The sequence below is a fragment of the Chrysemys picta genome, chromosome 1, assembly GCF_011386835.1.
Source record: "Chrysemys picta bellii isolate R12L10 chromosome 1, ASM1138683v2, whole genome shotgun sequence".
NCBI classification, from domain to species: Eukaryota; Metazoa; Chordata; order Testudines; family Emydidae; genus Chrysemys; species Chrysemys picta.
The window spans coordinates 114,557,609-114,615,469 of NC_088791.1; the positions used below are offsets into that span (position 1 = coordinate 114,557,609).

General features: G+C 43.8%; 1 long non-coding RNA gene across 1 annotated transcript; it reads left to right on the top strand.

Annotated features, from left to right (window-relative positions):
• Positions 1 to 10,274: 10,274 nt before the first annotated feature.
• Positions 10,275 to 37,419, top strand: LOC135983819 (uncharacterized). Its single transcript, XR_010601643.1, has 3 exons — positions 10,275 to 10,408; positions 25,615 to 25,692; positions 35,689 to 37,419. It is a non-coding gene; the product is annotated as an uncharacterized LOC135983819 (long non-coding RNA).
• The last annotated feature ends 20,442 nt before the right edge of the window (positions 37,420 to 57,861 follow it).

The following is a 57,861-nucleotide window of genomic DNA, read 5'->3' on the forward strand; positions in this document are numbered from 1 at the left end:
ATGGCTATATGATATGTACACATTCTGTTTTTTTCAATGGGGTGTGAGCACTAGATGTCCTACCCAGTGTTCATAAAGATGTATCTTCTGCTACAGATATGGAGAGTTGCTTGGACATCAGTGACCCCATATCAAAATGGTGTTAAATGCTCAATTGCTGTGACATATGCACATGAGTAAACAGATGGTGAGGGGTTAAGAAAGTGAAAAATATTCTCCTGGGGTTGTTGGAAGAGGTGTTGAGTCAGGATGATTACAAGAAAATAAGAGTAGGGGATAATTTGTAGAATTCCAACTGGAGAGGCTGGACATTGGTGAATCTCAGCCTCCCCATCTTCTTCGTGGCCAAATTTTTTTCAGAACCACAAGCCTAAAGTTATGCTCCTAAATCCATATTTGGGCATCTAAATGTAAGTGACTTGATCTTCAGAACTGCTAAGCACTTATAAATCCCATTGAATTTGGTGGGAGTTGCAAATGCTCTGGACCTTTGAAAATCAGTCCCTTCACAGCAGGCTCCTAAACTCCATATTTAGGCACCTAAACGTTTGGCATCCACACTTGAAAATTTTGGCTTGTTTCTACCTTGAGTAAATATTTCTTCTTTCATACCACATTTCAGTTCTTGCTTCCTTGTTCAGGAATAACTTCGCTTTTTGTTGAACTTCCACCATCAAATGTGTGACACTAGAGGGAGGATATTGATGAACATTTGTTTCACCAATACCATAATCTACAATGTCAACTCTTTCAGGTTGGTTTAACTGGAAAATGGTTTGAATACTCTCCTCTATCCCCCATCCCGAATATCAATTTAGTAGGCATCACATGCCAACTGTGACACTGCAGTCCGTTCATTGCGTGTGAACGTACAGTAATAGATTGAGAAAATGTGGAACCGTCTGGCAACAGATTCTAGTTTATGGAGTAAAAAGCTTGAGTGATTACTATTAGCAATGCATATGAATGCAACAAATTTCACTTCCAGGTTGCTGCATGAAGTTGATGTAGAATTATCCAAGTAACTAAAAAATGTTGCAATGTAGATCTACACCAGGGGTCTCAAAGTCCCGGCTTGCAGGCCATCTGCAGCCCAAGAACCTGCAGCCCGTGGAGGAGAGACGCATGCAGACACGCTGCCGGCAATGTCTGCTGCAGGCGCAGTCCCCCCGCAGCTCCCATTGACTGGGGGAGAGGGACAGAGATACCATCACTAGTCGCCAGGCAGAGTCAGCCGTGTAGGCAGCATCATTAGTTGCCGGGCAGAGTCAGCCATGGCGGCAGCATCACTTTTTTCCACAATGAATATAAACAAGTCAAAACACTGAACACACCTTGATGCACACCTTGCTGCAATCCTGAAGGTTTCAACTGCTCAGTCACTGAGGCCAACCATCAACAAACTGACAGAACTGAAGCGTTGCCAGGTGTCTGGCAAACACTAAAAACTCTCTAGCAGGTGAAGAATTGTATAAAATTGTATGACAGTTTTATTATTTCTAAGAAATTTGAAATAAAAAATACAATATAAATGTTTTCTTTTCTGAACACCATCTTCAGCAACATTACTGGTCTGCTGGGAGGATTTGAGGACTGGCACTGGCCCTAAGGTAAATTGAGTTTGAGACCCCTGATCTACACACTTATCATCAGGTTTTAAGTAATGAGAGAATATCTTGCAGCATAAACATCTCTGATGTACATCTGTTTCTGCTGGTGACTTTGTGAACATTGCAAATATTTTTGATATGTGTTTATTTAGAGGCTAACTGCCAGATGTTTTACATGAATAATTTAGGAATTTAAACAACTTTTTGTAACTTATTAAAGTGCTAATGCTGTCCTCCGCACTATACAAGACATGGTACCTGCTCTGCTGTACTTGCCGTCTATGGCCCTGATCCTGCAAACATGTATGTGAGCAGTCCTATGGGTCGATGGGATCATTCAAGTGCATAAAATTACTCATGCATAGATGTTTGCAAGATCAGGGCCAAGGTAAAGAACTCATTGAGAGGCATAGAGGATTGCCATAACTTAGAATGGCCTACCTTAAAATAGAACTAGTGATTGGCATTATATAAGTTTCTCTTTCAGAAGAGATTTAAGGTGGGTGGGATCTTGGTCTGAAAAACAAACATCAACTAATCAGCAACCACCGCTCGTAAGGTAGTAACATTGTGAAGTGGTCTCTTGCAGAGCTCCCAAAAGAACACAGATCTCCTGAATTCTTGTCTGAACGTTAATCTCAAGATTGTCCTTTCCTCACCACATGAGTTCCATGTTGTGTTTTTCCCCTTTCGCTTACAAGACCAATATTAAGGGGTCTGTGATTCCCTTGCTGTTATGGGCCTGTTTCAAAACCCATTGAAAGAAATGGAAGAACTTCCATTGAGTGTTTTCAGGGGCCTCCAGGTCAGACCCTGCATCATCAATGAATGAAGCAATGTAAACTGCCTGCTCCACTTGTGTGAGGTTATCAACTCGTGCAGGGGAAGCACAATGTTGAGCTTGGTTCTCGGCAACGTTGTGGTGGCAGTATGGCAAATCATGCCCACCCTTATATTGCCAAGTCCTCCAGCTAAACATTCAGTATTGATGCCAATCTACAATCACTTCCTGGGATTGAGATTCCCGGACTGCCTCAGGGAGAGCTGCAGCCCAGCGCTAACCCTGTAGGGGCACACAGGATGAGACTCGGATTGATAATCTGTTTATATAGAAATGTATATGGCCCTCCTCACCACACACATTGAGCACTTCACAAACATACATTAATTTTATCCTTGCATGCCTCCTGTGAGGTAGGAAAGTAGTAGTAATATCATTTTACACATGGGGAAGTGAGAGGACAAACAACTTCCCCAAGGTAACACAGGAAGTTCATGGCAGAAACAAGAACTGAACCCAGGTCTCCAAGTATAGTTCCTTAACCATAAGGCAGTGAAATGTGAGAGAATACTCAAAGACATCACAGAAACTCCTAAAAAAAATTATCTGCATTTTTTAACAGTCAGAAGCAAACAAAAACCTTGGATGAAGCTAATATGCAAAGGAGGAGTTGGTAATGTATCAAAATAAATATCCATTGCAGGTTTTACACAAGGCTGTCTAGCAGATTGGATGTACTTGGAACTGGTCCAAAATGGTATTTTCCCTGTGGAATATATTTTTTAGGGAAATTGTTCTTATTCAAATTTTTAGGTGGGGAACTTTTGATTCTCATGAGAAATTTCAAAACAAAACGAACTATTTTTTCATTTCACGCTAAAAGTTGCCTAGTGTTCATTAATGTAGTCCCATTTCAACACCCTCCTTCAGCCCGCCCGTCCCAAAAAGCTTGGCAGTTACCATGAGAAATATTGCTGCCCATGACATTTAAAATTGTATAGGATGGTAAATATGGCATGTACCTGGAAAGAGCAGCACAATACAATGGGTATGAGCGCACATGTATTTTGTAGGTACAGTAGATATGACAAACTAGTATTTTAATATTCATTGAGCTTCACTTTAGACAAATCAGTATTGATTAGAATGAGGCAAGAGGAGAAAGCTTGGGATCTGTGATTACACGTAAACTAGTTTTAAAAAAATCAAGCCAGTTTTGAGGCATGTGAAGGAAAGTTTCTCAAATAAGAACATGGGAAATATTAACAGAAAGGGCTAGTTCTTTTCCAGTGGAAAATTGCCAGGATAGCCTGTCAGTAACTCTGGAATAAATGGTGTGTAGTGTGCTGGAATTGGAGGTTTTCTCTTCAACAGAGAGAGAGGCAAATAGCCATGTGTATGTGGGGAGGACCAACAGACAAATGACTTGTCTTCCTTGTGACTTTTGGAAGAGGACTTTATGGGACACAAAGAAGAATAAGGACTTACAGTTGCTCGCTTCTTATGAGCAGCAAAGATCAGTTCCATATTTCAACTTCCCTGAAATGCTGGGGTGTCACAGGCTCATCTGTGATAGTGGACTGTGGGTTGGACTCTAAAGTCAATGGAAGGCTTTCAACTTATTCCAATGGGGGAATGGGTCAGAACCATACAGAGCAGCCTAAACAACGTTTTGAGATGGAGAGAGCTGCAGGGAACATTTGCACAAGCTGTCCTTGATAAGCAGGCTGGCTTAATATTCAGATATATGCTCTTTCTTCAGAATTATGGTATTATGTACCCATTCTGGTGCAAATCCAGAAATGAATGTAGTTAATCTGGATTCACACCAGAATGATTCTAGTGTAAATCCAGAAATATTTTTCTCTGAAATAATGGCACCATAACTTTGCCCATTCTCTACATTTGTATCTATACTTGCTCCTTTGGAGCCTTGAAGACAGTCCTGATCATAACAAATCCCAACAGAAGCAGCAGATGAACCCAGTCCCTGTAATAAAACAGACCCTCTTCTGATGGAATAATATTAAGTGCTGCAAATAAATCAAAGTTGAAAATACAATACAGGCTGCTGGAAAAGAAAACATCTGATCATAAAATCAATATGAAAGAGAGAGGAGGCTGTAAGCAGAAGCCAAACCCACTGGCTTCCACTGATGAAAACTGCACTGCCAAACCCAGTCAAAGCAATAAGGATTTGCCAGGGACAGAGGAAGGCTTTGGCACACAATAATCCCAAATTCCTTCCAGATTTCCCCCACTTTCTTTGGAGAGTCAAGAGGTTAAAAAAATGACTTTAATATACTTTTTGAGCCACCTACAAAAGATATTGTGCCAAATATACTGGGTATTGATTAACTTTTCCAGTTTGAAATAGTCTGATGCATTGTAGAACAACAGGGGATGTTTGAGAAATTACTAGCAGCCTAGTAATGTTTTGAGTGGCCCTGCCATAAAAACCTGCACCTGCCTATTTATGCGACGATGATGTGCTGCCATGGTTGTGTTCAAGAAGGGGCCTGGGGCTGGAGCTCCATTAGTACTGGTCTACACTTAGTCCGGACTTCGGACTAAGGTACGCAAATTCAGCTACGTTAATAACGTAGCTGAATTCGAAGTACCTTAGTCCGGACTTACCGCGGTCCAGACGCGGCCGGAAGTCTCCCCCCGTCGACGCCGCGTACTCCTCTCGGAGAGCTGGAGTACCGGCGTCGATTGTGAGCACTTCCGGGATCGATCCGGGATCGATTTATCGCGTCTTAACCAGACGCGATAAATCGATCCCAGAACATCGATGGCGTGCCTCCGGACCAGCCGGTAAGTGTAGACTAGCCGGTAAGTGTAGATAATGTTACCAAACTGCATCTGCCTTTTTAATTTCTGTTGGGAGCTACACACATCAGAGGATAACTAGGACAGAGGGATTGCATGGCCTTGGTAAGCAGGGTGAATAATACATTAGCATTTTGAACTCTCGCTTCACCAATTATGTAGAGTTGGAGAGCTGACTAGGGAGGCAATACTGAGCACAGTACCATGAAAACCCCACCTTCCCAAATCAAAGTCTGTCCTTCTGGAGGAACTATTCTTTTTGATTTTTGCTATGCTTGAGCCCCAGTGGGTAATTTGATACTTGTTTGTCTAAATAAATCAGAAATGTAGTTCATGTTGATTAAGTCTCAGTGGGTGTCTTTGCTGTGCAGTTATACCCACAGCAGAACTGTCTCCTTGACATGCTACAGCACTTTTCCTGCAATTTTATTTTGAGTGTGTTGCATTCAGTCTTTGAACGTTCCCCCACATTGAAAAAAACACAGATGGTTGGTTATATTTATGCAACTAATTGCCAGAGAGGAGGAGACAGATGATCTTTCTTTCTGGGAACAGAAGCTACTGAATTATTTTCATCAATAATGGTTTTATTTACTGTAACAAACAAAGAATATGGTAACAAAGAGATGAATGTTTTATCCTCTGCTCTCCCAGTGTGCATGTTAATATTTACCTCACTCTTGTAGATTGACTCGGTAAATGAGAATCTATAAGGAGCAAATCCATAATTATTTTCATTCAGCTTACTTTCAAGTGTAAAGTAAAAGGTTTATCTTGTGAGCTTTCCTCCGAAGAGCATTCCTAGTAGTGCGTAACTCTGACTTTAAACATTCAATAATAACAGCATGTGCATTTAAACAGCATCTTCCATCAGAGGGGCTCAAAGTATTATTGCCTATATTGCAAAGATTGACTTGCATTACATCCATGTGAGGTGGGAAAGTATTATTAGCCCTATTTTATAAATGAGGGACTAAATGGCTTGCCCAAGCTCACACAGCAAGTTAATAGCAAAGCCAGAAATAGGGCCTACAAGGTCAGATTCAGTCTGATGTTCTTCTGCTCTAACCACTAGACCATTCTTTATTATTTTACATTGGTAGAAAGAGAGGGGGGTTGTAATGTTTTAGGACCTGACTCAGCAAAGCTCATAAACAGGCTTAGCTTTAAGCACCATCCTAAGTCTATACCTATTGCCTTTACCAATTATCATTATTATAGGGTTACTGTGAAGGTAAAGCTTGACTCTCAATGTGCACCTCTCAGTATCACAAGATGGCACTGCGGAGTAGTTTTGCTCTGGCCTAGTGAAAATAAAATATAACCTTCAGTAACACTATAAGGCCAGAATTTTCCAAAAATGGCTTGTGATTCTGGGTGCCTTGATTTTGGGGGTTCCCAACTTGAGACACCTTAAAGAGGCCTGATTTTCAGACGGTGGGTGCTCTTCAAGAAATCACTAGTTATTCTTGAAAATTTAGGCCTACTGGTAAAGCAGACACATCGAAAATATATGCTGTGGAAATAATACTCAGCTCTTGTATACTGTTTATCATCAGTAAATCTTAAAGCAAAGGAGGCCAGTATCATTATCCCCATTTTACAGATGGGGAAACACTTGCACGGAGGTGAAGTGACTTGCCCAAGGTCACCGAGCAGGACAGTGGCAGAGCTGGGAATAGAACTCTGATCTCCTGAGTCCCAGCCTAGTGCTCTGTCCATGTTAAATGGTTTGATTTCTTGTATGTTGATCTCAAAAACTTTATGTGATTTTTGTATTAAACAATTGGAGAATATGTTATAGGTCGTTTGAAGGTCAGAAACACAGCAGATCCTCAGCAAGAAGATTAGAAAGAACTGATTGTCCAAATGGTCACTTGGATACTATGGTGAGGGGGCCATATAGGTGTCTAGATAGAAAGGTGAACGTATTTGCAACGGGAACCAGCAACTGAGTGCCTCTTTTTGCCTGTAGGAAGGGTCAATCAGAGGTGCTGGGGATGCTGCTGCACCCCTTGGCTTGAAGTGGTTTCCATTATATACAGGGCTTACAGTTTGGTTCAATGGCTCTCAGCACCTCCACTATGCAAATTGTTCCCGCCCACCTGGGGTCAATAAACCATCCATGATTTGGTGCCAAAAACAAAATGGAAGGATTCTGGAACTGGAGGATCCAATACAGGCCGAGATTGAGAGGTACAAAGGGAAGAGAGGACATTTTAAGAAACTGTGTTGTCACTGACTTTGGCTTTCTGAAATGGAGAGCCGATCCCTTTCAGAAACGGACAAACTAGAATTGCTGGAGCTGGATTTGTATCGGCCGAGGAGTTTTCATTTGTGCAAGCCCTGGTGTATCCCGGTGTAAAGGGGTACAGATGTTTTAGGGAAAACTCCACCCAGTGTTGTGCTGGGGGAGCAAAGGGAATGGAAAAGTGCAGGGAATCTCTTCTTCCCTCCTATCCACCCCACTCAACATACTCTGAGAACAGCAAGATGGATGAGCACTAAGTCAAAGCCCATTGAGATTAAAGTCATTGAAGGCCACTGGATCACGCCCTAAGTGACAGTCCTGGTTTATGCAGGTGCAAACTTTCCATTGCTCCACAGTGGCAAGTTCTGTCAACTCAGTTATGTGTTCAGGCTCTTAAGTCCCCTCCACGTGTGCTTCAGCTGGCAGCACCAATTGGCAGCATCGAACGCGGGTGAAGGCTGTGCACATTGTCATTTTAGAAACTGAACTAAGGCCACCTCTAGCTTCCCCTCCCTCAGGGTCTGCATTGGCAGGATGGCCCTGACCTCTACTGCATAGTAGGAAGTGCTCCATTTCCCCACCCTCACCCCATGCGTGGCATGGAAAAGCAAGGGTAGAATTTTTGCCTGTCATCTGGAACTGTCATTGCCACTGGTCATCCTTGTTATGAGCTCATTTGCAACGCTTACACAGGATAGAGGGCTGCATTCTTGGATGGATATTGACTTTTAATTAACAAAATAAATGTGCATCTGACCAGAAGCTAAATCCGGAATCTGGTAGGAATAGGTGGGGGGTGATTGGTTGTTTATGTACTGAATTAAAGTGAGAAGAAACTGAGAGAAAGGAGAATCAATAGCCGCCTACAGAATAGTTTCAGTAGTTAGCAGAGTAAAATACAAGCAAGGTACATTAAGGAATCTATTTAAGTCATCACAGACAGACTATAATCACCAGGTGAACAGCTCACAAAGCTTTATATTCACACATGCTGCTTAAAGCTCCTTTTCATACTGGATCCTATGTCAAAGGACAAAAGCATTGCTCAGCACTAACACAATAAACTTGCTGAAGGAGTGTTAAATTAAGCTTGGTAAATCGCTGTTTGCTATAGACCCAGGCAGCTAAGCTAATCAGTTCAATATGCATCGCAATTTTTCTCACCAGATTAGGGCAAAATTCTCCTCTCCAGTGGGCACTCTGTTCAGGACACGTTCAGATATTGATGGAAGCTCTCGGTGTGGCGCAACTGTGGAATATGCAGCAGAGATTAGCTGTTTGAGTCAGAGAGGGGAATTTTAAAGTTAAGAGGGAAAATTTCATCCTTGGTGAAAATTCAGTTGACTTCTGGGCTGAATTTATTTAGCCCATTGTTACCTAAGGTAAATGCCATGCATGAGAATATTTAGCCCATAGGCTTGGACATACATTAGGGCTATGTCTACACTAGTTATGTCAGCAAAACTTAAGTTGCTCAGGCATGTGAATATTCCACTCTCCTGAGCGCCATAAATTTTGCCACCATAAGTGCTCATGTGTACAGTGCTATGTTGGCAGGAGAGTGTCTCCTGCTGACATAGCTACCGCTGCTTGTTGGAGGTGGATTAATAACATCTACAGGAGTGCTCTCTCCTGTCTGCTTAGAGCAGCTACATGAGAGATCTTAGGCCATGTCTACACTTACAAGCTTGCAGCAGCACAGCTGTGCCGCTGTAAGAGCACTTGTCTAGTTGCATTGTGCTGATGGGAGAGCGCTCTCCTGTTAACATAATAAAACCAGCTCAATGAGTGGCTGCAGCAATGTTGGCGGGAGAAGCCCTCTTGCTGACCTAGCGCTGTGCACGTGAGCACTTATGCTGGAAAAACTAATTTTGCTCAGGGGTGTGTGTGTGTGTGTGTGTGTGTGTTTTGCTGACATAACTGCTAGTGCATACTTGGCCTTACAGCGTTGCTGCTGCATCGGTACTGTGTTGCCGCTGTAAGCTCTCTAGTGTAGACATAGCCTAAATATTCTCATTTAGCATAGTCTAGAACTTGATCTTGACTGGAGGTTGTGTATTCCTGAATTCTAAAACCACCAGTACTACTTACTCTGTGCTTTTGGGCAAATCCAATTACCACTGTGCCTCAGTTTTTCCATCTGTAAGATTGGACTAATAGTACTAACCTATTGCACTACTTTCTCTTGCATTGAAAATGCCAAGAGTGATGACTTTCTGTTGTTGTGGGTGTTTATTTTTTTAAAGCCAAATAAACCTAATGCTGCTGTTAATGGGTCAGATCCTGTAAGATAATGAGGGCTCTTAACTCCGGCTGATATCAATAGGAGTTAAGAGCACTTGGTACTAGCACCTCCCAGGTTTGGGCCCAAACCATAGGCTTTGTGGCAGAATTTCAGTAATTCTCTCCTACAACTTTTATCCATAAATATTTGTATTAATGCTTCATAAATCCTGAGTGATTTGGGTCAAATACACACACAGAAGTTTTGTTACTTATCTGAATTGTAGCTGGGTCTGCAAAATTGGGCTGGAAATCTCATGAGAACTGACCCTTTCATGAGATTTCTGGTATTTCCCTTTATTAGTCAGCTGGAAATATGAGAGCATCCTGCTACTGGTCCTAGCCAAAGCCAGGAAATGGAGAAGCATGTGAAAATGAGATGAGGTATAACTGACTCTGCACAGCTGCAGACTCTGAAAAGTTAATGAAAAGAGCAATCTCTTCCCCCAGCTGCAGCTAAATTGTTGGTTAGCAACAGCTGGGATAAGAAGCTGAAACCCAGACAGAGCAGGCTGGCTACTGGATTGGATATAGCTACTGTGTGGGAGCTCTATAGCAGTGGATGGGGGGAAAGCTGTTCAGAGAGACAAGTTTCCTGGCAAAAGGATCCAGGGAAGGTTATCATACAGAAGATGACTCCAAGAGTCAGAGGTAGGCAGCAGGAGACTTAGTCAAACAGTCTTTGACTTCCCAACACAGAATCCCTAGGTTGGAACCCAGAGGAGATGGCAAGCCTGTGCCGCACAGGGAACGGCGTAGAGACTACTGGAGTCCCAGGTTCAGGATGGCAGTACTAACATAAGACTGTTGGACTTCATTTTTGTTTCTCTTTTAATTTCCTTTGTTTTCCCCCTGGTGAAGAAGGGAGAGGGAGATATCCGGGGCCCAGGACTATCAGTTGGAAGCCCATCACAGGATTCTTAGGACAGTGAAAGGGAAGGAACTCAAATGACCCAGTTACAGGGCTGGAGCCGCAAAGAGAGGCTGAATCCTTTAGGTCATGCTTCTAAACTGACAAAGGGAAACTGAGGCAAGGCTACCATTATCACATGCCCAGGCATGTTAAAAAGGCAAGAGGCCTGATGCTCGTCATAATCAATTCTTTTACTAAACCTCAAAATACTTTGTCTTGGGCTTCGTTTGAAGGATGAGAAAAGGATTGCTCAATTCTTAGTTTAGCTGTTCCAGTTCAGCCTTCCCTAGCGCCATGCTAACATCAAGCTGAATGCTGCAGGGATATGCACATCTCTTCTCAGCAACCTTGATATATATCCGGGTATGTGCTTTTTCTGGCAGCAGATGGTTTCTCTTGCCAGTCATATTGTTCAGCTGTATTCTTAAGCATAGTGTAGATTATGAACAGACACTTGAGAGAAGTGTCTGCCTATACAAATGCCATTTGGTAGAAATCTGGGCAGGTTGTAAATGATCTAGAGCAGGGGTGGGCAAACTTTTTGGCCCGAGGGCCACATCGGGGTTGCGCAACTGTATGGAGGGCCGGATAGGGAAGGCTGTGCCTTCCCAAACCCCCTGGCCCCTGCCCCTTATCCGCCCCCTCCCACTTCCTGCCCCCTGACTGCACCCCTCAGAACCCTCAACCCATCCAACCCCCCCCCGCTCCTTGTCCCCTGACCAGCCCCTCTCGGGACCCCCTTCCCCTATTCAACCCCCCTGCCCCTGACTGCTCCGACCCCTATCCACACACCTGCCCCCTGACAGGCCCCCCCCCCCGGGACTCCCACTCCCAACCCTCCCTGTTCCCCATCCCCTGACCAACCCCTCAGAACCTCCGCCCCATCCAACCGCTCCCTCCTCCCTGACTGTCCCCCTGCTCCCTTACCCAACCCCCTTACCAGCAGCAGGAGCTTGCAGCCGCGACACTTGGGCAAAGCCAGCTACGCTCCCCTGCTGCCCCATGGCGGCGGGGCTGCGGGGGAACAGTGGGGGAGGGGCCGGGAGCTCGGGGCCAGGCAGGACGGTCCCACATCTGATCTAGAGAGTTCAAGTGACCCCATTGCACCTTGCCAGGGGCTAGCAATGTCTCCAGGGCAACATACCTATTGGTCTATTTGCTGAGATTGCAAATTAGTGCTGAATGTAGCAATGAGTGAGGTTTTTTTTTGTGTGTGTATATTTTTTATATATATATATATATATATATATATAAAAAATATACACACACAAAATATATATATATTTTGTGGTGCTTGAGCATCAGGACCAAATCAATCAACTTATTTCACAGAGGCCATCCAACAACCCATCCACAGTAAATGAATGTGCTCTCCATCTGTTGCGAATAGCCTTGGGATCCTCAGGTGAAAGTGTTATACAAATGCAAAGCACTAATGTGTGTCTGTCAGAACTGAATATTATGGGACAAATTCTCTGCTGGCGTCAGTTGGCAGGCCTGTATTGCTACAATAGATGAAGGACTATAAACTAGATTATGACCGAGGAGGAGAAAGGCCTGGGTGTATTGGTTGATCACATGATGACTGAGCCATAAAAAAGGCTAATGTAATCCTAGGATGCATCAGGGGAGGTATTTCCAGGTGAGATACAGTGCACAAGGTACTGGTGAGACCTCATTTGCAATATTGTGGGCAATTCTGGTCTCCCATTTAAAAAAAAAAAGAATTCAGACTGGAATAGGTGTGGAGAAGAGCTACTAGAATGATCAGAGGAATAGAAAAACCTACCTTACAAGAAGAGGCTCAAGGATCTTGGCTTTTTTTAGCCTAACCAAACAAAGGTTAAAGGGAGATGTGATTGCTCTCTATACATTCTAGGGAGGAAGAGGAGTTATTTAAGTGCCCGTGTTGACAAAAGAAAAAAACTGATAGAAACTGGCTGCCAACAAGTTTAGGTTTGAAATTACATGAAAGTTTTTAACCATCAGAAAAGTGAAGTTCTGGAACAACATTCCAATGGGAGCAGTGGGGGCAAAAAAACCTAACTGGCTTCAAGACTGAGCCTGATAAGTTTATGGAGGAGATGGTATGATGAGATTGTCTTCAATGGTGTGTGGCCCATCTGTCACTGCTAGTAGCATATATCCCCCAATGGCCAGAGATGACAGACTAAATAGGGAGGGTTCTGAGTTACAACAGAGAATTCTTTTCTGGGTGTCTGGCTGGTGGGTCTTGCCCACATGCTCAGGGTCTAACTGATCACCGTATCTGTGGTTGGGAGGGAATTTTCTCCCATTCAAATTGGCAGAGATCCTGGGGGATTCACCTTCCTCTGCAGCATGGGGCAAGGGTCACTTACTGATTTAAACTAGGGTAAATGGTGGATTCTCTGCAACTTGAAGTCTTTCAGTCATGATCTGAGCACTTCAGTAACTCAGCCAGAGGTTATGAGTCTATTAGAGGAGTGGGTAGGTGAGGTTCTGTGTCCTGCAATGTGCAGGAGGTCACACTAGATGCATACTGAGGCCCGTTCTGAAGTCTGTCATTTTGCCACCTAAAAATGGCTCAGGTGTAGGAATCACCCTCTCATCCTCTGCAATGAAGACCAATGCAAGAAATTCATTTAGCTTCTCCACAATGGCCTTGTCATCTTCAAGGGCACCTTTAGTATCTTGTGGTCCCATTGATTGCTTGGCAGGCTTCTTGTTTCTGTTGTACTTTAAAAAAATGCTGTTTTTATCTTTTGCTAGTTGCTTTTCCAATTATTTTTGGCCTAATTATATTTTTACACTTGACTTGCCAGATTTTATGCTCCTTTCTATTTTCTTCAGTAGGATTTAACTTCCACTGTTTAAAGGGTGCCTCTTTTACTCTGCTAGCCACTATGGCTTTTTTTTTTTTTTTTTTGGACCTCTTACTCTTTTATTTGGTTTACATTTAGTCTGAGTCTCTCTTATGGTGTGTTAAAATCGTTTCCATGCAGCTTATAAGCATTTCACTCTTGTAACTGTTCCTTTTAATTTCCGTTTAACTAGCTTTCTCATTTTGTGTAGTTCCCCTTTCTTAATTAAATGCTATTGTGGTGGGTTTCTTTGCTATTCCCCCTCCCCCCCCCAGGATGTTAAGTTTAATTACATTATGGTCTTTATTACTAAGCAGTTCAGCTTATTCACCTCTTGGATCGGATCCTATGCTCCACTTAAGAATAAATCAAGAATTGCCTCTCCTCTTGTGGGTTCCAGGACTTGCTGGTCTTAGAAGCAGTCATTAATGGTGTCTAGAAATAATCTCTCTGCATCCTGCCCTGAGACACCATGTACCCAATCAATATGGGTACATTTAAAATCCCCCATTATTATTGTTTTTTGTAGCGTCTCTATTCCCCCTGAGCATTTCACAGTCACCATCACCATCCTAGTCAGGTGGCCGGTAGTATATTCGTACTGCTATACGCTTATTATTTCAGCATGGAATTTCTATCCATAGAGATTCTATGGTACTGTTTGATTCATTTAAGGGCACTTGGCTCAGCACACAACTCCTGAAACAGACCACACTAAAATTCAATCAAGCAGGCACCAAACAGACAACAAACTCACCACAAGAGTTACGTAATCACTCCTTCTTCATCTGGGGAGCTCCATCGCAAAACTCCCATGGTTTGCTGCCTCTGTTCACTAGCTCCTCCAGCATGCCAGAGATCTAGTTCCATTTTGGTTTAGGTGCAGCAAATCCTTCCTGCATAGGGTCCTCCTTTCCCAAAAGGTTCCTTAGGCCTGGTCCACACTAACCCCCCACTTCGAACTAAGGTACGCAAATTCAGCTACGTTAATAACGGAGCTGAATTCGAAGTACCTTAGTTCGAACTTACCGCGGGTCCAGACGCGGCAGACAGGCTCCCCCATCAATGCCGCGTACTCCTCTCGCCGAGCTGGAGTACCGGTGTCGACGGCGAGCACTTCCGGGATCGATCTGGGATCGATTTATCGTGTCTAGACAAGACGCGATAAATCGATCCCAGAAGATCGATTGCTTACCGCCGGACCCAGAGGTAAGTGTAGACCTACCCAAAGTCTATAAAAACCTAAATCCTTTCTTCCTCCCTGTGTTTCCAGTGTACCTCCTCCTTGTTTCCAGTGTACCAGTCCAGCAGAACCATTACCATTTAGAAAGCCTGCTCAAATTCTTGGTTTATCACAAGCTTGGCTTGACTTGGGCACAAAGTACAGCTGATAGCATATGGATGACGTAAAGTACTAAAGAGGATAACATGTAGGGGTTCTTCCTTTCCAAGGTGCTAGTAAGTAGATCTATTTTACCAGCTAAAAAGAGCTTTAGAAAGCCACCAATGCTATAAGAATAGGTTAAAGTGAATTAATTTTTATACTTTTTATACTAAAAATGATACTGTTTGGCCCAAAAAGGTTACAAGTAAGTTCCTCCACCTTGCTTAGAATCCCTTCCAGTATCAGAGAGATGAAACCTGTTCTCCAGTGGTAGATTTGCTTTTCCTGCTGTTTCGTATGGACCTGACTGAGCTGTTAACAAAGACAAATTAAAACACAGTCAGAAACAAGGAAATGGAACAATTAGGGACATTTATTCTTGAGTCATCTTATTTTGCAATCTGTTTTGCCATGCAAGTTGAATTGTTCACTGTTATATGCTTTACACGGTAGCATTATTCATTTAATGACTAGCAGCAACAACATGTACACCCAAAATAAGTAAAGGGAACCTGCTATGGCTGAGGTCACAAAGATTAATTGGGGCCACTGACTGCGCTGCCTTGAAATGAAACTGCGATTGATTTGTTTACCTGAAACATCTGTAGGAGGCAAGCACAACAGATAACTTTTGTTTTACAAACAATGGTCTGAATTTTATAGTCCTTTCTCACAGGGCTGCCCAGAGGATTCAGGGGGCCTGGGGCAAAGTGGGGGAGCTGCAGCGCTCGGACTCACCCAGCGGCGGTCCGGGTCTTCGTTGGCATTTCGGCAGCGGGGGGCCCTTCAGTTGCTCTGCATCTTCGGCAGCACTGAAGGACCTGCCACCGAAATGCTGCCGAAGACCCGGACTGCTGCCGGGCCAGGACTCACGGGGCCCCTGCGGCAATTGCCCCACTTGCCCCCCCCCCACACACACTCCTGGGCGGCCCTGCTTTCTCAAGACTTTGCACTTCAAAAAGGTATTTTGCCAAGTTTTTGTCTGAAAAAATCTTGGGGGCAGAGAATGCAGTTATGTTGACTTATACCACTTGGAATCTAGCCGTTGGAGCCCAGAAATCACATCCGCTTACACCAGGGCTAAATTATGGGCCACTCAGTGTTCATACACCAAAATCATTTTTTTTAAATTTCTAGTCTCCTGAAATCTCCCAAATGCATCTGTTTTGGATTTTTGGGGGTTCTCAACTATAAATGCAGTCCTGCAAAAGTGAGGCCTAACCGGAGTGGAGCTGTGGCAAATTGAATTAATTTACCAACGGGAAGAATAATAAACCAAGAAGAAATGGGGAGGAAATAGGTTGAACCTGCCAGATATAATGCTAAGTTTTGGTTGCAATTTTCAAAGGGGCTTATGGGATTTAGGTGTCCAACTCTCATTCACGCTGCCCTTCAAAATCCCAGCCAGAGTATCCCAAAGTGACTTGCTGTGTCTCAGTAGCTGCAGAAACTCTAAGAAGTGCACCCACCTATTGATGGCAGAGATTTAATATCAACCTACAGCAACTGGAGCTTGAACCTGGAATCGCTGAGCTTCTTCCTCTCCTAATGAAGCCAGTGGGAGTCTCTCCCTCGCCCCCAAAAAGAGCAGGGTAAAAAGAGGGAAGAAAATGAGCATTCAGCACAAAATCCAGATGTTGAGAACAAAATTAATCAAGACACGGAAGGACACGAAGAGAAGATATTCTTAAATTGCCTATACGCTAATGGCAGGAGCCTGGGAAACACACAAGGAATTGGAATTGTTCATTTATGAGCATAAACTCAATCTAGCTGGTATTACTGAAACCTGGTGGGACAATTCACATGACTGGAATGATAAAATCAATGGTTATAACCTATTTTGGAAGTAGGCAAAAGGGGAAGGGACGTGGCACTTTGTCAAAAATGGCATTACCTCTTTCTGAGACACGGATAACACGGAAGAAGATAATCTTGAATGCTTACAGATCAATGTTCTGAAAGACCAAGCACAAGATGTAGTATTAGTTGGTGTCTCCTGGTGATGTTTTGGGGATCATGCAAATAAGGAAGGGGTTCTGTCACTGTTTTCTCTGTAACCGTGGATGCTTTTATGCTGCGTAGCTTTGGTTCAGACCCCAACACCATTTGCCTGCCCACAAGCAAAACGTCTAACCCCGGACTCCCTCCAACCCAGTTACACCTGACAGGGTGACACCAACAGCTCTTCCAGTCCTGAGTTTCCCCAAATCTGTCCACCCGGAGTTCTTAAGACATTCAGACTTTTTTCCCTCTGGTTCGTCACCCCCTAAGGTGTGAAACCAGCCCCCCAAACACCAGCTTTCTTTGGCACACATTCTTCACATAAGGTGTGTTTCCAGCGGTCCCACAGGGATCCGTTCTTAGCCTACACTATTTAACATTTGTATTATTGACCCAGCAGAAAACACAAAATCATCACTGATAAAATTTGCAGATGACACACAAATTGGGGGAGAGGTAAATAATGGAGAAGACAGGTCACTGATTCAGAGCAATATGGATTGCGCAGTAAACTACATGCAAGCAAACAATATGCAATTTAATATGGCTAAATGTATACATCTAGAAACCAAGAATATAGGCCATATTTACACGATAGGAAACTCTCTCCTGGGAAGCAGTAATGGTGGAAAAATATTTGGAATTCATGGTAGATAATCAGCTGAACCTGAGATCCCAGTGTGACTCTGTGGCCAAAAGAGCAAATGTGATCCTGGGATGCATAAACAGGGGAATCTTGAATAGGAGTAGAGAGGTTATTTTACCTCTGTATTTGGCATTGGTGCGAGCACCACTGGAATCCTGTGCCCAGTTCTGGAAGGCATGTCACACAGTTTGGGAGGCATGTTGATAAAATGAAGACAGTTCAGAAAAGAGCTATGAGAATGATTAGAGAATTAGAAATCATGCCTTAGTGATAGAATCAAGAAGCTCAATCTATGTAGCTTAACAAAAAACAAAAAAACAAAAAAAAAAGGAAAGGGGGTGACTTGATTGCTGTCTAAAACAAATATTTAATAGCTAAAATAGGAAAAGAACAGGTTAAAATTTACTTAGAGAAGTTAGATGTCTTCAAGTCACAAGGGCCTGATGAAATGCATCCTAGAATACTCTAGGAGCTGACTGACGAGATATCTGAGCCATTAGCGATTTATCTTTGAAAAGTCATGGAAGACTGGAAAAGGGCAAATATATTGCCAATGTATAAAAAGTGAAATAAGGACAACTTGGGGAATTACAGACCAGCTTAATTTCTATACCTGGAAAGATAATGGAGCAAATAATTAAGCAATCCATTTGCAAACGTCTAGAAGATAGCAAGGTGATACGTAACAGTCAGTATGGATTTGTCAAGAACAAATCATGTCAAAGCAAATTGATAGCTTTGTTTGACAGGATAACAAGACTTGTGGATGGGGGGAAAGCAGTTGACGTGGTATATTTTGATTTTAGTAAAGCTTTTGATACTGTGTCACATGACCTTCTCATAAACAAACTAGCGAAATGCAACCTAGATGGAGCTACTATAAGGTGGGTGCAAAACTGATTGGAAAACCATTCCTAGAGAGTAGTTATCAGTAGTTCGCAATCATGCTGGAAGGACATAATAAATGGGGTCCCACAGGGATCAAGTTCTGGGTCTGGTTCTGTTCAATGTCTTCATCAATGATTTAGATAATGGTATAGAGAGTACGCTTATACAGTTTGCAGACGATACCAAGGTGGGAAGGATTGCAAGTGCTTTGGACGACAGGATTAAAATTCAAAATGATCTGGACAAACTGGAGAAATGGTCTGAAGTAAATAGGATGAAATTCAATAAGGACAAATGCAAAGTACTCCATTTAGGGAGGAACAGCCAGTTGCACACATACAAAATGGGAAATGACTGCCTAGGAAGGAGTACTGCGGAAAGGGATCTGGGGGTCATAGTGGACCATTAGCTAAATATGAGTCAACAGTGTAACACTGTTGCAAAAAAAGTGACCATTGTTCTGGGATGTATTAGCAGGAATGTTGTAAGTAAGGCCTGGTCCCCACTAAGCCCCCACTTCGGACTAAGGTACGCAAATTCAGCTACGTTAATAACGTAGCTGAATTCGAAGTACCTTAGTCCGAACTTACCGCGGGTCCAGACGCGGCAGGAAGGCTCCCCCGTCGATGCCGCGTACTCCTCTCGGCGAGCTGGAGTACCGGCGTCGACGGCGAGCACTTCCGGGATCGATCCGGGATCGATTTATCGCGTCTTAACCAGACACGATAAATCGATCCCAGAACATCTATTTCCTGCCGCCGGACCCTCCGGTAAGTGAAGACGTACCCTAAGACACGAGAAGTAATTCTTCCACTCTACTCAGCACTAATTAGGCCTCAACTGGAGTATTGAGTCCAATTCTGGGTACCACATTTCAGGAAAGATGTGGACAAATTGGAGAGAGTCCAGAGAAGAGCAACAAAAATGATTTAAGGTCTAGAAAACCTGACCAAGAGGGAAGATCTAAAAAATTGGGTTGGTTTAGTCTGGAAAAGAGAAGACTGAGGGGGGGACAAGATAATAGTTTTCAAGTACATAAAAGGTTGTTACAAGGAGGAGGGAGAAAATTTGTTGTTCTTAACCTCTGAGGATAGGACAAGAAGCAGTGGGCTTAAATTGCAGGAAGAGAGGTCTAGGTTGGACATTAGGAAAAACTTCCTAACTGTCAGGGTGGTTAAGCACTGGAATAAATAGCCTAGGGAGGTTGTGGAATCTCCATCATTGGAGACTTTTAAGAGCAGGTTAGACAAACACCTGTCAGGAATGGTTTAGGACTTAATCCTGCTATGAGTGCAGGGGACTGGACTAGATGACCTCTCAAGGTTCCTTCAGTCCTATGATTCTATGAATAATGGACTCTTCAGTTTAGCAGAGAAAGCTGTGACACGGTCCAATGGTTAGAAATTGAGGCTAGACAAATTCAGACTGGAAATAAGATGTAAATTTTTAACAGTGAGAGTAATTAACCATTTACTATTGGAATCATTTACCAAGGGTCATGGTGGATTCTCCATAACTGAGTATTTTTAAATCAAGATATGCTCCAGGCAGAGACAGCACTAGGCGGAAACAGACTAGACAATTGCTTATGGACCAAAACAGCTCTAGGAGACCCCATATTAACTATTAATATGTGGTGTTTGTGTGAAGGGGGTCCCAAAAATATTCCTCCTTAGTGCCCCCAATGGGATAGCACTGGCACTAGCTCCAGGAATTATTTTGGGGAAGTTCTATGGGCTGTGTTACACAGGAGGTCAGACTAGATTATCACAATGGTTCCTTCTGGCCTTGGAATCTACAAGTACTCAGTACTCTACAGGATTGATCTTTTAATATACAACTATTTCAGTGGTAGCAAAATGATGACCGCAGCCCATAAATTATTCTAAATATGCTTTCTTGTTTCCTCCGTACTGCCTCAGGGATAGCATGTAATCCATTTGAACACCTTTTGTGCTCTGCACAAGCTCTGTTCTTAGTGCCACGCACTGCTGCACAGAGGCAAGTGATCAAGTTAAGAAGAAAGTTTTGGGAGCTTAATTCCTAAGCCAAAATATTTGCTTCCCAGAAATGTTACACCATCATTATGGAGATGAAACAAATGAAATGATGGACCCACAGCAGCTACTGTCAGATTTCCACCTGCAGGAACAACTATTCATAGATTTTTAAGGACCAAAGGGACCACTATGATTATCTAGTCCAGGGGTTCTCAAACTGGGGATCAGGACCCCTCAGGGGGTTGCAGGGTTATTATATGGGGGATCGCAAGCTGTCAGCCTCCCCCCCAAACCCCACTTTGCCTCTAGCATTTATAATGGTGTATTATAATTTATAATATATAAAAAGTGTTATTAATTTATGGGGGGGGGTCGCACTCAGAGGATTGCTATGTGAAAGAGGTCACAGTAAAAAAGTTTGAGAACCTAGTCTGACCTCCTGCACAGAACGTAGCCCTGCATTTCCTGCATCAAGCCCATAACTTCTGTTTGAGCTATCTTATAGAAAGATCTCCAGATACAACTATGTGGCTATTTGGGGAAACAGTTGCAAAGCTGAAGATGGACAATAACATACAGAGCATCAGAGGTATTAGCTGATTATGGGGATGGGGGCATAGACTACATGGTCCTGCTTTTCTCTAAATATCTAGTAGGTTGTAAAGTATAGTTATAGGCAGAAAAATAACTCTTTAAAAACAAGCCCAAACCCTGCATTGTGGAATTACCAATTCATTGCATCTCAATGGTTTGCCTTTCTAGCTTGCTCCATTTATAATTAGACCTTTTTTTCTAACTGCCAATAAGGCAAAGAAGATAGAATAGAGTGCATGATATCGCATGTGAGTAAACTGCTGCGCTACATAATTGAGGATCACATGAAGCGAGTGATAAAACAATTACCAGCACAACAAGCTGGTTTCAAAGAGGAATGATGCAGTCATGATCAAATTGAAAATATCCATACTATCACTGAAAAATTCAGGGAGTATAATCCCCAGTTGATTATGTATTTCGCGGACTACTCCGAAGCATTTGATATTGTGGAAGCAGAGAAAGAACTGACAGGAAGGGGATTGCAATGCATGACAGTTTGTTAGCAAGAGTCAGGCTAACTGTAACCCTAATAACGCAAGATTTGTAGAAGCGAGGAATGTGTGAGGCGAGTGGGAAAGAACTGTGTGAGAAGTTGTTGCGACCTTGTGTAGATAATGTGTAGATAATATGGAATGTAGACTAGGAGTCTACATCAGTGAGCAAAACAAGATATCAGAATGACCTTTGTATAAACAAAATGTAGCTGTTGCTCATTGTCTGTAACAAAAGGTATAAATGCTTGCTGTAATTGTTTACATTTTGAGAGACCTGTTTAGCTCTCTCCCTCTATGCAATTGATAGAGAGAAAATAAAGTATCTGACTTGCTGTACCCAAACAAAAAGTGAGAACTCTGTTATTCTCCGACAATATCATCTGACATGACCCTCTTTCAATGATACTGGCAGACATTGGGATTCCAAAGTGTATCATTGAACTCAGCACAAGTCTCTACTGTCAACAACAGACCATGTTGTTAACAGCAGTGGATGACAGCAAATGGCTTTTCCATTGGTTCAGTCTGTATCCAAGTCTCTTCAGCATGTACTCAGAATTTATTATGAGATTAGCCCTGGATAATTTTGATAACATAGAAGGAGCTGAGATTTCTGTTGGTGGACACCTTTAACTGACCTCAGATATGCTGGCGATATGACAAGCTTCAATGCAAAAATTGTTTGGAGTCTATAAAACCAGTTTAGTGAAGGACATGGACTGTCCCTGAACATGGCAAAAACAAAATGCATGTACATGGTCATAGATGAAGAGGATGCAAGTAGGCATCACAATTAACGGTCAAGCTGTAGAGGCAGCAAATGAATTTATTTACCTGGATCATACATATTCAACTAAAGATGTTGCGCCAAAGGAATCAGATGATGATTAGAGATGGCTTACTCCGCCATGACCTCCCTATGAAAGTGTGGAAAAACTGTTACATCGCAAAATGTATGACAATTTGACTGGTGAAAAAGCTTAACTTTTTTCCATAGCAACATATGGATGTGAATCCTGGGAAACTAATGTTGCTGAGAGGAGGAAAATTGAAGACTTTGGGATGTGGTGATGGCAAAGACTCCTGGATGGAAAAGAAGATGAACGCTTATGTAAGAAATATTATTTGACAAGTGGACTCTGTTGTTGGAGATCAACAGATGTAAACTTCTGTACTTTGGTCACATCAGGCCTAGAGACTGAAACAACCTCAGAAGTTATCATGGAAGGAATGGTTGTCATTCCTAGCATGGGAAGACCAGGAAGGAGATGGATAGATGGTATGCGCCAGATCACTGACAGGTCAGCTGCTGAGTGTTCAAAGCTAGCAATGGATAGAGACGGTCTAAGTTTTTTTTGCTATGTCACAAATACTCAGACATGAATAAATGGACTTTATAATTACAGTACAATGATGCAAACTCCTTCATCCCCAATCACTTCCTCATCACTGAACCAATGAAATACAGCTGCTTCAGGGGTGAAGAGCAACAGCAACATCATCTGCTGTATAGGGGCAAAACACACAGTATTGCCAACCGCAGGCGCACAAAAATCATGAGTCAGGCTCCCAAAAAGTATGAGATTCACTTTTACGATCATGATTTTTAAAATGGCAAATGCAGGTGGGGTGAGGGAAGGAAGTGTTTATTTGCCTTCTAGGTTCTGATCCTTTGGTTGATCCACTTGGGACATGGTTTTCAAGTGTCTCTACACAACTATGAGTGCCTGGTCTCTTCTGGCCTCAGAACCTATGAAACATTAATTTAAAAAAAAAAACCTCTGAGATTCTCATACAAGCTTCTGTGACTTGAAGGAAAACACCAATATCACAAGAGCTGGCCTCACTAGGAAGTGAGGAAGAATACTGATTCCAGTTTCTTGTGTATTGCCGAATCACTAGTCCCCCACTTGGATTTTCTTAACGCGCTTTGATCTTCTTTTATCTGTCATTTAAATGCAGAGGAAGTTCAGAAGACTGAGACCAACCCAGAACACCAGCACTTTGGCGTGTGTAAATTGACATATTACACTAGTCCAATCTCCAGCTCAGAGAATCCATTTTCAAGCTAGCAACCTGCTTGGCAGTTCTCCAGCAGATACACCCATTTGTTGTTAGCCTTAGACTCAGGTAATTGTTAAGCCCCACCACAATTACAGCAGTTCTTTGAGTGCCCAAATGATTCTCACTCAGAGGAACACAGCACCAGCATGAAATGCAACACATAACTTAAGAATGTACTAAGGGCCTAATCCTGTCCCAATGAGTTGATGGGACCTTTGCCGTCAACTTCAATTGGAGCTTGATTGAAACTTAACTCTTAAATGTTGGATTAAAATATTGTACATAACAATCTTATGGCAACTAGGGGCAGGGGGGAAGAGACTGAACATCCCCATATTGAAATTTGGCCAGAACGCCACCGTTATCATCCTTTTCTTGCAAATGTTTCAGAAATTCTTAAGTGACAAGCGAGCAGAAAGAATGTTGGCTTTCTTTGATGCAGCCAAAAGAGAGAGTATGAAGAGCAGAGACCATGAAATGGATTATGCACAGCGTTACTGGTTTGGTATAGCTGAGCAAATTATACAAAAACATGGCTTTTGTTGTTGTGGGGGGAAATGTAATGAATTTGCTGTTTATACAAAGTCATGGGTCATAAGGGTTTTTTTTTTTTGCAATTAAGCTTTTCATGCCTTCTAATAACATTTAACTCACAATTTACAGTAATTCTTAAAATATTTACAACTATCACTGACTCTGTGATGTTGGGCAAGCCATCTAACCTCTCACTTTCCCTCCTTGTATAATGAGGATGATGATCCCTGCCTCACAGGGATGCAGTGAGATGTTTGTTAAGCATTTTGAAAGCATAGATTAATAGGGAGTGGAGATAAGTGTTATATAAATGTTCGTATATGAGATTCATATACAAAAGTAATGCTCTGCATTGTGTTGAGAATGCCAGCCATCTGACATTGTAATGTCTTTCTAAAAGTACCTGGATCTGGATTTAGGCAGGAGGTCAGATTAGATGATCTATAAAGACTCTAACACACACCATCAAATTTCACCCAGTAGCTCCTGTATCAAGCCCAACAACTTGTGGTTAAGCTACAGCATACATTTTAGAAAGACATCCCAGTAATTTACTGTCTCCAAGGGATGGAAAATCTACCACATCCCTTGCTAGTCTGTTCCAATGGCTAATCAACTGCACTGTTAAACCTTTGCTCCTTATTTTCTGTTTGGATTTTTCTAGCTTCAGCTTCCAATTATTGGACCTGTTCTTTCCTTGTGTGTTAGATTAATCTAAAGGATTTAATATCGGATTTATTCTACCTGTCTAGATACCTATGGATTTATTTCAGAAACGACATCATTGGTAGATTGATAGCAACAGACATCCATTTTGGGTAGCATGTATTTTCAGGCTGTTTCATTTCTATAACCGAGAAATTGACAAGTGTGAGGGAGAATCTGTGTCAGAAAATTAAACTTTTCTCTTCTTGTGGTTTTTTTGTTTGTGTTTTTTAGTGGGTGAAAAGCAAGCCAGTTTCAGAGATGATATTCTTGGTCTCAAGGGTTTAGGCTGAGGGCATGGCAGCAGCTACAGTAAACCAAGCACCACTCCAATAGCAAGAGAAAAATCCCACAGAACAAAACATATGTTTTAGAACTTAATTACTATTATTATAAGCTATTGACATATTTAGTACACTGAATCTAAAATTAAATTTGACTGGATTATTAAGTTAAAACTACAGGATAGAGAAATAAAACATCCTCTAATTACCATAGTGATATTATAGTCAAACTATAGGCTTTCACATGGTGTTGTGGTAAAACACAACTTCATTTTTAGATTAGCATATGAGCAACTACTATAGACTAATGATAGTTGTTGATGTAGTTCAACAACAGTCACTTGGGTCTTATGTGAACCAGCTGAGTTTTGGATTGTTTTGTTCACATTGCATACAGTGCTGTCAGTAACCATACCACTTTAGAGAATGTTCCCCAGAGATCTCATAAGGGCCAGCAATAATCTTTGCGTCATAAGTTGAAGTGTGTTTTCTTCTGTAAAGGCCTGATCTGAAGTCAATGGAAAGAGTCTTATTGCCTTCAATGGACTTCGGAGCAGGCTCTGGCCCCAGTTCAACAAGGTACGTAAGCATGTGCCTAACTTCAAGCACATTTTATGTAATCCCACTGAAGTCAAAGTGTTCAAAGAAATAATTTCAATGCCAATGCAGAATCATAAGACTCTACTGTATTGTAAAGTGAAAAACATGGGGATCCTGCACAGTACAATTCTGCAAAGTCACTGGGCAGATGTACAGCTGTATCTAAAGAGAAATAATTTTCTGCTCCTACATAGCGCCTGTGTATTCAAAGGATAAATGTAACAATATTTTTACAAATAATTCTGAGGAATGACTCATGCTCTCTTTCCCCACCCCCTCTCCTTTAATTATTTTGCTCTTTGAATTCCATTTTTCCCCACACAAACTCCTTTCAGAGAGCATGCATAAAGTATAGATAATTAGAATTGCTGCTTTGTAGCATGTTCCTTGAAAATGCCCTTGGAATTAAGACAACAGTAGGTGAATTGTATCAATTAGTGTTTACAACAGGCAATAGATGTTTCACTGACTTTCAAAATATAGCTTCAACATGCAGGTAAAACAAATTGTGAAATCTTCTAGGCTTGGGCAATGCAAGTGCTAGCCATATGAAAAAATACTCATGTTTTTATATACTGTTGACCATTGACCCCTGGTCCGATCTTGGAAGATCTGTAATTTGGGGTAAAATAATAATGAAAGTTATTGAAGCAGTAACAGCCAGTAGAAAACCAAAACATATGTATTAAAAATAGGCTTGGCTGAAGGTCACTGATGTATCAAAACTATTGGGAAAGGACTGACGTGAATGAGTGGATTAACTGTCAGAAATGTAATTATGGCCAACCAGAATACCTGGATGGGGATCAATATGAAAATTGAAAGGTGGATAAGGAACTGGTTAAAGGGGAGCCTACAACGGGTCATACTGAAAGGTGAACTGTCAGGCTTGAAGGAGGTTACTAGTGGAGTTCCTCAGGGATCGGTTTTGGGACCAATCTTATTTAATCTTTTTATTACTGACTTTGGCACAAAAAGTGGGAATGTGCTAATAAAGTTTGCAGATGACACAAAGCTGGGAGGTATTGCTAATACAGAGAAGGACCGGGATATCATACAGGAAGATCTGGATGACCTTGTAAATAGGAGTAATAGTAATAGGATGAAATGTAATAGTGAAAAGTGCAAGGTCATGCATTTAGGGATTAATAACAAGAATTTTGGTTATAAATTGGGGACACATCAGTTGGAAGTAACAGAGGAGAAGAAGGACCTTGGAGTATTGGTTGATCACAGGATGACTATGAGCCGCCAATGTGATTATGGCCATTAAAAAAGCTAATGCGGTCTTGGGATGCATCAGGAGAGGTATTTCCAGTAAAGATAAGGAGGTGTTAGTACCGTTATACAAGGTACTGGTGAGACCTCATCTGGAATACTGTGTGCAGTTCTGGTCTCCTATGTTTAAGAAGGATGAATTCAAACTGGAACAGGAACAGAGAAGGGCTACTAGGATGATCTGAGGAATGGAAAACCTGTCTTATGAAAGGAGACTCAAAGAGCTTGGCTTGTTTAGCCTAACCAAAAGAAGGCTGAGGGGAGATATGATTGCTCTTTATAAATATATCAGAGGGATAAATATCAGGGAGGGAGAGGAATTATTCAAGCTTAGTACCGATGTGGACACAAGAACAAATGGATATAAACTGGACATTAGGAAGTTTAGACTTGAAATTAGACGAAGGTTTCTAACCATTAGAGGAGTGAAGTTCTGGAACAGCCTTCCAAGTAGTGGGGGCAAAAGACATATCTGGCTTCAAGACTAAGCTTGATAAGTTTCTGAAGGGGATGGTATGATGGGATAGCCTAATTTTGGCAATTAATTGATCTTTGATTATTAGCAGGTAAATATGCCCAATGGTCTGTGATGGGATGTTAGATGGGGTGGGATATGAGTTACTACAGAGAATTCTTTCCTGGGTGCTGGCTGGTGAGTCTTGCCCACATGCTCAGCTTGCCCAACTGATCGCCATATTTGGGGTCGGGAAGGAATTTTCCTCCAAGGCAGATTGGCAGAGGCCCTGGAGGTTTTTTGCCTTCCTCTGCAGCGTGGGGCACGGGTCACTTGCTGGAGGATTCTCTGCACCTTGAGGTCTTTAAACCAGTATTTGAGGACTTCAATAACTCAGGCATAGGTTAGGGATTTGTTACAGGAGTGGGTGTGTGAGATTCTGTGGCCTACGTTGTGCAGGAGGTCAGACTAGATGATCATAATGGTCCCTTCTGACCTTAAAGTCTATGAGTCTATATGGATAACCAGAACTCTAAAATTGGTCTGCTGGAATACCAAATATGAATAGGAGGCTGAGACTTGATTAGATATGGCCTTGGATGTTTGTGGGTGGAATTCAAAGGTGTATAAAAGGTTGTTAAACTCCTCTCTACTTGGGAAGTTGGGGTGATAAGAAGTTGGAAGCCTGGAATGTCGTCACCTCTTATGAGATTCTCCACTTGCTTTGCTCCACCTTCACTCCCACTGGCTTCCATCAGGTTGAAAGTATGTTGAGTTTGCTTTTATCTTGTACCATCTTACAGCTGTAAGTATGCACAATACAATGCTGGGGGGAAAGGGGTGCTTTACTATACCTATATGTTCCTGTATGTGATCGGCTGATCGTATCCTGTACAAACCTTATGGAATTAAGATAAACTTTCCTGAGTTAAGTTAAACCTTATTGAATTAAGGATCGCACATTTGGGGGTATATTGTGTATGTGGTGTTGAGGCATTGTATGTACCTTCTTTAGTAGGGAGTTGGGATAATGATCTTCCTCCATTATCAGTGTTTGAAGCCACCTCACCTCCCACCTTCCCAGAGAGATGCACATATATTAGTTTAAACTGGATTCTCCAGAGACCAACAGGCAAAGGAAAGCCTTTTAAATAAAAACCCTAGTTTAGCTGACTCTGGGCCGCCTTTGTGATCCAGAAATTGGACAGTACCCCTGGTCAATAGAGGCCACAATCCTTAGGGTAGGGTTGGAAGGACACTGCCAGAATCCATGTTAGGGTGCACTCTGGTAAGCGGGTTAGCTTGTGTGCAGGTTCTTTTGTTGTTTTTAATATGTTTTCTCTGTAATACTTTTTGTCTTAAGAATAAAGAAGGTTTGCTTAGAAGGAGCTTGTGGTAACTTTTATATCTGCAGCAATAGCTCTGCTATCATTCTGTGAAGAGAAAGCAAGCAGGTCTGTTTAGGCAGACTCTTTTTTCTCTACCTTCATTGTGTATTTACCAGCACTGTGCAGCTTGGACATATCCTGTCAGAAGGGAGTGAGATGCAGATGGTGACAGGATGTACCTCTGGGGTGAAGCCTGAAAGCTGTTGGAACTGCTGTACCCCCTAACTATTCAGCTAGGTTGGCCTCTCTCACTGCTCTGCTGATGACATACAGCCAGCCCCTCTGGCCCTGTTTTCACCCAACACAATAGGTGATGCCACACCCCCAACTGAGTTACCTGAGTGCTTTACCTAAGCCACTCATGGACCAAAAATGGAGGCACCAGCCAATTTCCCAGGTCCTGAGCCTTGTGCTACTGGAGTATAAACCCCGAATTATACCATCTTGCACTGGACAGGGATCTGTTCGGTGCAAGCTCATTAATTAGTCCGCTTCCCCCTCAATGTGGGGAAGATATGCACCAGCTTTTGTAATAGCTAATATTCCCTAACACTTCATTCAAAAACACACTGATTAAGATCAAACATAAACCAGGTTTATTAACCTCAGAAAGATAGATTTTAAGGGCTTGTCTACACTTACATTTTGTAACGCTCTAACTTGCTGGCTCAGGGGAGTGAAAAATCACCCCCCCTCTCTCTCCCAGCGCTCGCATGTGACCACATGCACACTTCAGCAGCACTTTGAAGTTTCTAGTGTAGACGTAGCCTAAGGCACTTTAAATAAGTTGCTTTTGCTGCCATCCAGGAAGCAGTGCCAATGTATTGTAATTAGAGATATAAGTGATAGCAAACAGATCAAAGAAAAAAGATTACTTAAGAAATAAACAAAATGCAATCTAGGTCTTATACATTACACTGGAGTTGAATCAAACAGTGTCTCGCCCTGTAATAGTAAAAGCAGTCTGTAGATGTTTTATACACAGGCAGGAATCCTCTTTTCCAGCTTGGGATCCCTGCCCCAGTTCAGTCTTTGTTCCTCCGGTGTTTCCAGGTGTTGTCTTGTAGTGGAGTAAGGCCCTTGGTGATGTCACTTCCCCCTTTTATTGTTTCTTCCATAGGGCGGGAACCCCTTTGTTCCAAGCCAAGTTCCCACCAGTTTGTGGAAAAATACTGAAATCCATTTTGGTACCTGTATCATGTGGTCCTGTCACATGCCTCTGCATGCTTGATGAGTCATGGCAGCGATTATCCATCGGCTGTCTGAAGCATCCCCAGGAGAGGACAAACCTTTTCCATGGTCCATTGTTTTTGCTGATGGGTCATTAGCTTCTTCATTGTTGTACCTGAAAGGCTAGTTGCTGGTGTTACCCAGAGGAAGCACATTTGAAATACAGATACATAGTCAATATTCATAACTTCAGATACAAAAATGATCCTTGCATACAAATAAGATAACCATATTCAGCAAATCATACCTTTTCTGTAGACACCTCGCATGACATACATGATGTACAAGATACCACAAAATCAAGATGCAACATAATTTTATCATCATCATACCATAATCCTATTACTATGGTGAATATGGGTGCAGATTGTCACACGAGTCTCTGGTGTTCCCTCTAATTTTTCCTACCCATGTGCAGAATGAATTTTGTTATGTGAACCAATATGGAGATGATGCGTGACACATCACCTCCATATTGGTGCACATAACAAAATTCATGTGGTGGGGTGGGGCAGAGGGATTCAGCATGTGGGTGAGGGGTCAGGGCTGGGGCAGAGGGTTGGTGTGGGGGGAGGGCTCTGGGGTGGGACAGGGGATGAGGGGCTTGGGGTTCTGCAGGGCTCCCTGGGGCTACGGTGGGGGAAGAGGATTTCCCCCCACACACCAGCCGCAGCAGGTCCGGGCTGCAGCATGGTTGGGGGTAGGGCGCCTGTCCCCGGCTGCGGCAGGTTTGGGGCTGGGCTGGGGAAGGGGAGCTTGTCCCCGGGCCACAGCAGGTCTGGGGCTGGGCTGGGTCAGGGGAGGGAAGCCATGGCAGGTCCAGGGAGGGAAGCCACGGCAGGTCCAGGGCTTAGGGAGAGGCATCTCTCCCTGCTGCAACCCTGAACGCCTGTGCGGCATTTAATAGGCAGCTGCTCGGCCACACAGCTTAGAGGGAACTTAGGTCTGCACCCAAGAGAGGCAACAGCTTGGAAATCTGAGAGTGAGTGCCCTTGCTGAACCACTGAGAGGAAATACAGGTATAGTTGCCCTGAACTGTGACAATACTTATCTTGCTTTTCTATAATTTCTTGTATCTAAAGTATTAAATAAAATCTTCATGTCTCTCTGTTTTACCAATCTCGTAATTAATATATAGCCACAAAAGCAAAAAGCCTGTTACCTGTGATTGAAGCATTTTGCATCCTAGATTAATCCCAATGTGACAATAATGGGGCCTGATATTTGACTGTGGGGTGTTTTGAGGAATAACATTTCTGCTGTGCTTTAAATATATATCTTACATGGATGCTTGATATTGGCCAGTTTGGGAAGAGTTGAAATTGTGAAGTACAACTAAAGATTCTCAGACATTCACAATTTGGCCCTATTCGATGCTTACTGGTGTCCGTATGCTGCTTCCCATTGACTTCAACGAACTTTGGATCAGGTCCTCACTGATTATTTGGACTCATCAGCATTGTACAGTCATGTCTATTAATTTTGATTCCTTCAGTGATAAACCATGTTTAAAGGACTGGCTTGGAAAAGAAACAAGCATTTTGTACTAATTCAGTACAATATCAAATGACATTACAGATGGTTCCAAACTGCAAAATGCACATCCAGATTTCAAAGTTCGTGGCTTCTCAAACTTGGAGTGTTGTTTGACAGTGATGTGTGTGTGTGTTGGGGGGGGGGGGCAGGAGGGTCCCACGGGCCGTAGTTTGCTCACCTCTGCCATAGCCAGACCACTTTTAAGCAGTGATCCCATTTGAAGTCAGTACAGCAGTTGCCATGGCCGTCTAGGGCATTGTGCCAACTGTGTAGTCGTAATGCTACTGAAATTTGACTTGGCTGCCCAGCCATCCAGATGGAGGTGCTGCCCGGCCAAACCTGTGACTTGGCACATCTGGAGTCTGTTCCTGTATGGCATAGTGCAGGGGAGATAGCCAAGAACTTGAGTCCTGGCAGTCCCAGCTCATGCACTGTGTGGGTAAAAGACAGGGGAGGCTCCTCAGCCCAGGGACAGCCAGGGTCTCTCTAGAAGGATGGAGGAGGAGGAACGAAACAGGGTCCCTCCATGGGAGATGTGAGGACCGGAATTTGCCCCCTCCCAAGAAATATCTGAATTGGCATTGTGGTGTTTACAATTTATACTGTCCGTTTTTACAGTGAGTAGTTGATCCAAGGAAATTTCCTTCCCTCCATAATAAATGCTACAGAGAGGCTCAATCCACAATTTTCAGAGCTGATTTGTTCACTTTCCTCTCTGATGCAAACCAGGCATGAAACAAGCTCTTGACTTCCTCATGCTGCCCCTATCTTCAAGTCATGCTGCCTCAGGCTAGCTGTGAAAGACATATGTGGGTTACTGTCGGGGCTTGTAGTTATGCATGTAAAGTTTATTGACTTCTTCCTTTCAGAATTCTCTTCAGCTATATATTTAAAGGATTGATTTATTCTACAAGGGATAGTGTTTTTCTTCACATCCTCTTTAATTTGAACCTGCACTAGAGCCTCCTTCCATCTGTTTCTCTTCATCCTCTTCTCCCCAGTGAAAACAAATTCTCCTCTCCAAGATCCTGTATCACAATGATCTTCTCTGGGTGAGGAGGGATGGATGGGAGTCACTTCAAAGTTTCTTGCTTGGAGACAGGGACAAGGAAGAGCGACTCAAGAGGCACTCCACATGGCTTTACCCCAGGGGAGACAGACACTGTTGTAATAGGCCATGCTGGCTCCTTAAGAACAAGAGCCAGGTCTAAATATTCTGTTTCAGTTCAAGACCAAGACATTCTGGGAGTTAGAGTTCCAGAGGGAGTGATAGGAACTATAGACTGGGAGAAAGGCCTGCTGACGAGGGAAACAGAATGTAGTTTCTTCTCCATCATGAAGAGGAGAGAGCAGGAGAAGGGAGCAGCTGCTAGTGTGATCACCAGAGAGAAATTACCAGGGAAATTGTTTTTGTTTGAGCTTTCATTTACCATGGAAGGAATGGAGTATGATTTAGCCAGAGGGATAAAGGAACTACTCTATCAGCTGACAAAGTAAAAGTATAGCCAGAAGTGGCCTTGTCTGACAATGAGAAGTTAAGCACCTTCTTCAGCTGGATACAGAAAGTAAGCCTTCTCACAACCCTGGGTTTAGTAGGCCAATGCTCAAACCACTGAGCTATGGTATAGCAACTGACTACGTGGTGAATGCTGACCCCTCGTATACTTTCTTTCCCCTTAGCCTTTTTGCCAACATCTGGTCCCTGATCTCAGTGCCAGTTCAATAGAAACATTTCCTAGATGCTCCTTCCATTCACCTTGCTCAGAAGCAACATACTTTTTCTTTGTATTCATTTAAGAGCAGATGAAACTTAGGAAAAACTAGCTAGACAGACAGACATGCATGCACACGTATTTTAAGGAACCTAGCTATTAACGTCAGATTTGTCATTGATTTACTACATTTAGTACTGGTGCCTTCACTTGAGAGAGAAACTTAAGCTAGACACTTGATCTTTTAAGAGACAGCAAGTTATTTTTAGAATATTTTTTTTTCTCCAAAATAACTTTATAAGAGTGAGTGTGTGGTATTGATGTAGGCATATCAGAATGAAGGTGGGGGCGAGGAGAAGAGAAGATAGAATTTCCAATATGTCAAATATTCTCTCTTGCTTTTAATTGTCACTTGATTCAGACTTAACCTTAATTCTAATTTTTGATTGTCCTTGGAATAGCCCATTTCCCAGCATCAACAGCCTCTGTCTTCTCTTCTGTCTGAGAATCAAGTCCAGTGCAATATTTGCTCTCCTTCCTAAACCAGCATGGTGTTTGGTTGCTTTTTTGTTTTGTTTTTCAGATAAATGCAGTGCCAATGAAAGCAAAGGCTAGCAGTAATAGCTAGAGCCAGACATAGTTCAGCCTGGCATAGTGGATATATATTATATAAGCTTCCCTGTGTAGTTTTGCCAATGCAACTCAACCCTGATCTTTAGCATTCACTATAATTCCAGTTGGGGGTTCTCGAACACACTCTGCCAATACATGTCAGTCCTGAGCTGCAAAACCCTTTGCATTCTTGGGACTTCACACAGATCTGTCAATGCATTTCACACTTTGCTTACAGTAGCCATGAGTATTTTCCCCAATGTTGTGGCCCCCACTGAGTTCTACAAATATATATCCGTCTTGTTCCTAAATGCCGTATGTTTATTCCAGTCCTCTGCCTCTTTCCTATTTGTGCCGAAGGTTATTCTGGGGAGAGATGTTGGCAATAGGAAGTGATGCCAACCCAGTTTTTACTTGTGATTGACTGAAATGAGGCCTGACTCTTTTCTTAGAGGAAGACTGATGTAGTGGTTTGGGCACTAGCTTAGAATTTGGGAGACTTGGGTTCAAGTCGGACCTGCTTTGCCACAGACTTCCTGTGTGACCTTGGGCCAATCACGGAGCTTCTCTGGCCTTTAGTTTCCTATCTGTAAAATAGGGATATCAGTACTTCCCTACCTCACAGGCAGGGCTGGATTTCCGATTAAGCACAGTAGGCATGGAGACGCGGGAGGGGGGCTCCAGGCAGGGCCACATGAGGATGTGGGAGGGGGTTCCAGGCAGGACCACATGGGCGGGGGGTGCTCCATGCAGGGCCGCATAGGGACACGGGACGGGGGCTCCAGGCAGGGCCATGTGCTGAGGCAGGAGCGGGTGGCGCTGAAGATGCTGTGCCTAAGGGCACATAAGGTGTAAATCTGGCCCTGCTCAAAGGCATGTTGTATGGCCTCCATTACCATAATATTTGATCACCTCATGAAGTTTACATGTACCATATATATAGGGGCTTGAGTCAAAGCCCATTGAAGTCCATTAGTTTTTCATTTGACTTCAGTAAGCTTTGATTCAGGCACCTTGAGCAGTATGGTACATTAGAATGTTTTTGTCCCAAAGTGGGATACATATGATACTGTGAAGATGCTGAAGGCCATTCTGGACTACATGTGATTAAATGTGGAGGTGGCGCTGAAAGTATTGCTTTTTTTTTTTTCTTTTTTCTTTCTGGAGAATACTCAGTTTTAGGAGCACAGAACTAAAGCTTGCTCCTATTCAACATTTGTTAGTTGGCTGAAATATAGCTGAATAGTGTTAGAAATGGAAAACTGACTTAGATATACCAGCGGGGTAGGGGGATTTCTCTTTGCTCTGTACTGTGCCTTTGTACCACCCAGCAGGAGGGCAGACGTGGGTGGTGACTAAGTGGAACAAAAATAGCTGAAAGCACCATGGGTGGAGGGAAGTTGGCTAAGGTAGCCTGAATGGTATAATTTGGTTGAAACAGAGCAAAGGAAAAATCGAGACTGAATGTTAGAATAAATTCCAGATTGAAGTTGTGGAAATCCCCATTGCTTGAGTGATTTAATGATGATGGAACAAACTTGTGTCTGGTCTGTGGGACCAGGAAATTGGTGTCTGGCCATGAAAGTGAGAGAAGCAAGGTATGTCTGAGATGGCCAATAGGATTTCTTTAGTTTGTGTGTTTAAGGGGGAGAAAAATTGTGAGGCTTGTACAGTTTGTTTAAATCTATTTCTTATGCTATTGTTACTGCACAGAAGGGCAGGAAAGTGATTTTAAAATGTATATTTTTACCTTCTTTTTGCACAGGTGTAATGCAGTTGGAGGACCATCAGTTCCTGATTTCTTTTGCACTGTTAGACTGACCATCAGGGCATGGTGTTAGGCTCACATCTTTAGTCAGTGTTTGTCCTTCCTACTCTCCATAAGGTAGTTGATGTTTAGCTAGCAATACTGGGCATTATGACTTCTGCTGCATGTGTTGTTTGTGTGCGTGTGTTAACGCTACATACACCCGGAGTCCTTTGTAACAGGCACGTATTACAAACAACTTATTTTGTTAATTGGTTGTGAAATCCTTCTTTGATGTATTGAGGCATACAGCATTGTCCATACAAAATGCTACTGCTACTACAGAACAGAACACAGCTGCCTGTCTAGTAATCTCCTGTTTTCTCTAGTTGTCTTTAGACGTTGTCTTCAAGACTGCTCAGAGACCCTGCAAATTCAGCAATGCCTTTAGCTCCATGAAAAACATTTTAATGCAAAACACTATACAATAACCTGAACTGCGTTTTCCCCTCTGCGTGTGAAATAGAGGGGTCTTTGTTTTTCCTTTTTGCTTGCTTTTTATATAACCAGTCACAGCACCAATAAATTGAAAATCCACATGCAGTACTTAAAATGCTGTCTTGCTACTCAATGTTCTTCCTGTGCGTCATAGTCATTCATCTGGCTTAGCAAAGTACGCGCATCACAAAGAACACATTCCAAATCAGAACAGAGATTCACTCGGATGGCTTATATATAGTTATTCCTTAACATACTAGTGATTTAGTTCCCAAACACAGTAGTACCACAATTAAATGGTAGTAGTGTAGAGAATTACTGGCCTGCAGCCAGACCATGTTGGACTGTGAATTCAGCAGATCTTTCAAGCTTAAACTGGGTTGGGTCTGTTCAGAAGCTGTATAGAAAAACCTCCAAGGAGCACTCAGATTCTGCGGGAAGTGATGCTGCTGATTTAGTATGTGTCACTTTTCCCTCAGTCAGTATTGACTCAATGCTTCAGCTTTGTGTAGAACAGTGAGGTGCTAGTGGAGATGCTGTTATTCTTAGGAAACATATCTCACTGAGGTTTCCTGACTAGAGCTAGACTCACTTTTTTTTGGTCAATTTTTTTGGGTGGATGAAAAAAAACACAGATTTTGTGATTCCAAATAAACTTGTATCTCTTCTGCTGAACTGGTTATTTTGATTTAAAAATATTCCATCAACAAAAAAAATTTTCATTTACAAAACATTGAAATAAAACATTTTGTTTTTTCAATTTGAAATGACTTTTTGTTTCAAAGTTCCCTTTAAAAAAAAATCAAGTGTTTTAAAGTGGTCGGTTTTGTTTAAGCAAAACATTTTGTGTGGCACAAAATGAATTATTTTTGACCTTTTTGAATTGCCAATTTTTTTTATAACAATTGGTTTTGTTCCAACCCTGAAATGTATTTGTTTTTTGGCTTTTCAAAACTGCCAACGAGCTGAAAAATCCATTATTCACCCAGCTCTATTTCTGACTCCAAGAGTTACCATGTGCTTCCAATTGGAACAATTTTTATTTTAGGTTAAGGCAAGCCAGAAACAAGAAAGAACAAAAATTAAGTCTCCATGAGAGACGGCACAGTGTACGTCTCTTCTGCAACATGCTGCTTGTATGTTGTCTGCAAAATGGCACTGCATTCAGACTCTTTCAAAATGTACAGATGCAGGATGTGGAATACACAGTTATATAACTATAGTTACCACACTGACCTCTCAAGAATTACCTGTTGCAATTTTTGGAAGGGCAAGAGAAGAGATATTAGTCCTTGGGCCAAATTCCAATGAGATGATTCCATTGTGTCTGTAATGGGGTACTGGCTTTTAAGGCCAGAGGGAGTAGTTTGGAAGGTCAATTGTCCCATTCCATGAGTCCAGCAAAACAGATGAAGGCCAGAAAAATAACTAAAATAGTAATTGGGTGAAAGGATGATGGTCCCAGGGAGCACTTACTGTCTAGGAGAGGAAAGATATAAGCCAACCCCAGACTATTGTTCCTTTAAAGTAGGGGTTCTCAAAGTGTGGGTTGTGACCCCAAAGTGGGTTATGACCCCATTTTGATGGGGTCGCCAGGGCAGAAAGCCCCAGTCCTGGAGGTCCACAGGCGAAGGGAGGCTGAAGCCCTAGCCAGCCTGTCTCTCTGTAGGCGGCTGCAGCAGCTGGCGGATGAAGCCCCAGTCTGCCAGTCCGCTGCGCTGCAAACGGCTGCGACGGCTGGGGGCTGAGGCACTGAAAAACAAATGTAAGAGTCAGGGTGAGCTCTACCCTGACATCTGGTGGTGAATTATGGCGAGTGTGGAAAAGAACTTCAGGGGCTGATCTTGTTTGCATAGGCACACCCACCCGCCTGGCATGAAACAGCAGCAACTGAAAGTGGTTACTTTGGCTGGTGTGGGATCCCCAGTTTCTCTGTTATTGAGGCAGGAAGAATAAAGTTTTGTTACCCTGATTCTGTGAATCAAGGCCAGTGGAACTGTTGTATGACAGAAGGACTGAGTGAGTCCTTCACCATTACCTAAGTAGCACTTGCTTGACAAGGGGCGTGGGTTACAAAACCCAGTGAATTGAGAGAGGATGGGGACAGGTATTTGCACTTGATGGTATGGGCCCCCCTCTGAGGGCTTGAAACACCAATTGCACCGCCTCCTCTCTCCATTGTTGAATGTCAGAGCTAACTTTGATTCCATTAGGAGTCTAGTTACAGACTGCTGAGCTGAATTTGCTTTGGGCCAATGATGCACCAGCACTGGGGCTCCCCTACTCTGAGCTGAAATCACTAAGAGCTGAAATCACAAAAGAGTTAGTTATTAAGTACTGTGTTAACTAGTGGGGGAGCCTGAAGCTATATTGCTAAGCAGCTGGCAGAGCATTTTGTGGGGACGACTGGAGGAGCAGCGAGTGGCGCGGAGCCTTGCGGGGACGGTTGGAGCAGCTCACAGGTCAGTGAGCGGAGCAGCTTGTAGAGCGGAGTGGTTCGTGGGACGGCAGGAAGTGGACTGGCCTGTGGTGAAGGCTGCGGCGGAACCCCACGGAGAGATGGCCGGCCAGCCTCGGATCACGTAAGGTGCCCCTTAATACCCTGCATGCCCCCCTTTTACTCTGGGGCTGCACTGACCAGGGACAGAGACTTTGGGGGTTGTTGGACTTGTGGGACTTTGGGTGGTTGCTGGACCCAAGAGACTTTGGGGGTGTTGGACTTTGGGGACTCTGGGTGATTTTTGGGTTGCTGGATTCAAGAACCAAAGGGAAAGGACACAGCCCAATTTGCTGGGGTGGGCTTTTTGCTCATGGTTTGTGTTATGAATCCTGTTTGTGGTGTTTTCCCAATTTAATGCTGATGTCGTTTACCTCATGTTATTAAACATTTTCTGCTACACTCAGACTCCGTGCTTGCGAGAGGGGAAGTATTGCCCTCCTTAGAGGCACCCAGGGGGTGGTATGTAATTGTCCCGGGTCACTGGGTGGGGGCTCGAGCCGGTTTTGCATTGCGTTATTGAAACGGAACCCCTAGATACAGAAACCCGGCCCTTGTTGCTGCCAACTTAGATGGGCAGAAGGGTTACACAAATACAGGTCCCATCTCGCTGTTGAAGATGATCTCTGTCTTTACCACAGCCACACAGAGCCCCACTTCAAGGGTTTGTGTTCATCAATGCAAGCTCACCCCTCCCATTACGTGTGTGTGTGTGTGTGTGTGTGTATATATATATATATATGTATATATATATATATATATATGTATATATATATATATATATATATATATATATATATTTGTGACAAAGTTCCTCCTCTATCTTGGTGGGTCCTGCGCTTATTGGCAGATTTTCTTGCCTCAGATATTCACCATGTGGGTTGGGGAACAGCCCAGAGACCTTCCCCTCTGGAAGAACCCACTGTCCAGGTCAATTGGGAGGTTTGGGGGGAACCCGGGCCCGCCCTCTACTCCAGGTTCCAGCCCAGGGCCCTGTGGACTGCAGCTGTCTATAGTGCCTCCTGTAACAGCGGCATGACAGCTACAACTCCCTGGGCTACTTCCCCATGGCCTCCTCCAAAAACCTTCCTTATTCTCATCACAGGACCTTCCTCCTGGTGTCTGATAATGCTTGTGCTCCTCAGTCCTCCAGCAGCACACCCTCTCACTCTCAGCTCCTTGCGCCTCTTGCTCCCAGCTCCTCACACTCGCACCACAAACTGAAGTGAGCTCCTTTTTAAAACCCAGGTGCCCTGATTAGCTTGCCTTAATTGATTCCAGCAGCTTCTTCTTAATTGGCTCCATGTGTCCTAATTAGCCTGCCTGCCTTAACTGGTTCTAGCAGGTTCCTGATTACTCTAGTGCAGCCCCTGCTCTGGTCACTCAGGGAACAGAAAACTACTCATCCAGTGACCAGTATATTTGCCCTCTACCAGACTCCTGTACCCCACTGGTCTGGGTCTGTCACATATCCCTCCCCCCTGCTCAAGGCCAAGGTGTTGGGCAGCTTGGGACGCCAGACAGTGCACACGTGACAAGCCATCGGTGTTGCCATGAGGGCTCCCTGCTCCGTGTTGCACACGGAACTGGAAAGGTTGGAGGGATAAGAACCATCTGGTCACCCTTGTGTTCTTCTCCTTGTTCCGCTGCATCTATTGAAGAGGGGCATGGTCGGTCACGAGTACAAATCTGCGCCCGAGCAGGTAGTAGCGCAATGTTTCCATGTCCCATTTTACAGCGAGGCATTCTCTCTCCACCACTGCATATTTTTGTTCCCTTGGAAGGAGTTTCTGACTGAGGTATAGAATTGGGTGTTCCTCCTCCCCGACCATCTGTGATAGAATGGCCCCCAACCCTACTTCCAATGCATCCGTCTGCAGGATAGCCCTGATTTCACCAAGGAGTTTATCAGTACGGAGTTACTGCAGAGGGCAGTCCGTAGGTCTGTGAATGCTTTCTCTGCTGCGTCAGACCATCTCACCAGATCAGGTCCACGGGCTTTCACTAGGTCTGTCAGTGGGTTTGTCCTTGTGGCAAAGTGGGGGATAAATCGTCGGTAATACCCCACCACACCTAGGAATGCCCGGACTTGTTTCTTGCGACTTGGTTAGGGCCAATTTTGGATGGCCTCTAACTTGTTCACTTGGGGTTTTACCAGACCTTTCCCCACAATGTAGCCAAGATATTTGGCCTCTGTAAACCCTACAGCGCACTTGGCAGGGTTTGCTGTAAGGCCAGCTCGCCTGAAGGTATCGAGGACTGCCTCCACCTTCTCCAGGTGAGTTTCCCAGTCTGGGGTATGAATGACCACATCGTCCAAGTAGGCAGCAGCATAACTGTTATGCGGGCGTAATAGCTTGTCCATGAGGTGCTGGAAGGTAGCTGGGGCCCCATGTAGTCCAAAAGGGAGGACAGTATATTGAAAAAGACCCTCTGGTGTGGTGAACGCAGTCTTTTCCTTTGTGTCTTCTGCAAGGGGAATCTGCCAGTACCCCTTTGTCAAGTCTAGGGTAGTCAAGTACCAGGCATTACCCAGACGGTCCACTAGCTCATCTATGCAAGGTATGGGGTACGCTTCGAACTGGGATACTTAGTTTAGTCGCCAGAAGTCGATGCAAAATCTTGTGGTGCCATCAGGTTTGGGCACCAGCACAATTGGGCTGGACCACTGACTGTGGGATTCTTCTATGATCCCCAACTCCAGCATTTTTTTTACTTCTACTTTTATTTCCTCCTTTTTTTCCGCTGGCACCCGATAGGGCCTCATTGTTACTCTGGCCCCAGGATTCGTGACGATGTGGTGATATGTCTCGGTTGTTCGACCCGGTTTTGTCGAACACATCTTGGTTCCAGAAGATCATCTCAGACACCTCATTCTTCTGGTCTGGTGTTAAATCGGGAGACACTCTCACCTGTTTGGAAGGCTTGTTTTCCTGGGTTAGGTCTTTTTGGACTGTTGTGCATGCCTCTTGTGCATGCCAGGGTTTCAGAAGGTTAACGTGTTAAATCTGTTCTTGTTTTCTGCGTCCTGGCTGCCGCACCTTGTAGGTTACTTCCCCCACGGGTTCAACCACCTCACAGGGCCCCTGCCATTGGGCCAGAAGCTTGCTTACTGCCGTGGGTACCAACACCATAACCCGATCCCCTGGTTGGAACTGTCACACTTTTGCCTGGCGATTGTAATGGGTTCGCTGGGCCTCCTGTGCCTTCTCCAAATGTTCTCATACAATAGGGGTAACCCGGGCTATCTGGTCTCGCATCTGCATTACATGCTGTATTATATTTCTCCCCTCATTGGGTTCCTCTTCCCAGATCTCTTTGGTGATATCTAGTATGCCACAGGGGTGACACCCGTCTAATAACTCGAAGGAGGAAAACCCAGTTGAGGCCTGTGGTACCTCCCAGATAGCAAACATAAGGTAGGGTAGTAGGGTGTCCCAATCCTTCCCGTCCCGACTTACCACCTTCCTTATCATAGCCTTGAGGGTTTGGTTAAACCTTTCTACCAACCCATCAGTCTGAGGACGGTAGACCGAAGTTCTCATGGTATGTATATGGAGCAGCGTACAGAGGTCCTTCATTAGCTTCGACATAAATGGGGTTCCTTGGTCGGTTAATATCTCCTTCAGTAGCCCCATTCGGGCAAAGATCCCCACCAGCTCTTTGGCTATAGTTTTAGAGGCCGTGTTCCGCAGGGGGACGGCTTCTGGGTAGCGAGTAGCATAGTCCAAAACAACAAGTATATATTGGTGTCCCCGAGCCGTCTTCTCCAGGGGTCCCACTAGGTCCATGGCTATTCGCTCAAAGGGGACCTCTATGAGGGGAAGGGGTACTAAAGGTGCCCTCAAGTGGGGACGGGGACTGTGCAGCTGACACTCCGGGCAGGAGGCACAGTACCTCCGCACTTCATGTACTCCAGGCCAGAAGAACCGTCGTAGGACTCGTGCCAGGGTCTTCTCTACCCCCAAATGCCCCCCAAAAAGATGACTATGAGCCAGATTTAATACAGCATTCTGGTGTTTTTGAGGTACTAGGATCTGCTGTACCTTCTGCCCCTGTACTGGTGCTACCCGGTATAAGAGATCCTTCTTCATTATGAAGTAGGGTCCTGGTCCCTGGGTTTTTCCTTCCACGGGGACCCCATCTATTTCAGTCACCTCCTTCCTAATGGTGTCATACCTTGGGTCTTCTGTCTGGTCCCATCCAAAATTTCCTCTCCCGGGGCTAATCTGCCCAAGATCTAGGGGCCTAGTCTCTGTTGTCTCTACTGGTTCAGAAGCATTAGGGTGGGGGTCAGACTCAGGTGCTTCTCCCTCCTGCGTGGCCTCCTTTTCAGCTGCACGGGTCCGCCTACCTACAAGAGCGACCCTCTGGCTTTGGGTCAGTATTCGGGTTCCCAAAGCCTTAGCTGCCCTTCTTTCCCTTTTTGTCTTTCTACCCTGTCTGGGAGTGGAGAACAAATCTGGGGATATTTCAGAGGATTGGGGGTTGACAGTCTGCTGTGGATGCCTCACCAATTTTAGGGTCCCCATCTTTCTCCAATCCCTCTACTGGGAGTAAGTTTCCAAACCCTGGGAAGTCCCTCCCTATGAGCACCGGGTATGGGAGTTTAGGGACTACACCTGCTGCTACCTCAGTAGTGTTCCCTCGGATCTCAATTTTTACTGGGATGGTGGGGTAGTAACTAACTGTCCCATGGACACATGTTATCCCCGTAAGTTTAGCCTGCAGCAGCTGACTACGCTTCACGAGCTTCCCTGAGATAAGTGTGATAGCACTCCCTGAATCAACCAGTGCCGTGGTCCCTACCCCATTTAGTTTCACTTGTCTGGTATACGTATGTGGGGTTAGTGAGACCCCCCACAAGGTGGATTAGGGAGCATGGATCTGCCCAGTTCCCCAGATTACACTGCATAGGCTCCTCAGCATTGGGACACTGTGCAGCTATGTGTCCCCACTCCCCGCAGGCATAACATCTGTATGGAGCCCTAGGCGTTCCCTGGTCTCTTGGTTTGGGCAGTCTAACATCATGATCCTCTTCTCCCTCAGTGCTCAGACTCTTTGTGGCCTCTGATGGGCCTTCAGCCTCTCTCTTTTTCCACCTGGGCCCTCCTGGTGGCCCAGTCACCTGAACTTTAGGGCTTGGTGCTGCTAGTTTAACCCGGGGTGCCTCTTCTTTAACTGGTCGGGTCATCTCCCTCGCTGTCCTTCGCCTCTCTACCAGGGCGACAACCTCGTCATAGGTGGAGGGTTCGTTCTGGCTTACCCAGGCACGAAGGTCTGGTGGTAGTCCCCTCATGTGTCGGTCAATGACCAAAACCGTTAGTATCTCTTCCGGACTCCGGGACTCTGTTTGCAACCACTTTCGTGCGAGATGGATGAGGTCATACAATTGGGACTGTGGGGTTTTGTCTTCCTGGTACCTCCAACCGTGATACTGCTGGGCTCGCACTGCTGTCGTTACCCCAGATCTGGCCAGGATCTCTGCTTTCAGCTGGGGGTAGTCTGCCGCAGCCTCTTCAGGCAGATCACAGTAGGCCTTCTGGGCCTCCCCACACAGGAATGGGGCAAGGATGCCAGACCACTGATCTCGAGGCCAGGCCTCCCATAGGGCTGTCCTCTCAAAGGCCAGAAGGTATGACTACATCATCCTCCCGTGTCATTTTCTGCAGCCAATGGCTGGCCCGTATGAGCCGCGTCCCATCATGGCTGCGATTCAGCTCTGTAAGGGACTTTCCCTGGTTTACCAGTTCCCGCAACATAGCTCAGTCTTGAGCAGCCTGGTCCATCAGCAGGTGATTAATTTCTTGCTGCAGCCGCACTGCCTCCTGTTGGGCGGCTGCCTGGACACGGGTAACCTCCTGCTGGGCCGCCGTACCTTGTATCAGTGCCCGCACTACATCATCCATTGTGGTGGGAAAAAAAACAGAAAAAAACCCCTCTCCTTTTTTTTTTTTTTATAAAATCACCCTCCTTCTTCTGCCGCGCTGTGCACCCCAAGATCCCACCCCTGACACCAGTGTGACAAAGTTCCTCTTCTATCTTGGTGGGCCCTGCGCTTATTGGCGGATTTTCTTGCCTCAGAGATTCACCATGTGGGTTGGGGAACAGCCCAGAGACCTTCCCCTCTGGAAAAACCCACTGTCCAGGTCAATTGGGAGGTTTGGGGGGAACCCGGGCCCGCCCTCTACTCCAGGTTCCAGCCCAGGGCCCTGTGGACTGCAGCTGTCTATAGTGCCTCCTGTAACAGCGGCATGACAGCTACAACTCCCTGGGCTACTTCCCCATGGCCTCCTCCAAAAACCTTCCTTATTCTCATCACAGGACCTTCCTCCTGGTGTCTGATAATGCTTGTGCTCCTCAGTCCTCCAGCAGCACACCCTCTCACTCTCAGCTCCTTGCGCCTCTTGCTCCCAGCTCCTCACACTCGCACCACAAACTGAAGTGAGCTCCTTTTTAAAACCCAGGTGCCCTGATTAGCCTGCCTTAATTGATTCTAGCAGCTTCTTCTTAATTGGCTCCAGGTGTCCTAATTAGCCTGCCTGCCTTAACTGGTTCTAGCAGGTTCCTGATTACTCTAGTGCAGCCCCTGCTCTGGTCACTCAGGGAACAGAAAATTACTCATCCAGTGACCAGTATATTTGCCCTCTACCAGACTCCTGTACCCCACTGGTCTGGGTCTGTCACAATATATATTTATTTTACTATTGGATATAAAGATTGTCTTGGGACTGTATTGTGAATTAAAATATTTAGTGTCTACTTTTCATTGATATGGCCTTGTAATGCATATTTTATTCAAAATACTAACTATTCTGAGTCACACAGGGCACTGGGGTTGTGCAGTAATTTTTCTTGTCAGAAGGAGGTCGCAGTGCAATGAAGTTTGAGAAACGCTGCTTTAAAGGCCTGAGACCAGGAGCCATGGAGAGTGGGTGCGTCAAAGCTCCCCTCTCTCTGAGCAAGTACGTATGTGTGTTTGGGGTTATTAAACCCACCTGGGTAGAATTCAGAGACTGATTAGTTGCTTGGGTGGGTGACTCAAAAGGAGACTTCAAGCCCAGTCAAGAGAGAGTTTCTGAGGAAGCTTGCTTCGGGGGTGGATGGCGGTGGGGATGAGGAATCTGTGCAGACAGTTTCCAGGAGGAGGCTGTGGAGACCTGGAACTAGAGGTCATTCCAGGCCACAAGGGGGTGCTCTGGAGCAGCACCTATCTACAGTGCCTTTGTGGATGAATTACATCTGTGCTACGTATGTGCAGTTTTAATTTGACACCATATTCTTCATTTGTCTTAAACTACTTTGTAGTGTTGCTCTGCTGAAACAACTTCACAGAAACAACAAAAGTGATTCATTGGAGTGTGTATTTGAATAGCAATAGACAGATACTTTTGTGGTGCAGATGGAAATATACCAACTTTGACTGGGTTTCTGGCTACCTTCCAGAGAACCGCCTCATGGCTTGCACCTGCTGAATTTCTAATCTGACCTACTGCTTCCCATCAGAACTACATGCTTTGCTCTCCATGTGCTGCAAACAATGACATAGAAGGTGCCAGTGTAGTTTAGTAGATTGACTGCAAGTTGAAGTTCAGGGTGGAGGGGAAAAGGACAGCGCTGGTGAGTCAGCTATCCTTATGGAAGCTGCAAAGAGACATTCAGTGTTCTGGCTGGACTAGAGCCTATCTAGAGTTCAAACCCCGACTCTTCCAGAACATGACCAGGAGTGTTAATGATCATCAAGCAGTCAGGGACTCTGTCCCACATCTCATCCAAAAGACACCATCTCCAAGAGTGCAGTGTCCCGCGGTGGTAGCTCACAGGGAAGAGTGCCACCTTCCGAATTGCCAAGACCACTCCGTACAACGCCTTGGTTTCACCAAGATATTCCCCATCCACCTACTGAGCAGACTTGCCCCAGTGAGTGTCTGGAAGCTGATGAGATTACAGCTCACAGTGACTCTGTCACAAGTGCTTCCTCTCGCCCACATGCTTTCCAAACTGGTTCCTATGGTGATACCTTTAACGTATGATTTCCATTTGCTTTCTCCATTGCCTTCTCCCAGGGTCTGTGTACCTCTACAACAAATGATTTGAAGTCTGATATCTTGTTGTCTTATAGTATCCAGCTCAGATTTAAATGTGGGGGAAACTAATTTGTTTGGATTGTGCACAAATGTGTTTCATAGCCTGGTTTGATTGGTTTTATCTTCGGTTTTGTACAATCACCTTTTAACATAGTAAGAGATGGATGGGATGAGGTTATGCCAGTGGACAAAATATATACACTATGTCTAATCACCAGTCAGGATTGTCACTGGTTATCATTTCTGCTGCCATTACTTATACTTCATCTCATTTGTAGAGTTCAAGGAAGGCTGGTCTTGTGGCTGTGATACTGAATTGCTACTCGGGATAACTGTGTTCCATTCCCATTACTGCAGCACATGTCCCGTGTGACCCTGAGGAAGTTACTTTAATTTGCCTGTGCCTCAGTTCCCCATCTACAATGGGGATAACAACATTATTTTCTTCCACCTTTCATCTGTCTTACCTATATAGACTGTGAGCTCCTGGGGACAGTGAATGATTCTTCTCATGTGTTTGTACAGTGCCAAACACAATAGGGCTGCTGTAATCCAGATGTAACCCTTGTGTCAGGTGATTAATGACCGCAAAAAGGGCTTGGTTCAACACATCTAGGGTCCCTCTTGGCAAATAACTAAACTACCTTGAGCTCCCACCCAGAAACCTGGCATAATGAAAAACATCCTCCCTTGGAACCCTTAACAGGCGGAACTTCTCCACTCGCAGGCATTTCAAGACAGTGCCCGAACAAAGGTATCTTTATTAGGAGAAAGGGAACACAGTCATAAGCTTAGGCAAACACAGCAACAGAATATATATATGCAAATAAAGAGTAGAATACTCCATCTCTTCTTTCCCCTGCCCACTCCCATCCTCCTGTAATTTTGATAGTAATCTGTCTAATTCCCTTCCCATCTGCCAGTGAGGTAATAGTCCCTTGGACGCACCACCTCAGCCATCCACCAAACCCCACCCATGGTTTGAATCCGCAAGTGACCGTCCTCCAAGTGTCACTTGGCAGGTCTGTCTCCAGTTCCAAGGGAGCTGCTATAACCCTGGATGGGCTACCACCTAACCCAGTTTTGTGATTCAGCTTTATTGAGGTGTTGGGTAGGAAGGACCTCACCGGAATCCACTCCACTCTCTGCTGTCCTCTGTGTCATGACTGCACTTTTCAATAGAGGAAGTAGAGAGCTTGTTTCACTCTGATGCCTCTTAACATAGGCCTTACACAGGTGGTAAGAAGAGGTTTACTATAAGAATAATTTACTATAATCTTTCAAAACAGAAGAAACCTCTTAAGTGAAGCCACTGTATCCCATTGATAATGATTTTTGTTTGTTGCAACATTTTCAAAAATGGCTGTTTGACCAATGTCCCCTTCCATTGCCAAACAGGCTAGTTCTGCTATTTTTGTTTTAAGCTGGGTATGTTGCTATATAGACATGTATAGTTTTGATTATGGACCATGTGATCTATTGTTAGATAAATCCTTTATCAGATATCCCCTGACTTTCTTGGAATGTACCTCTCTCTGATCTCCTCCTGTAATTTAAGTGCAACTTTCACTTCTGTCCTATTCTTTACTACCAAATGTTGGTCTCTGCTTTTTTCAGTGTTTTGGATCTTGTAATGAATGGTGGCTTATCGTTCTCCAGTACACAAACAAACAAACAAAATCTGAGTTTTCCTTCCCATCAGTATTGCCAGCCCCCATTTAGATGTGTTGTGTTGCCCTTGGTTGTTACTGTATGTATCACCTTCATTTTTTTCTTTAAAGAAGAATCTTCCTTCATCATGAAGGGAAATATGTCAATCTGGTGCAATACTCAGTGGGCTCCAATGACTTCACTGGTCTTTGGATCAGGTTCCATATTTGTAACTTGAACACATGAATCCTTTACATGAGTGGTTTCCAAACTGGGGTTCGTGAAAGGTTACAGGGGGTTCTCAGGAAAAAATTCCCTAATGGCGGACAGACCTGTCCCTATGGACTCCGGGCAGCATGGGGCCAGCAGCCTGGAGCCCCTGGACTTCCACGAACTAAACAGATCAAAGCAAGCCTATCTATCACACTGAGGAGATTTAAACTTCAAGACTCCTTATAAGAATTGGAAAGGGAGGTGGATATTTTTTGCTGTTTTTAAAATTAAATAGGCAGCTAGTATTGTTTTTAAAATTATTATGAAGAACAAGTTAAAGCTTTGTTGTAACGTGTGTTGTTTGCCTGGACTGCTCAAGACCCGAATGCTTGTGTAGGAGGAACTCTTTGAGGTGGCTTCTTAAATACCTTCATGCTGTTTCACATCTAGTACTCCTTGATGAACCATAGGAGCCTTGTCTTATAACAGGCTTATTCAAAGTGATACAAGCTACAAAAGTGAGATCTTGGAAGAGTGTTGCCGTTCTCATAATGTAATAAAAATACTGTAATGATAAATAATAAATAGTGTGTAATAAGCATGTCATAAAAACAAATGTTATATTTCCAAGATCACTGCTTTTATACTTTATACTCAGGTAAAAGAGAAAATCCCTGGAAATATTAATTTTTAGGAGGTGGTTCGTGAGACTTGACATTTTAGTGAAAGGGGTTCACAGGTTGTTAAAGTTTGGGAACCACTGTTTTACATCAATAGGAATTTTATGCACAGAATAAGGGTAGTATTTGGCTGATAGGCCAGCCATCTTTTAGGCAAAATTCTCTGACACACCTTGCCACTAGGTGGCAATGCAGCGCAACCCCACATCATGATTATAACAAATATAATTCTACATAGCAGAGGAAAGCATGGCAATTTCAGAGATGTATAAGTATTTTAACTACACAATGAAAACTTCATCAGGAGCAGAGAAAATCATTTACAAATCCAGCTGATATAATCCATCTTTTTTTCCCCACTGAGTTGTGGGAAGGTGTCCATGTAAAACTCACTGAAAATGTCAGAGAATGTGTACTTTAGCTGTGCCCGAGAATCCATTTTGCTCTCTGCCTTTTATAGAATCATCATTTGTTCCTTAAATACTCACATTTTTGTATGGCACATTTGTCCATTTGACTGGGCTTTCTTAAGATAAGGTCTTTATTTAAGCCTTATGAGGAAGTGGCTGTTTTTTCACACAGTATAGAAGTAGTATTATGGATCTCAAAGTATATAAATACCCAGCAGGAGGTGGGGAAATGTCTCTTACATTTTTTCATAACTAAAGAGCATTACAATGTAAATAATGTACAGTTTGTGAATGTTCCTAAATTATTAATACACCAGAAGCTACATTGGAAACTATTAAAATATTTATTCAAACCGTGTAAAAGAACTGTCTGGAAAGACAATGAAGGAAGATCTTTCCTCTTATTCTATTTTCTGTGAGTGACTGGTGTGTGTATTTGATTCAGATGAAATAAAATGGTCAAAATCATCCATATTTTGTCACTCTTGACTTCATTGGGCTTACACCAGGAGTAGACTGGTCTAACATGTTCCATGCTGAAAGCCAACTCTGAAAGCAATCAACAAGCTGTGTGTGTGTCTGTCTTTTCTTGAAGACTGTAAAGACATCTTAATCTTATTTAATAAATATATTTTGGCAAAAAAGCAAGAGCTTCTGCATATCTAACATTGTTTGTTTGTCAACAAATAAATCTCCTCCATTTATGTTTCCAGGCACTGTTTCACATTCTCTAGTGTACACTCTGTTGTCATTCAGTCAGTCTCCGGTGCAGTATTCCATTATTTCTTATCACTATTAGAATATATATAGAGAGAGAGACATGTTTTTCAGAAAAAGCTGCTCTAGTATCCTGCTTTCAAAACAAATGCTAACAAGCTGCGCTCGAATTGGTGTGCACTGCTGAGCTCAGCTGCATCGGGACCCTTATGGGGAGATTGCTAGCAGGCTGCATTTGCCCCACTGCTTCTGGTGGCCCATTATCTCCTCTGGTTTCAGAGTGTGCATACGCATGCATGCATGTGTTTCCCAGAAGAAGGCTGCAGACTTGCCTAGTCTCAAGCTACTAGCAGAGTCCTCTGGTGGCAGCTCACAATGCCATTCTAGCTACATGGATGTCTTTCTTCAACTGCAGCAGAAATCCCAAAGGGACAACCATTCCTGGGCTGCTCCCACAATCCAGCAGTGAGATGCCTCCTCTTGATGAATTTGTCAGTGCTGGTCAGGTACCCCTGCCCCTGTTCACTTTCTAAAGCTTTTTGTCAAGGATAGAGATGTTAGCCATGGTGCCTTCATCAGGCTGAATTTCCATTATGGAGATTTGCATTCCCCAGGCAGGGTTGTCTGGTCTGTTAAGGCTATATTTTGTGCCACTTCAGCAGTGCAAAAATAGCCTTAAGGCTGCTTAATCAGCCAATGGAGGAAAATGACTGGTTAAGTAAGGAGTATGGGAAAATTCTGTACTGGAGTTTGAACTCTGTTTAATTAACATAATTGGTGGCATATGAATCTAGATAGCAATAAAACTAGATCTGGGCCTTTGCAACAAAATTCAGATCTGGAAAGGATCCAAATTTTAGGGATGTTCAGCTATTCTGTTTTTGGTTCAGCCTGTCCTAAAGACGTGTTTCAGCTGTGAAATTTGGAAAAGAATCTGGTTCCAAAGTTTTCCATAGTTTGAACCCATCCCTAACAATACTTCTGAAGTTCAGAAGGGAAACAGGAGGCAAGACTAGTTAGTCAGACATCTTTATTCAACTGCTTCTTTATCGACCTTTCCACTAGATAGCCATGTAGTGCCATCCTCATGCTAATTAAAAGCTGAAACTGCTGCAATCAACTAAAACTTGCATCATCCAAGAGCATGCTTCCAGCTAAAATAGGTACATTTTAGCACCATGGGCTTCACTGGAGTTTATATCTGGGATTAAGTTGGCTCTTAAGGTTTACATAATTGGTTCAACTTTATTCTCAAATTCCAAAGTGAGGGAGAACAGATTGTGTCAGCCTTTCTCTCACCATATTTCTTCCTGCTCCTCTATTTCAAGAATATTAAGAGAATATACAAGAAGTCTTGTCTTTCATCCTACAAGAAAGCATTTGCCATATTATCATACCATTTTAAAAGATGCAACCATAGTAAAGTTAATGATGAGCAAAGCTAAAGAGGTTCAGAAGCTTTCCAATTGAATAAGTATCTACAAAATTCAGATTGTTTTCTCTGAAGTTTATCCGACTTAATATAGCTTAGAAATCAGACTGGAAAGCTAGGAGAGAAAAAATTCTTAGAGAACTTTTTGGGAATTGCCCAGGTTTGACCTACTGATTGTATAACTTCCAGTTATAACTCTCTGTATTTCTGTTTCCCACTTTTCAACAACTGTCTTGGTGGGGCCATTCTAATGAATATCGAGCTCTTCTACAGCACTTTTCAACTGTAGATCTCAAATCACTTTGAAAAGGAGGGTAATTATCCTCCCCGGAGGCAGGACTTCCTAGAGTAGTTTCCTAGCCTTCATGAGTAGGGCTAAGCATAGTAAAAAACAAAAAAACGTCCCATCTCCTGAGAAAATGTCTTCCCAACCTACAGCTGGTATAGTTCACTGACTAAATCATTTTATGCACCCAAGATGAAAAAGCAGCATTAGCCATTCCTTAAGAAAGGTAAATATTCTTGTGGCTTTAGAAGCTAACAAACTTGTGCATCCACTTGCAATGTGACTTCCAGGACTGCCAGCTGGGAGAAACAAGCAGCTTGTGGGTGAATTTTCTATCCTGCACGTGCAGTGCCCACATCAGAAAGAGGATTTTTCTTAGGGCAGTCATTCATAAGGGATAGAAAAAAAATAGGAAAAACTGTGACCCTGTTCAATAGCTAAAACCTTGGTTTGAGGCTGCAATATTTAAACATTCCTTTGGCTTGTTTTCCAACCCAAACACCATGATTCTAAAACGTTAAAAAATCAACCTTAGGATTTTGTAGTTTGCATGTGAAATCATCTGTTTGGTTTTTAAGATGATCTCTGAGAGGCAGTTCTGAGTGCTGGGGGAACTGGCCTCTATTACCCAAAGAGCAGGCACAGCATGAGCAGAAACAGTGAAATCTTCCCTCTGCCACAGTCTGGCGGAACCAAGTTTAGAGGTGAGAAGGTAGCTAGATTTCCATGTCTGCTCTATCCATTGCCTCCCTGCTAAGAGTGCAAAGAAGGGCATATATTATAAGTCTGTTCCTGGAGTCCTTTCTCAGGTAAAACTCCCATTGGCTTCAGTAGGAGCAAGGGAATCCTCTAATTGAGAATGATCATAGTGGTTTCTATAGCCCCCCAACCCCCAGCTACTGCCACAGGGGGAGTGAAAGGGGATGAGTCTGGGAGGCATAGCTTCAGTGGGAGTTTTGCCTGTGTGAAGGCTGCAGGCTTGGGTCATGTTAACTATTCCAATTTTCCTGTCTGCTGTTTGCAACGTACTCAGCACTGCATAGAACACATGCAAATAAAAGTATGTTTCTGCCCTTCAAGAGTTGACAATCAAAAAGATGTGATGGGCAAAGAATTCATTACCTCTGGTGGTGATGGGAAGAGCGGGTGTTTAGGAAGGACTAGAATGCAGAAAGCATGGAGGATTGGTAAATTGGGTTAGGGACAGTGTTTCGTGAATAGAGGGCAGTGTGGCAAAACTACAGGAGGCAAGGGCTGGAGAAGGAAATGGACCACCCTCAAAAGTGACATCATAGGCGAGTGCATGACAGAATAGGCCCAAGATGTAGGTGAGGTTGGGGAAACAAATGGCATGGCAAAAGTTGTTAAGGTCCTTTGAAGGAAAGCATGAGAAATCCACTGCTATCCGTAAAGGGAGAGACAATTGAAGGGTTCACACAGGGGGGCAGTTGGACTGATTGATGGATGAGGACAACCACTTTGACTGCCATATTTTGGAAGGAGCGAAGTAGGTGTCAGACCAAAGAAGGGCATCAAGAAAGGAGATGGCAAGAGCCTGGCAAGTGTTTTAGCCATCAGGACTGAGAAGGAAGGTTAGAAGAAGCAAGAAGATTTCGTGACAAGAAGCCAAGATAAGTGCATTAGACATGGCAGATGAAAAAAAGAGTATTAAATAAGTGGCTTAAAATCATGAATGTTTTTTGAAAAATAATTTTAAGAAGTTATTTACCTTCTGGCTTCTGAGCTATTAGACTGAACTTGAGTCATAGTTTCAAGCATTTCCCTACAACCACAAGCTAGAACCACATATTTTTAATGAAAGGTACGATTCTCAGGCAATTTCTTAGCCCCAGGAGCTGGGACTTTTATGACATTCGGTGTTTTTCTTAGACTCACAATAAAACAGAGCTGGCAACACAAAGGCACTGCAGCAGCTTTTGTACAGGGAACATCTATACACTAGCAATGAGAATAAGATCAGCAACTCTTTTCGGACCCTTAAGGCATTAAATAAGTTTGGTCACTCTTGACCTGGTATGGATCGGAATTTGTGACTTAAAAATAAATGCTTCCTTTTTTTAATTTTAGTCTTATTATTTGTACGAGAGTAGCACTGAGGGTATGTTTACGCAGCCTGCAGTGTGCTTACCAGCCTGGGTCAACAGACCTGGGCTAATGGAGCTCAGGCTGGGACTCTAGAAATATCTGTGTAGACAGCACTTGAAAGTTGTGGCTTGGGCTTGGAGTTTGGTCTCAGAAGCTTTTTTGCAGAGCACTAGTGAGAGCCCTGCTCACCCAAGTCTGTTGACCTAGGCTGGGAGGCTTGCTGCTGCGGGCTGTGTAGACACATTCTCAGAGGCTCCAACTGAGTCTGGGGCCCTACTGTTCAAGGTGCTGTACCAACATTTACTATGACTCTTCTCCAAATTACTTGCCGTCTAAATGGACAAGACAGATGAAGAGCAGGGATAAAGGAAGTGGTGTTGTTCCTAGTATATAGATAAGGAAACTAAAGCACCAAGATCAGATCCTGATCCAAAGTCTACTGAAGCATATGGGAGTCTTTCCATTAACTTTGGTGGCTTTGAATCAGGCCCTAGATGACTTGCCTGGGGCCAAAGAGGAATTATGTGGCCAGCTGAGAGCTGATCTCAGATCTACTTAGTCCCATTCCAGTGTCTCAACCACAAAACCACCCTTCTGTTTCATTCCCCTGAGCTACCCAGTGTCCCCAAAGTTTTTGCTGAATTTGGGGGGAGGAGGGGAGAGACTTATTTCTGCAAAACATTTGAACATGCCTTACACTGCAGCCAACTCTTGAATCAGGGTTTCATTAGCTGCAGTGGTATTGTAAGCACAGACCCTTAGGGATTTTGGAAGCATTTCCTTGAATATGAGAGAAATTTGCAAGTGGAGCAATCCGTACGCATTTGATCAAGGTAATTAAAAACACTTTATTTCATTCTTGGAAATGCACAGCTGGAGCCCTCGTCTATTTAAAACATCGCTGTTTTGTGCTTCATGCTTCAAGTGAATCAGTGAACCAAGTGGATCAAGTTCATGAAGACGTGTGAAAAGTGCAACCCATAGCACCCTCCTCCCCCAGCTGAAACCAGTGCAGTGGCTGTAAATAAAATCCAGATGCTAGCTTAAAAGGCATCAGCTACAGCTGGAGGCTCCTTTCTGTGGGTCGGTGGGGAAGGATGGCCAAGAACACGTCTATTCAATCCACATGCAAGTTCTGTGGTGTTAAGGATCAGAGGCTTGAAAAGTTCATTGAGGCTGAGAGTCCGTTTTCAAAGGCCCGTGTGCCTTACCGATTTAGCTCTGGAGTGAGGCGTTGATATTAACTACTGACTTTTCAAAGTGCTTTTCACAAGGTTGAAGCACTTATACTGATATACGCTATGGCCAAGATTTTTCCAAAGTAACTAGTGATTTGGGGTGCCCAGCTGGAGTCCAGGGTTTCAAAGGACGGGTGCGCAACTCTTTCTGTTTAAAGTTGGCCTCTCCAAATCTCTAGTTGTCCTAGAAAGTCTTGGCCTCCTATACAGTTAGGGCTGAATTCCTAATAGGAATTTTGCCATTGACCTCTATGGAAGCAGGATCAGGCCCATAACGTCCTGCTTAACCTACAGAAAACCTTCTGTACATATTTTGTATTCTAATGTGCTGGTGTTAATTGTGAAATCCTTATTAATATTCTCTGTTAGTAACATTACATTGTCACCTGTCAAGATGGCTGCATGCAGGCCTTGGATACTCTTGGCTCTACATACCTTCTCCAGGCCTGAGTTCTGGGTTTGTCTGAGAGACAATATTTGAACGTCTTCTCTCTGGTGTGCCCAAGCCCCAAACCACCCTATTCCAGGAAGACCCAAAAAATCTGAGATTGTATTCTTCTTGACTCTGCCTAGCTCCCAACTCCCCCTCTGGTCACCCCATCCCAGCTCCTCAGTTCCCACCCTGCTTATCAAAGGACACAAGTGCGTGCCCGGGGCGGCAAGCCACGGGGGGCACCCTGCTGGTCCCTGCGAGGGCAGCAGTCAGGCAGTCTTCGACAGCTTGCCTGCGGGAGGTCTGCCCATCCCGCGAATTCGGCAACAATTCGACGGCAGGTACGCCGAATCCGCGGGACCGGGGACCTCCCACAGGCGTGCCGCCGAAGGCAGCCTGCCTGCCATGCCTGGGGTGGCAAAAAAGCTAGAGCTGCCCCAGCTCCTGACAAACTTAAGGACAAAGTTGATGGGTAGTTCACAGAGGCACTGGCACATGCACACATACAAACACAGAGACTTCATGCCACCATGTACTTACTTTGTGAGCTTGCCACAACTGTCTGGGCATTAGCTGAGCAGCATCTCCTGCACTCCTGAGCTCTAAAAGGGTAGTTAGTTAGCAGATACACAGCAAGGCTACTACCTGCAACATCAGGAGAAATGAATGAAAACAATAAAATCAAGGTGCGCATGTGCTCAGACTCAAGTCCCCCAAGATGGCGATACTCCGCATAATGTAAACCAGGCTACAGCTGGTCAGAAAATTTTCATCTTAAGAGTTTTCCACTGAGCAAATATTATTTTGACAAAACTGACATTTTTTTTCATGAAATCTTATTGATTTGGACGACATTTAGTTTTAAAAAACCCCAAATTGTGGGGATATTAAAAAAAAAAAAAACACAATGTCCTCTGTCAAAGTTGCCAGAATGAAAGGTTTGAGGTGTTTGTTTCAGAATGACCTGTCATTTTGAAGTGTCTTTAAAAATATGTTTTTAATGTAAAATCGTTGAAATCAAAACAAAATTTCAGGGGGAACCAGAATGACATTTCATAGAGAGAACTGTGTTCTTGTTAGGCATTGTAAAACTTTTTGGGCCAGATCCTCAGCTCATGAAAGTCAGCATAGTCAAGTGAGCTACACCAGCTTTTTGCCGAGGGAACTGACTCTCAACCTCCACAATAATTGTCGTTCCAGACCACCTGCCAAAGTCCTGTTGAGGGGAAAGAGAGAGTTAGAAAGCTAGTGACACTTTGAGCCACTGTTTCCCTAACATCCAGCCTATGAGAAATAAATGCAGTGTGCATATGTCGGGGCTCATAAAAAGAGAGGCCAAATCCAAAGATACCCATTGACTTCAGTGGGCTTTGGATGAGGGCCTTAGTGAATTTTTGTGAGTAATAAAACTGAAGTCTTGGTTTGAGGATGGGAGGATGCACAGGCAAGTTCAGGAGTTAACTTCAGAAGGCCTGGGGGAGGAGAGGGAGAGGCTGAACTAGAGACTAGGTAAAGAGGGAGCAATAGGAGATGCCCCGCTGGAAATTAAGAAAAGTCCTGGAGGAGAGAAATAGACACACACAGCAGGGAATGAGGCAGAGGTTGTGTGTGTTGGCATCAGGGATAGAGAGAGGGGCCTGGCTGGGAAAGTAGAATGTGATGTTTGTGTTCTTCAAAAGGCCACAGATACAGAGCCAAGAAAAAAGACCCTATTCCGTTCATTCAATGTCTGCCTAACAAGATGCAGCTTTTTGAAAATTGTAACACAAAGTGGACTATTTCAAGCTTTATTTAGATCTTTAAAAATGTGTAATTCTTTTATTTATTTATTTATTGATTAGCTACCTGCCTACCATGGGGCCAGTTATTGGTGCTTGTGGATTGGGTCTGACTATTCACAATGAACCAAATTCAATACTGACTTCAGTGGAAAATAAATTTGGC